General features: G+C 42.8%; 6 protein-coding genes across 16 annotated transcripts; 4 read left to right on the forward strand and 2 right to left on the reverse strand.

The window, feature by feature from the left end:
* Positions 1-29,909: 29,909 nt before the first annotated feature.
* On the reverse strand, positions 29,910-58,697 carry LOC6529490 (transmembrane protein KIAA1109 homolog). 9 transcript variants are annotated; one of them, XM_039372745.2, is made up of 24 exons: positions 58,339-58,697; positions 55,060-55,339; positions 51,854-55,004; positions 51,593-51,796; positions 50,987-51,530; positions 50,655-50,932; positions 50,475-50,595; positions 49,915-50,010; positions 48,716-49,296; positions 44,032-44,368; positions 42,767-43,966; positions 42,499-42,663; positions 42,189-42,441; positions 41,534-41,624; positions 41,316-41,431; positions 40,593-41,248; positions 40,394-40,526; positions 39,468-40,329; positions 38,789-39,404; positions 35,295-36,263; positions 31,586-35,231; positions 31,322-31,522; positions 31,124-31,254; positions 29,910-31,063 (listed from the first exon to the last, which is right to left on the reverse strand). In XM_039372745.2, exons 1-24 carry the CDS (start codon positions 58,459-58,461, stop codon positions 30,383-30,385), a joined length of 15,435 nt encoding a protein of 5,144 aa, XP_039228679.1. In that variant the 5' UTR covers positions 58,462-58,697; the 3' UTR covers positions 29,910-30,382. The 9 variants fall into 9 exon arrangements, with proteins under 9 accessions (XP_039228679.1, XP_039228682.1, XP_039228680.1 ...); XM_039372748.2 differs by having other exon boundaries at positions 41,316-41,371; positions 42,240-42,441; positions 42,755-43,966; XM_039372746.1 differs by having other exon boundaries at positions 42,240-42,441; positions 42,755-43,966.
* LOC6529489 (xaa-Pro aminopeptidase ApepP) lies at positions 36,473-38,765 on the forward strand. The gene is made up of 2 exons (XM_002090455.3): positions 36,473-36,618; positions 36,741-38,765. The coding sequence occupies exon 2, from the start codon at positions 36,768-36,770 to the stop codon at positions 38,607-38,609; it is 1,842 nt and encodes a 613-aa protein (XP_002090491.1). The 5' UTR covers positions 36,473-36,618; positions 36,741-36,767; the 3' UTR covers positions 38,610-38,765.
* On the forward strand, positions 44,687-46,186 carry LOC6529491 (nucleolar protein 12). Its single transcript, XM_002090457.3, has 3 exons — positions 44,687-45,140; positions 45,204-45,587; positions 45,653-46,186. Exons 1-3 carry the CDS (start codon positions 44,723-44,725, stop codon positions 46,150-46,152), a joined length of 1,302 nt encoding a protein of 433 aa, XP_002090493.1. The 5' UTR covers positions 44,687-44,722; the 3' UTR covers positions 46,153-46,186.
* Positions 46,356-48,544, forward strand: LOC6529492. Of its 2 annotated transcripts, none has more exons than XM_002090458.4 (5): positions 46,356-46,470; positions 46,523-46,721; positions 46,780-47,986; positions 48,044-48,281; positions 48,335-48,544. In XM_002090458.4, the coding sequence occupies exons 1-5, from the start codon at positions 46,405-46,407 to the stop codon at positions 48,458-48,460; spliced, it is 1,836 nt and encodes a 611-aa protein (XP_002090494.2). In that variant the 5' UTR covers positions 46,356-46,404; the 3' UTR covers positions 48,461-48,544. The 2 variants fall into 2 exon arrangements, with proteins under 2 accessions (XP_002090494.2, XP_015052372.1); XM_015196886.3 differs by having other exon boundaries at positions 46,358-46,470; positions 48,345-48,438.
* LOC26534788 lies at positions 55,510-56,913 on the reverse strand. 2 transcript variants are annotated; one of them, XM_015197358.3, is made up of 2 exons: positions 56,735-56,913; positions 55,510-56,650 (listed from the first exon to the last, which is right to left on the reverse strand). In XM_015197358.3, exon 2 carries the CDS (start codon positions 56,542-56,544, stop codon positions 55,786-55,788), a length of 759 nt encoding a protein of 252 aa, XP_015052844.1. In that variant the 5' UTR covers positions 56,545-56,650; positions 56,735-56,913; the 3' UTR covers positions 55,510-55,785. The 2 variants fall into 2 exon arrangements, with proteins under 2 accessions (XP_015052844.1, XP_015052843.1); XM_015197357.3 differs by having other exon boundaries at positions 55,510-56,654.
* Positions 58,698-59,469: 772 nt separating the features above from the next.
* On the forward strand, positions 59,470-60,292 carry LOC6529494 (electron transfer flavoprotein regulatory factor 1). The gene is made up of 2 exons (XM_002090460.3): positions 59,470-59,646; positions 59,756-60,292. The coding sequence occupies exons 1-2, from the start codon at positions 59,605-59,607 to the stop codon at positions 59,969-59,971; spliced, it is 258 nt and encodes an 85-aa protein (XP_002090496.1). The 5' UTR covers positions 59,470-59,604; the 3' UTR covers positions 59,972-60,292.
* Positions 60,293-61,024: the final 732 nt, after the last annotated feature.

A 61,024-nucleotide genomic window follows, 5' to 3' on the forward strand; every position in this document is an offset into this window, starting at 1 on the left:
CAAGCAGAGGAAAAAATAGGTTCCATAGCATACTTTTATGCGCAATAGAAAACTTGCAAATCGCTTTTTGTTTTCATTGCAGGCTAAAACAGGGGGCTTGAATGTGGGTGGACGGCTCTGAGCCAGCCGCCTTTGAGCTTTTAGCCGAGCTTAGTTGTGAGCAGTTTTCGTTTTTATTTCTATTAGCAGACTGGCTTGGTCCACTGACTAAATGAAAAGTGGGCGGGGCCGCACTACCACGTCGTTGCAAAAATATACGTCTTTTTTCAATGAACGAATGCATGCGGAGCGAAGTCGCAGAGTGTTCGCTGGGTAAGCGTCTTAAACTTTACCAAAGCGGGAACGCACAGTCAGACAAAAATGAGCTTTAGCTGAGCAGCGTATGAGATATTTATACTCGTTACTCGTAGTGTTAAACAGATATTTGATTATGATCAGGATCACAAGCCGAGTCGATTTGGCCTAAAAGAGCTAGAGATTTGGAACTATAAGAGCTAGCAAATGTGTATATTTTGTAATTTTATTAGTTTTCTTCAAGCGAGATGAGTAACAGGTATGTTGTAACTTGACTACAGCGTTCGCTTGTTCTATGTATTATAAGGCCAACCAAGATCAGTAGCGTAGTAGAACTATTTGACTATAAACCAACTAGATAAGACATAAAGTCACATATTCAAGGATCTGTGTACCCTAAAAGAGGCGACAAGACTAGACAATTGCAGTATAACATATTCAAAATTTAAGTTACAGTAGTGCAGCATGTGGAAAGGGAAGTCAGTAGGTTAATATTTCACAACCTTTTTACTTTCAACATAATTACAGTTGCGGTGTCTGGCGGCACGCATTTCAAGCACTCTGAAAACTATTTGCGCGCAGGTCGCGGCGGAGGTCCTGGTGCTATTCAGCTTTTCTAGGAGACCAGGAAGGGGAGACAGACACACATGCTGGGCACATACATAATTTAGCACGGCACTTGGACAACATTAACGTGTGTAGCCCAGCGCTGAGTGCTGCTTCTTCGCCTGCTCCTGCTCCTGTTGGAAAACCTAAACGGATACGCCGCACAGACACACTGACACGCGGACAAGAATACACCCACACAGACACAAAAGTGCACCTGGTGTGCCTACGTAGCTGACGTGCACGGGAAATATTCTAACAGCCTTCTATGTACGTCAAATTCGGTAAACGAATTATTTGTTTCGAAAATTTAACTTTAGGGCCTAAAAATTATGATTCTTTAGTTTTTTTGGTTTGCTGCGGAATTTTGAATGGCAACTTAAGTCAATTTTAAATGGCAAACAAAAATTTTTGCGGTGCATAATATATTTATTCCTTTAATACATATATAATTTTCTGCAGCTTTTTGCAGTCTCTCCTGTATTTTATTGGTACCACATCCTCTGCCAACGCTGGCTGCACTTTAATGCCCTCTTTTTTTCAACCGCCTTTCTTTTCGTGGGCCCTGTTTTTTTAATATTGTGTTTACCTTTGCTACTTTATGTTTAAGTGCAGCTGCACAAAATATACAAAAAAGGACATCACAGGGCGGCGAAAGAAGAAGAGCCCAACCCTAACAAGCAAACAAGCGATGACAAGCTTTTCCTTGCCATCTGCGGTGGTACTGTGTTTTTGTTAATTCTTTCTATTTTTTGCGGTTGCTGCACAAATATTATTCATTCAGAAAAGCTTAACAAGTGTGCATGGCTTGTTCTACAGCTGATGATCATTTTGTTTATAAGGATTCCTTGCCGCTTACATTCCAGTGGCTCACATTTTATGGGGCACAATTTACAAATTTTTACTAACGTGCATTTATTTATACAAATCATTGCAAAATACAGTAGTTTTATTAAAATCAAAATTAGTTTTGTTGTGAAATTACAATTACATTAGGCAAATGTTTGTTTTAGTACTCTGTTAGTAACTGGGAACTATTTTCCTAACATCTTGGAATCAAAATTTCCCCTAGTAGAAACAAGAAAAACTTCTTCACCAAAAGTTGCACATTAAAAATTTAGCATAAACAAACAATGCAAGACGACTGCGTGACTGTGTGCGTGTGTTTTTAAGGAGATCCTCGGTGTTCCTCCTACAAATGTTTCCTTCTGAAGCCAACAAAAAAATAACTTTGGTGATGGTAAATCTTTACAGCTAACAATTAAGTCGCATAACGAACGTTTCTGGGTAGTTATGGATGGCTGGGAGAAGAGACAAAAACGAAAACTTTTTATTACCACACACTTGCGGGCTTTTGGGTAACTTTTCTGCTGCTTCCGATAAGCAGTTCCAACAAACTTTGTGCCATATAAAACCCCTCACAGCTTACAGCGGGAAAACAGTGACTGCAAGTACAACTCTTCCAGCAGTAAGCAAAACTAACTAGCCGGAGTGAAAGACAAGTCGAGGCCGAAACCGAAAACCCACTACCCACAACCGAAGCCAAACTACAGCGGCAATTAATTTTGCACCCCGTCAGCCCGTCACCCTGTCCCCCAAAAATGGGGAAACAGGAAGCCAATGAAACGTGCCGGTTCTGGAGTGTTATCATTATGGAGTATCTTGTACCATTTAAATAATTACGAACTAACTAACCGAAAACCCAAAAAAAAAAGAAAATGGTAAACGCATTGCGTGCCAAACGAGCGACATTTCCAGGGAGTTAGGTTTGGATTTATTTACCAATGTAAAAGGTGGCAATAAAAATTACACAAAATAAAATTGTTGTTATTACCCCTTAGTATTTGTTTATAAATAGTTTGCTCAATTAATTTTGTGGTTGTACAGGATCTCCACTGATAAGGAAGTCAACTAATTGGCTCTGCGCCAAATGTGGTTAAATGTGCCTTAGGCTGGCTAATTAGCTAGGCCACGTAACAGAAATTGTTATTACACTTATAAATAAAAAGTATATGTATGACATATAAAGATATGGAAGTGGTATTCATTTAAGAATGAAATCTTGAGATTATTATTTAATACTAAATACTATATATAAAGTATTATAAGCCTGTAAACTTATTTTACATATTTATACCCGTTACTCGTAGAGTAAAAGGGTATACTAGATTCGTTGAAAAGTATGTAACAGGGAGAAGGAAGCGTTTCCGACCATATAAAGTATATATATTCTTGATCAGGATCAATAGCCGAGTCGATTTGGCCATGTCCGTCTGTCCGTCCGTCTGTCCGTCTGTCCGTCTGTCCGTCTGTCCGTATGAACGTCGAGATCTCAGAAACTACAAAAGCTAGAAAGTTGAGATTAGGCATACAGACTCCAGGGACATAGACGCAGCGCAAGTTTGTCGAATCATGCTGCCACGCCCACTCTAACGCCCACAAACCGCCCAAAACTGCAACGACCACACTTTTGAAAAATGTTTTAATATTTTTTCATTTTTGTATTGGTCTTGTAATTTTCTACCGATTTGCAAAAAAAATTTTTGCCACGCCCACTCTAACGCCCACAAACCGCCCAAAACTGCCACGCCCACACTTTTGAAAAATGTTTTAATATTTTTTCATTTTTGTATTGGTCTTGAAAATTTCTATCGATTTGCAGAAAAAACTTTTTGCCACGCCCACTCTAACGCCCACAAACCGCCAAAAGCTGCCACGCCCACACTTTTGAAAAATGTTTTGATATTTTTTCATTTTTGTATTAGTCTTGTAAATTTCTATCTATTCGCCAAAAAACTTTTGGCCACGCCCACTCTAACGCCCACAAACCGCCAAAAACTGTCCTTCGCACTTACCCTAGCTGAGTAACGGGTATCAGATAGTCGGGGAACTCGACTATAGCGTTCTCTCTTGTTTTAAAATGTTTTGTACCGAAGTTATAAACAATAACAATAACAATAATAAACAATATAATAAAAACATAAAATCTGTTTACAAATTATTGGGAATAAAATATAACAGACTACCGGCATTTTTAAATTATTTTAAAAAACACAGAGAATCTCTCTGAAAAGCAAAGCACCTGAACATTCCGGACTTTCTTGCTGCCTTTTGAGCCCTTGGATCAACTGTCTGGTTTAATAAAGCTCTGTGCGATATTTTAATGCCAAATTGACAGTGTCAGACTAAAGTGTTGTCACTACTGGCCTCGAAACCTCGATTCATCGCCGTTGGAGCTGCTGTTGCATTTTGCACTATATTTTGTAATTTTTTTACTATTTGTGTATTATGTGCTTTTACGCCACTCGTTTTACGTTGTCAAACGAAACGAGCGATGTTGAGCGAGTTGGCTGAGACCAATTTATCACACAGCGTGCGCCAATAGATTTAAATTGTCACATCGTTTGTCATGAGAACGGCAACAACAAAAACAATGGTGCTGAATAAAAGGGCGGAAAGAAGGCGTGGCAGTGCAGCCGATACTGACAATAGGTAACCAAGTTTTATGACAATAATTTTTACAATGCATAAATTATATTTGTTATCAGAAAAAATTACAGAAATGGAGGTCACAAAAAGTGAGCAATAAAAATTATAATTAGGCAGATGCATTGGTGTCAAACTAATTAAGAGCATCATATTGTTAATTGCTACGAAAACAATTTGCTAATAATCCTTTCGATAGTGCGAAAAATATTGATTCTAAGCACCGAAGTGGGCAATTCTCTTTACCTATCTCAATATGGTACTCTCGATTTCCATTTCAATGCCAAATAAGAGCCATTTCACATATAATAATCAATTAGTATATGTAGCCTTTAAAAATGCAAGGCAATGACTTGGTTATGCTCTCTGAAAAAGTACAAACCATTGAGGAGTGGGAGAGCACAATCAACAGTCAAAGTGCCACTCATTATTCACTTCTTTTCTCTTTCCCGTCACCGAAGCCGTCTCTAATCAGACAAATTCAATTGGCATTAATGCGACAGCTAAATATAAAATAATTTATGCGGCTCACCGAAGTGCAAACTCAGTCGATGGAAAGTGATTATGGGAAGTGGGGAGGATGGGGGAGTGGAAAATCTGTTGATGGAATGGGAGGAAAAGTGGAGCAGAGTGAGGGCATTTGGAAAATCCCCCGACAAACAATTGAAAACTAAAACGTAGCAAGTGTCTCTAAGCCATCCAGCTGGGATTTCTATGTATAATATCTATCTATTCCGTTCTGTGTATTTGTGTGTGTGTGTGTTGAAAATGTGCTAGAAATTAAAAGATAAAATACCAATTAGTGGCTCTCCAAGGCAGCTTTCGGCTGGAGTGGATTGTGGAATGTGGAATGGAAGTGTTTGCTAATTGAAAAACAAACTACATTTGCAACAAATTAAGCCACAGACACGTACACCAACAGCAAAAGCAAAAGCAACAGCAACAGATCATGAGTAGGTAGCATCCAGAGCTCTGGAGCGGGAAGAATTCGAATCTATATTCAAGGCAAGGCGAGCTCAGAAATATTTGCAAATTATGAAATATTCAAATACAGTTCCGGGCTGGGCAAACAACTAAATATGAGTGTGTTTGCAAACAAGGCAAAGCAATTGCAATCAGTCGAGCTGAGTGTTGAGCAAGCATTGTGTTTGACACCATTCGGGATGCACCATGCCCACACTACCTATCCCACATCCCATATCCACCAACCCCCCAACCATCTTCCATTTCTCGTCTTGTGAGCAAACGGAAACGGAAGTTCCATTTCTGCCTTTGATGATGCGTATGTGACACATCCCGCTGAATGCACTTCGCTTCTTCTTGTTTGCCGTTTGTTGATTTCCAGTCGCCTCGAAACACATTTAACCCGCATCCCAATGCTAAGCAATCTCCATTCGTTTCTCTCGATTCGATTCTCCGAATTTCTTTTCTCATTTTATATGGAAACGCTGTGCCGACATATGTATTTTCAATATTTGCTCGATTGGGGAGAATCTTCCAAACGGAATAATAATTACATTTTACACGCAGATTATAATTTCTTGCGGCGTGTAATAGTGCCGATTTAGTACTTTAATTCGTTAAAAGGTACATTCCATTGAAATGGATCACCACTTAAATATTACAAACACGAAAATATTGATTTAAACCCATTTTAAAAATATGTTACAAGATTTCAACTTGACTATGAGGGCTCTAATCGACTAACACATAACTACGAGTACTTTAAAAAGTCTAATCCAAGTTAAGGCCTAACAGGATGAGCTCAGAAGCACAATAAAGATGGAAATTATTGCAGTACGAGGATGCTATGCCGATGCGTGTGCACAGTAATTACTATGGTAAACTCACTGCAACTGCACTTAAGCAAGCTGCTGGCTCAAGTCAAATGAGTGTGTCATACATGACGTATGCGCAATTAATTAACGGCCATAAATTCATAGCGACCATACAACAAAATGTCACGCAGCACAGCGCAGATAAATGCGTCAATATGCATACGAAAGGTCCATCATTTTAAGAGCCCATATTGCAGCATGATTACGACTTAAGCGTAAGGAGGAGGCGAGAGTTATTGAAATGAAATGCTCGCAATATGGCCAATAAAAAAATATGCGGGAAATAAACGAAACGCTTAACTCGAGCCAAGCAGCGAGCACTTGGCGAAATGTTTGCCAACCAATATCAATGTGTATATGGCCTGGCCATGTATGCATATGTACCAGTTAAATGCAGGCCGCACACACTGGCGAAGTTCATCTGCGCTGCAGGCTCTCAAAGTATGATAAATGAGCGTAAGAGTTAAATGCCGGCAAAAGGAGCGGACCGGGCTTGGCCCAAACGACCGCCATTAAAGCTGTTTTATGGTCAGCTTGTGAGCCGAGCTGAGCGGAAACGAACGGCGAATATCCTGCACCCACACAAGCGTTTAATCGGATAACTTGGAACATTTTAAAGAAGGCGGCGCTTGATCGTAAAATAATGTTTTGGTAGTTTTTGGGCCATATATTCTATGGAATATGAATGCAACCACTACAAGTAACTGATTTTTCGATGCTACATCTAACAACATTGGCACACAACTTTTATATTTCTTTGTATCAATTTGAAGTTAAAACTTGGCAACGGAATTTAGGCGAGATTTCTGAAGACCGCACACTTCATGGTTTTCAGGTTAAGGCTATTATTGATAAAATAATTTTTAATTAGGCAAATACGAAAAGAGCATAAAGAGCATTTGATGCCGGCTCTCAAAAATGTTGTTACCCCTCAAAATGATATAATTGGTAGGTAAAGATAAGGAACTTATGTTACGTTTACTTATGCTCCATATGGGTGCCTCACTGCCCGCGTTCCGTTGTAATTGCCATTTTAAATACTGAAGCTCTTCATTCGTGCCCCACCATTTTTCTTTGTCCAGTGATTGATCGAAATGGGGAAAGAAGGGGCCGGACAGTCACCGCCATATGCCATACAGCACATGCCATGTTCCTTATGCCTTATGCCATATGCTAAGCAGCTTACTGGATGCCCAGACACGCATAAGGAGCTCAAATTAAATTTTTCTGCTTCGCTCCGCTTTTATTTTGCTCCGAAAGGAAAACTTTTCTGGCTTATGAGAAATTGCTTGAGCTGCAGCCGAACATGAAAATGAATTTTTCAACATGTTCCCCTTAAGCTGTCTTAAACAGCCAGGCTAACACAGATACTCGGATACAGCAGCGCCCATGTGTGTATGGCTGAAGCTATGTTGGTAGCTAATAAATAATTGTCTGGTTAGTGGGAGACAAAGGGCGGCGCCTTCAAGTGGATGGGTTGGAAAAGTCGCAACTCCATCACAGCACAAATAAGTACAAATAAATCACGAGGCAGCTCCTCCCCTTTCCCTCAGCAAATAACAACAGTCTGCGGCAGGAATTAACGTAAAATGAAGTCGCGAAAAAAAGTCCTGCAACGGAATTGAAGTCCTCGTTATTTTCAGCCTTTTCAAAGCAAAAATAGCGAAAATATCAGAGGCATTTCAAAAATATTTTAAGACTACTTTAATTAACTTCTAGTCAAATACAACCGCAATTAATAGTTTTGAAGAAAATTTGAGTCAGGTGTGCAAGCTTGGATTTGACAAACACGTATTAGTAAACATCCTACGTTTCATATACAAACAATCGCGTTAATTTATAATCCTCTTAGCTGGCCAAATTTAATTGGGCATTGAGAGCAGGTCACTTCGTCGGAGTAAATTTGATTATGGGCACCAAATTAAATTATCTACGTAATCATCATTATTCTTGCAATGAACCTAATCCGATTTTGCATTTCGTTTTACATTTAGAATAATTGTTTTGGCTTCTGTCTAGATATTTAGGCATTTGTACACAGATATACAAAACGATAGTCCGATAGTTAGTAATCCTATCTACTATCTTGTGGTTAATTTTCTTATTAATATGCCAAGTTCAGTGAATTCTATCAACTTTCATTGGATAAATCAGGGGCTACTGCGCAAATGTGCAACTACACACATTACAGAAGCTGTGCTTAGTCCACAAGCGATTTATATCCGACCTGCTGGTGGCAACAATACCTTATGAGATGTTTTATCTAGGCATTAGCCATAACATCTATGAGAGCACCTTCAGAGCTACTACTCCGATGGGGAAGCCAACAAGTTATCGCACCGGGACACTTAAAGAAAACAAAGTGTAATGTAAAAACCATTTAAATAACTCAACATTAGTTATTAACTATATAAAAGTGTATAGGGTAAGGCCAAAACCTATATTTAATCGCGTGTAAATCTAAAGAAATCCCTAATATTACAAAATAGGCATATGTTGCTTTAAGTGCACCAGGAGACTTTGGACTTCTGGCAACATCCACTCGAGCAACAAACAGTGCCTACGTATGTGCGGGTGTTTTTAGCAAATTAGGTTAACAAACTAATAGATACATGGGCATGCAGATGTGTGTGTATTGTGGGCTTATTTGAGCGGGGCAGCTGGCAGTCGGCAACAACAACTTTATTAGCTAATTCAATGAGGGCGGGTGGGGCGAGGTGCTAGGGGGTACGGACGTTCCGTCGAAGGTGGCAGAGAAGGGGGCAATGCGTTCCCAGTCGTATGCCAATAAACACAATTTTACGCTAATTGGGTAACAAATATAATTGCCAAGAGCAGCGTAATAAACCACAGGCAAACACAAGCACACAAACTCGCTCTTGAAGCCGCACACATATATGCCCAAATATCGCAATTGGAGGGGCATTCGGTACAACAACTGTTGATACACAGGATACGCAGGATATTTATAGGGGGCTGTGAGTGCCAGTCATCCGTTCCATTGGCATCCATTGTTTTTGGGCTGCCGAGCGCCTGCGATCTCGACCTCAACAGGTTCATTAACTAAGTGGCTGTGTTGTCCCGGCAACTCGACAACGCTCTCCTCGTCCCCAGAATCCTGCCTATGGTCCTGCATGCCAGTTCCAACTGGCAGCGGCAACTGAAGAGCCGTGGAGTCAAGTGGGACCGGGAATTCAACCCATTGTAATTAGCGTGAAGCGGGACAAAATGCTTACTCAGCTATGTGAGACATCAGCGGAGGTAGAGCGATTGATTATGCCTAATCAGATATCAAATGTAGCAAATATTGAGCGACTTGTCTGAGAAAACGCCATATATTCAGCATCTAACCTCTTAACATTCTTGCTTAAAGCTTCTACTACTAATGCACCACTAACCACACCAATTAAGATCCATTTATAGCACTTTTATTTTTCCGTTTGTAAAAATTATAATAAATTAAATACCTGCAACCGTAATATTCCATAGTATTATTTATATATAATCAACTTGTTGTAGACCAAACTCTGGTAAGTTGCTTTTACATAAGAGAATACAATTAATGAGGCGACTCTCGTGCCTACCTTGTTCCGTTTGTTTGCCGCCACGTAATGAGTTTCTCAATTCATTATTAATTAAAGCCTAAATAAACTCCGGCTAAATTATTATCAATCCAACCCAGAGCCATTTGCAAAGTGAAAAATTCGCCTCACTTTCCACGGCAATTTCCCAACCTCTCCAATGAATAAACCACACCCTGAACGAAAAACCGAAGGCAAAAAGCAAAAGCAGCCAGCGTAGATGTTTGTTTGCTTAACGCGGTTCGATTTATTTGCATTTGGTTAATTGAAATAATTGTCCTTAATTTGTTTGTGCCTTAGAGCAATGACAATCTCCTTCCACTCCTGCCACGATTCATTCTGCGGGGCAATCCGCAATTGATTGTCTGCGATTCGCGCCGCTAATGGAGGGGAAATCAATTACTTCTAAGCACTACGCAGGGGAAGGAGTAGGGGAAACTGGCACAAAAATTGATTAAAATTGATTTACGACGAACAACAACAGGCAAAAGTCAAATAACAATCCAGACACCGAAGACACCATCCTTCTGTCACCTCGTAATTCTGCAATTTGGCCAAGAATTCGGATTGAAAACTCAACGCAAAAGAGCTCGAATATCAGATATCCTCAGCTGCTGGCACTGTGAGGTAAATGGAGATGTGGCAGAAAGAAACAAGAAAAGACTATTATTCAAAATTGCTCACTTGCACACTGGAGGTGGTTACACTTATTGTAATTGCTAATTGATTAACTCTAGGAGTAAAATGTGTAGAAACCTTAGAAGCATTATTGCTCTTTAAAAGGGGTGTTTACATTAAGTGCCTACCATTTAATTGAAATATAACAAATGCAATTTCTCAGCAAATAAGTATCTATTACATTTAATTAAGTAAATATCATCGCACTATAATTGGATTAATAACTACCCGAATGGCCTGCCTTATTAAAACACAAAATTGGGCTTGCCAATTTAGGTATGATAGGATGGATGTGTAGTAGACCTATTAATACCTCTTATGCACTGCTAGTTTTAGTACAGTATTAGAAGCGATATTAGGTTGAACTCAGAAGACGAGTTGCTGATGGCTAAGTGCAATTTAAAGTCAGGTCACCTAAATGGGCACGAATTCGGCTTTAATTTAGAGTCAACAACCCCCAACTTGCGCAAATTAAAGGATGCTTGTGAAGCACTCATCCCATCCAATTACCCCGAAAACATTTCATTTAATTTTTCGCTGACTTTGCGTCGCCCAGCGATGTGTGCAAAATACTTTTCGTTGGCTGGTAATTTTGCGAAATTTTCATAAGCGCGCATTATGAAAATATTTGTGGTTATTAACGAACGCACGGGCCATCGAATTGAATTAAATTGAATGCATTGCATGTGGTCCGCGGAATAGGGACAATATCGAAAATTGTGCTATCTAATGCATTCGCCACAGCGACTCGAAATCAATATCAATATCGATAATAATATTCTCCCAGCAGTAACAGCGTGCGTTTGTGGTTTTTTCGTGCATTTGTATATGTGTCGTTTTGGCCAGGCAATTAAAATGCGACACAAAGTGTCGAGTTTCCCCCTCATGCCACCCAATGCAATGCATTGCGAGGAGTATAATTGATGCATTAGCCATGGGGTCCTGCGGGAGGTCCTGGCTGCAAGCCATACTCCTGTGCTTAACTGTCAACTGTCGCGCTTTCTACTCATAAATCAAATGAACGAAAATGCGTTTTCAATGTTTTTTGCTGAATGTTGATTATGACTATTTGATATTTGCTTCAATTGAGTGCAACAGGGGGGCAAATTCAAAACGGGCGGAGAGTTGAGATCTGCACTTACAACCGCTCGCCATGGCTAACAAAATATTCATAATGCGGCTTCCATGTCGTATGCGTGATGTGTTATTCTTTTTGCGGCATTCAGCCAAAATCCCGCAGCCGGATTTCGATGAGGAACTGCGTGCTTAGCGGTTTTTCGGTTAGCTGAATGTTTTCATTGGCTCTCATATCCGTCGCCCTATTAGCACCATCTGACTCTTCTCCACATCCCCGTGGGCTTCATCCGTGTCTCGTTTTCCCGGTCGAGGATTTTGTAAATTGATATAAATTGAAATGCGTTTCCAGTGTTTGGGTCATATTCGCGTGGGTAACTCAAAGGTGGATGACAAGAGAATTATTGGCGGATTTGTTCATTTGTAAAATACTTCTACAGAAGTAGTAGTTCATAACTATCTTTACCTTTTCGGAACACATTTTACTCCTAAGCGATGCGTTCTTATAGGTTTGAACTACTGACTGTGGGCACTTTTTACTTAAATTTTACTCCGAATCCAGCAACTGCTGGGTTTTATCGACTTTAATGCAAATTTGTGCATGCCGTGCCAAGTGAGCTCCATAATGGTCTTGCCACAGCCATATCAATGCTCGGCCATCGTGCCAGCGGTGGAGTGGAAAGTGAATGAGGGGGTGGCCACAGAAGCAGTTGTCCAGCTGTCCAGCTGCCCAACTGCCCAACTTCCTGTAAGGGGTAAAACCAAAACAATAATCATAGCAGACGCGTGGCGTAGTCCAAAGCTTTTACACATATTGAACAGAAAAATGTGAAAAAAAATTAGGCTGCACAGTAATAAATATGTTTGCTTTAGGAGGAACTTGTTCTTTGAAAGTGATTGCTGATGGTTGTCGCACAGCTATTAATGGCTTTTTAACTACTGAAACTTTCTCTTTTGTAGTTTAATACACACATTTTTCATGTTAAGGTTCCTTTGATTATTTTGAGCAGTGCACCTCGTCCATATTTATTTGTTGTCTTTTACTTTATATTCTGTTTCGCATTTTGTTCTGCCCATATGTAGCTTACTAGTTCAATGCTTGTTGGTATTTCAAATGTTTTTTTTAACTATTTTTTCATCCGCCAACATAGCACTCACAATGGGGGAGGGGAGCAGTAACTGAGGGAATCATGAACATCCAGGTGCACCGCAGTGGTAGCAACAAAAACAATAAAAAGTAATAATAACAAGTTCACCAGCGAAACGAAGGAAACAATGCTTAAAAACAAAGCAAAAATCGGATGTGAACCGAATATTTATATATGGAGAAAAGTGCAAATGGAAAACCGGAGCCGGAATTGTTTATTGTCTCGCTTGTTTTGGTTTTTTTTTTAACATTCAAGTGCATAAAAAAGGTGCATAAATCGATTCATTTTGCAGATCGGGGCAGTCAGAAGGAAAATTGTAACTGAAGCTGAAGGGTATCAGAAAAAATTTCGAAAATAATTACTTTATCTGAATTCAATACAACTTTACTTATGGCCCTTAAAACGCTTAAAGTGTTTCCTTTTTAAATGAAAATGTCTTACAATATTTATTCAATGCCGTTACTAAAATGTTCTTCTAAATTGAAGGGTTTTAATCCAAAATATAGCTAAAATATTTTCCACATCAAACCGCCAAATTTCAATTGCATCAGATTGTGGGGAAAAAAACCAATTGTTCCACAGCAGAAGTGCACACATGGCGTATACTTAATGCTGAGGGCCAGCTCGCTAAGAGTGAACAGAACTACTGCTTGAAAATTAATTAACAGCTCAGAAACACGGGCACCCTAGACGATGAAAAAATAGTTTTTAAGCCAGAAGCAAAGAGGCTCACAAAAAAACACACACAAGTACACATTGAAAGCCAAATCAAGTTGTACCTTCTAGTAAGAGCCCAAGCAAAGACCCAAAAATTGCATTCAAATGCAGCAGATTGGATTGGATAAACGAAAGCTAAGGTAGGAGAACAGCACTCGTACTCAAACACATGCACATCTGTAGCTGGGGTAGTAAATCAGTTTTAATTGATATTTACCAAAGTGCTCGTGTAAGCAAACACTTTCCGATTTGCGTCTCTCGAGCAAAATTTCCACGCTTTTCCCGTCCAACCCCCGTTTTTTTACCAAAGGCTGCTGCAGAAATGGTGCTCGAAAAATGCTAAAATAAAAAAAAAATAATTCTACCTTTTGTGTTTGGTTGAGCTTTGGAATTGGGCTAGGTAACGATTTGTTATATTAGTTCTGTTTTTACGTGCTGTAATTTCAGATGTTACTGGGTATACTCGTTTCCGAGATAGTTTGGCATCAACTAAATTGAAATGGTGGGCGTACAATATCTTTTATTTCAATATTATATAAATGCGGATTATAATTGTATTTTTAATACTATTCGTTGGATAGCATCAATTTTTGAGGAATCAGGGAGCCATTTCGAGATCCTTGAACACGTCAGCCATCCCGCAGAGGTATCCTTTGCTCCCATTCCTTCGAAAACTGCGATTTTCCAATCGTTGTCATTGTTGGCAATTGGTAAACCAAAGCTCGACGCACTTGGCCAGCTTCTGTTGACAAACTGTTGAAAAGTGGTCGGTGGGAAATTAACGTTTCACCGCAAAAATGTTCGCCAGCCGGAGAAGGGGGAGGACTGTGGGATCCTGGATTCTACAGGACTCGGGAACCCCTTATAAACGGGCAGCTCGGACCCGAATCCGGATACGGGCAGCAGAATTCAGTTTTTGGATTCCAGTTGCAATTTCAGTTGCAATTGCACTGCACTTCATGCAGACACACAAAATTGTTAACCGAAAAAGTGCAGGCAGTTTGAGTGGTTGTCAGTGGTTGTCGTCACCACGTGAGCATGTGTGTGTGTGCGGGCATGTGTGAGTGTGGCTTTTGCGGTATTGCCTCTGCACACACATTCAACGTTAATTGATCCAGCAGCAAGCGGCAATAAAGGATTTGATTTTGAGCCTCACAAAAGACAGTTACTCGAAACTCGGACTCTGCCCGTTCCTAGCTCACTCTGCCAAATGCCGCACCCACTGCCCACTGAACACTTAGAAAAAATTGGAGTTTTTGGCTAAAGGTTCTGTTTATTTTCAAGCAGTCTTATATAAAAGTATGTAAAGTATTCCTATTTATTTTAAGTTTAGCCCATATCTTAGGATATTTATTTAATTTGATTTATTTTTTCAGTGATTTATTTATTAGTTTTCAGTGTTCGTTACCTTGAAAATGTATTTAAACCTTCATTCACTGTGTATTTCTCATTCCCAATTTAAGTTCACAGTTACGCCTACGCCGAGTTCTTCGTCACAATCTAAAAAAAATTCGTGGTGCAAATGTATTTACAATTCAATTACCCAGCATGCAAAAATACTGCCAACCTACAACACTCTGCTTTTAGCCAAAGTCCCTGAGCATTCCTGGAAGGTTAGGAAATACAAAACTCGGCAATTCAGCGACTTCGCGCGGTTCAACCTGTCAATCAGAAGAGCGCACAAGCCAGACAGCAGACGAAGGCTCAACGGCGAGTACTGAAGAGGTGGGTTATATGGGGTTTACTAGAATGGGAAAACGGTGAAAACGGGGCAACTGCCAGCGAAAACAGTTGGCAGCTGGCTGGCGTGAGTGAGTTATGGCCAAGTGCCCCTAGGATAAACGGATGGGCCGAAATCGGAGAGTTTTTGGTTGGAAGTTGCTTAGTCCTAAAACACCAAAAGTATAGCACCAAATGCACAATGGATTATTGACTTACAATTTAGAAAAAAACGTAGAGTCTATATGGTGCTTTATTTGCATATTTTTTACATTAGTTCAATCGTAGTATTTTATTTAACTAGCAAACTGCACCTATTTTGTTGATTGCAAGACTAAAGCCAAAGAAGGCCCACATTGCTCTTAACTTGAAATAAAAACACGATTGCTTGGATCATTGAAAAACTGTCAATAACTCTATTCTTTTTGCGAGCTAGCAGCTGTATACAAATTTAAGCCACAGTAAGCTCTTTTTGACATTCTGCCAAAAAATGAGAAGTGCAGCCAGGGGGCCGGGATAAAGTCGCCCATAAATGCTTTGCCTCTTTTGACATCTATGAAACACAATAATTTTGTGCTGACTTCTTGTTGAAATTTGTAAATTTACGCTGAGCCAGGCAAAGGCTCGAACATGTGTCAGCCAATCAGACGGAATCGAAATCGGAATCACAATCGAAATCAGACAGCTTGTAGATAATCACGCCAAGCCATTGACAGCTTTTTGGCTCAAACTCGGATGCGAACAATGCAGCCGGCAATAATAACAATAATGAAAATCATAATGAGGGGAAATCGAAACAGAAACTCGCACACATAGTCAAAAATAGCATAATGCAGGGAATATTTAACGTTCCTCTGCCCGATTACAGGTCCAAAATAACGTCAAGGAGTGCGGGATGGTCTGGTTTCGGTGGCTGAAAATGTTTAGCCAAGCGAAGTCAGCAGAAAAAAATGCATTATTAATAAGTTGTTAAATTTGCCGAGTAAACAGAACATGGCAAATAAATAATTCACAAGGGTAGGGAAATGGGGGAATGGAAATGCGAGTAGCAGGAGCACAACACCGAAGGAAAAAGTTAGCTAGTCACTCCTTAAATTATGCAAATGAATAGTACTCCACATACTTGCATATCTTAATTTATTAAGTAGCAAGCATGGAAATCCAAAATGAATTTGTAAGAAAAAGTTTGCAGTATGCTAATTATAAATGAATTTGTAATTCAACTTATGTAGTAAAACAAAATTTGGTTTAGTTGAGCAATGTTTTTATTTATTTACAAGTGATGCCTTTGGCTATTATGATGAACATCGGACTTTTCTCTCAGTACACAAGTGCAATGCAGCGAACTGCATCCAACTGAACCAAACTGAACTGGAAATTATGCACATCGACTGTCGGAACGATGAACAGCAAGTTTCCTTTTCGCTTTTCCCAGCTTTTCCCCGCCTTTGGTTCGCATTCTGCGATTACAATATTTTGAATATTTTATGCCCGCGGAGAGGGCGAAAGGAAACCCGAATGTTCGATGACTGTGGCGCTGGTTCCTTCCATTTTTCCTGTTTTTCCTGTCATATCGCCGTGGATGAATATGTGGATGCACATCCAGACGGCTGACTCTAATGCAATATTCCTCGGCGCACGATGTGTTCCTTGATGTCAACGTGTTGTCCGCCTTCGATGACTGCCTTTTCTCCACGGCAAAAAGGAGCAGGATCCAGAGGAGGTCGTGCCGCATCAGGATTCGATGCGCACAGCTGGCGATGGTATAATATCAAACTGTGTTTATGCATTTGCAATGCAGCAGAAGCTGGAAAATAGGGTTAGGGCCGTGGCAAGTCCTTGATGTATGCAACTGCATTCCCGAAACTTCTTGCAGACCATGATCCATTCATGCCAATAGCCAAACCTCGCGTTTGCCTTTAATGTCCTTTTGAACGACATGATTGTTTTCAGGACGAGTTGACACAATGTATAAATATTCCTAGCTCAGGATGGGTTTTCATACGGAAAAATATGCTTTACTCAGTATAATATCTTACACATAATAATTTTATATACTACAGTTATAGGTAGAAGTAAACGGAGGCTTACTTGAGAATTATAAAGCCATAGAAATTTGATTCGCTAAAGCACCCAGCTATCAACTGTTAATTTAGTGAGAAACTTGCAACCGCAGCAGGACGAAGCACACAAGTTGCGGAGCAAGTGTCAATTACGCCATAATGGCCAAAGGATAACCAAAAAGGCCGCAGCAAAGTGGGCAAGTGGTCAGACTGCTGCTGCTGCTGCTGTTTCGCTTTTGCTGCTCCATTCCGCAGCTGCCACTGCAGTCATCCGCAGCAGGACGAGAACGAAAGCGCCAGTGAAAGTGGCAAAAGGCGGGCGACAATCAACGCTTTTGGCCAGACAAGGATATTACCGTGCTTTGAAGTGGCCACCACACCATCGCATCGGGGATGATGACAATGGTTTGACTGGTGTCGGCTTGGTTTCGTTTCGTATCCTTTCGTTTGCTCTTCAAGTGGCAACAACAGCAGTAGCAGTAGCAGCCACAATCAGAGAAGCAGCAGCAGCAGCACCAACTCCCATCGACAGCAAGTGCGAAGCGGAAGCCAACAAAAAGCCGGAAACACGAAATGTAGCAAACACAAAATCAGTGAAGTGCATTAGGAAATACCCAAACACAATAATGGTCAGCATAATAGGCATATTATAAGCACTACGTGCCTCTTCAGTATTAAAACACAAACGTTTTAGAGCACGCACTCGAATCTTATTTTTGATAGATCACATTTTATGCACAAATCTAAGAATATTTTGTGTGCAAAATGTATTGTGGACCATGACAATGGACGCAGGTGTACAAGTGCTACCAAATAATTTGTCATTGTGTGTGTACTTCATATTGGACAGGAAGTGCCTGTGGCTTGGCTTTATGGTGTGTCCGCAGCCACTGCTGTTGGCAAATATTGACGCCATTATAACAAGTGAATGGAAAAGATCTTGGGCGCTTCTCTGGCATTTGACATTTTATGGCGACAAGCAATGGTCATCAATCACTAGGAAGGTGCAGTACCCCCAACTCTGGGCGTTTTCAATTGGCTGCAGCACTCCCTTTGAAGTCAAAATTAGCTGTCGAGATGAATAAGCCATTTTGCGGCTCGAGGGAATTTGCAAAACACGTGACTACGTGCGACCCACCAACCCATTCGTTCATCATTCGAAAATTCAAGGATGAGTCATACATTGTCTCCTGTTGCAGTTGACATTGCCACATCCTCGCGGGATGCTCATCCTCATCATTAGCGATGTCGCCCAATGTCGAATTACCCGCAGACAAGGCGGTTTTCTTTTGTTGACAATTTCCTGCCACTGTGCCCCAAAACATGAAGGAGGTTGCTCATTGCTATGCCACGTTGGCAACATAAAGCAGCAAGCACCCGATAAAGAAATACGAACAATTACAAAGTCTACTAATTTATTTATTTTTTAAACTGTTGAGTGCTAAATGCTATAGAACACCACCACTTAGGCCAATCCATCAAAGTGTAATTAATTAGGGGCGAAGATCCGAAATGGCTTAGTTCCTTATCCTTACAGTTTGTTAGCCGGAAATAGAAAGTGTCAACCGAATAGCTGGAAATTGAGAGATAGGAAAGAAGACAAGACCAACTAAGCTTACAAAGAAAGTGTTTCCAGTCAACATCAAGAACAGGACTGTAAATAATTAAATTATTTGATTGCTTTTTTTGTGCAAATAAATAAGTTCTTAAAAGTTGTTTAATATGCCTAATCGAAAAGCAAACAATTTTAGTTAATTTTTTGAAGCTTCAAAGTAACACAATTATGAAACAATACCGAACATTCTATTTTTCCTGCAATTATAAACTAAAATTTTAAAACCCCACTTTGAGTGAAGAAAATCATTAAAACGGATTCTGGAATAAAGACGTGAAACCCAACTCTCCTTTGCTGTGTTGGCTCCACTTTGAGTTCAACTGCAGCATGGCGTCCCTGGGCTCCGATGTCTTTTGACTCGTTTAATGGACTACGCTTGCTGTCGCGTTTTTGGCTCCTGTTCTACTTGAAACACCTGCTCCCTATCCCGAATGCCTCTGCTGAAGACCCCCTTCCTGGCTGCTCCATTTAACCCCTTGTTGCGGCCGCATTGCGGCTCCGAGCTGACAGCTCTCGACTCAGTGGCAGCTCCTCGTGCATCTCCATCCGCCGTGAATTGGGAGGTAGCCAAACCCCATCACACTTTGATTTGGCATTCTCTTTTTGGCCAGCGCTTTCTGTCCACCAGGATTTTTAATGGCATTCTCTGCATTCGCCCCAAAACCAGCTAACAAAAAATGCTCCTCTCTCTGCGTTTTCGGGATTATGCTTTCCCGCGAATTTGCTGCTCCATGCGAAAGCAGGTGATTACTTAGCGGTTTCTCACGAGGTCATCGTGCGGCGGAGAATGACAAACTAGCTGGGAAATCGGCAGACAAAGGATTCGGGTGTATTTCCACAACATAAATTAATCTTTAGAATTTTTATGTTTTGGTTATATATTAAGTAATACAATTTTAACAAATTTAACCCGAAAATGTTTGAATACAGTTATCTCTTTAAAGAATATAATTAGATTACTCGTTCCGCCTTCGCTGGACCCATTTAAAGAACTACCTTTCTACCTTGGAACCAATTCAAGAAAGAATAACCCAAGTTAGCCTGGCTAATAATGGCAACTAGCCTGAAAATGGCGAATGGCCGGCCCATAAAAGCCAAGTGTGTGGTTTCTTTGTATTTCGAGTACACGGCAAATGGGTTACACATAAAATCAAATAGATGAGGCAATTCGGTGAAGGACTCCCATATTATTTTGAACTCTTAGCACCTCTCTTCCATAATTGTGTGTAGTTGTTGTAAGCTGATTTTTATTGTTATTTTTACATCGACTGCGTTCGGGGGGGCGCACGGAGGCGTGGGGACAACAATTTTATTGAATTACAAAGCAGGAACGATAGAAATGGAAATGACAGCAAAAAAGTCGAGCTCATGTGTGTCGTAGTGAAGACAAAAGGAATAACAAGTGCTTGTAATGATGCGGCAAAACAGACACTATGATAACTTTTTTGGATGGTGGGTGAAGCTGTATCAAAGCTTTGTTATCCTCTGATGAGAGAGTGGTTAAAATAGGGAAATTTTTGTAAGAAAATATAAATTCAAAGCTTATATTTATCAAACAATCTTAATATTGTGTAAAAAATTCAGCCAAGAAAATACATATTAAAGAAAAGGGGACTACCGATTACTATACTAGTTCAATTTATTGTTTTAAATAAAAGCAATAAAGTAAAATATACCCACTTTCTGGGCCCATTTTTATGAATGTGCATCCTCTTTCGCAAGGGAAAACATCCTTCCGTTTACTCATTGCAAACAAGCATTTCAACGAAATAGATGAACACTATGTAGAACAAGTGAATAACTAAGATTTCCTATTTCAGTTAACAATTTGATAACGGCAACTGGTTTTTTGTGTCAGCAGAGCGACAAACGAGAGTTTCACTAGACTTTTGCATTGTCCTTTGTGTTCAAGCATTCATGTGACTGAATGAGTTTTATTTACCCAGCACACTGAACATTAAGCATACGCCATGATGGTTGGCACAATGCTCTTGCACTTTCCTTACATGTAAAGAATTCGAAATAAAATTCAAATAAAATAATTTACTTTCGGATTTATATTAGGGTATAAAATTGATTTTCCTCAACAAATTTATGGAATGTCTATAAATAATTGAAAAAACATTTACTTCCCATTCGGAATATTCACTTCACTATACGTTATTAAATGTACACTTATTTTTCAATGTGCAATTTTTGCCCTCCACCAACCAACATAATGCATTCAGACCCGACAAACAATGGCCCGGCAGCAATATGCCATTAAAAGGTAGAGTATGATGTGGACTGAACTCCACTATTGCTCGATTGCTACCAAGTTGTAATTTTCTTTCTGTTGTGCCTTGTTTTATTTCCTTTTACTTGCATTTCCAGGCTTTAGTTTTGCCCTGCTCAGTCGGCTGGCAAACTATGACAAAAATCAAAGCACTAAAACGTATTCACTTGAGAAATGGATATTAGCAAGCAATTAGTAGAAATTTTCTTTTGTTTTTTGAACATTCTGGTCACAACAAGAAAAGCAAATTAACACAGCAGAACTTTACTTTACTGCCATTAATAATTTGCATTCACCCTTATATCATTGGAAACTTAAATATAATTTTAAGATCTAGTCAAAGAACACAGTACCAATAAGCTTTAACTGTTTAATATTTATTAAAATAATTGTCTTTCGTCACGATTTCAGTAGAGTGACAGAAAAAGGGTGCCGAAACGATACTGAACTCGTTAGGTTTTTAAATTCACTGCCTTACAAGCAGTTTGCTTTTCCGTGTTTTTCTTGCCCCCACTTTTTCCTTTGTTTAATTCTTCCTTCATTTTTTTTGCTTACACGCAATTGTCATTTATCACTTTTTATTGATTGCCGTGAATTTATCAATATCCGCTTTTCCGAGAACAACGACAGGAGCCGCCCGCGGTGAGCGGTTGTAAGGACACGCCATTTCCCTCTCATTGCCATATACCCACGTAACAATTTTTAATGCCTTTCAATGGGGTCTTTCTTGCTTTTTTCGTACTCGAATTCAAGGCATGAAATTGATGCGCTCTACATGGCAGTTTCGGTGGCGGGGGGATAATATTTAATGTGATTATTTTGAACAGTTTTATTGGTTAAGCGTAAGCCGGATATCGGTCATGATATGAAGAAACGCGGTGTGACGCGTACAGGTGCATTTATTATCCTTGAGTGGGGCAAGAAAACTCAGCGCGGTTATTTATAGCATCATTCGTTAAAAAGAACAGGAAATTCCAATGTCAGAGGTAAGTGCTAAAAAGTGTTTGCTCACAGTGAATCGCCCATGAATGATAGCCAGAATTGAATGCGCATTAAAAGCTCCTTAAATAACTTATGTTGCTTCCTTGGGCAGTTACCAGCTTTAAATAATTCGATTAATATTTTTTATTTCAGGAATTCCTTCTTTAACCTGTTTAAATTAACCATTTAACAATCTACGCTTTCTGATTTGAGTCGTGTGAACGTGTTATCCTAGAGCGGATTAGCATTATGTGTCCGTCCATAAGTTTTTCCCTTTGACGGGGGTGTCGTAAAAAACGTGGAGATCGTATCAAGGATGCTCGTTACCCCTTAACTGACTTGGATTTTCCAAAAGCGAACCCTTTGTCCACAACAGCAGCTTAAATCAGCCGAAATCCCGGGGACTTTGCGCTAAGACCCAAGCTCGCATGCAATTTGGCCAAATGTATTACATTCAATTTGAATACTAAGCCGCTTACCAACACTAAAAGTTTGATGTGCGCACAATAAACAGGATTTTTGGTTACAATTAGCATGTAAGCTTGGCTGAAACGGGTGGCGAATCGACGGTGACCGGGGAAAAGGTCAACTCGAGGTTGACTTGGGCACTGACTTCGCCAGCCAAGAGCCAACCGGCGCAATTATCACAAAGGAAACTTGGAGTGTACATTTGAATGTATATACATATATATATATTTACATTTGCGGGTAGGTCCTTTGAGTGCAAGGAGGCGGAAAGAGCGGCGAAAAGAAACGGATACTTATTTAAAATTTATGTAGCGTAATTACAAGCGATTTAACCCGTTGCCAAAGGGCCAAACGGAACCTTTCTCCTTCTTTCTGTGGCTCCCTTTTTATATCGAGTTCTTGTTGTCTCGCATCAAATTAAAAAAACGTGTATAAAAAAGAAAATAGAAAAACCGCATTGGGGTGGTAATGAGGTGGGTGGATTGGTGGTGTGGTGGCTGAGTGGTAAAACTTGTGCATAATCTTTATCGAAAACAATCTCATACGCTCGGGTGGCACAACCTTTTGGTGGACCTCTTTAATTACTAGAATGGACTCCCGTGGGTCAAAACAATGCTGCGGATAAAACAGGAGGATTTTTATTTCGTTGTGAGTAGAAAGTTGACTTTGCGGATTCATTATAAAATTAAAACAAAATAAATGAATTCGGCTTCTTTGATTGAGGGCCAGTAGAGACTTCAGAGGCACCCTCAGATAATTTGACGTATTTCCAATATGCTCTGTGATGTTCTATCACATAGCCGGTAGGCATAGCCTACCCTAATAGTACCCTATGATGGAGTAGATTTATTGCAGCACGAGCTCTTTAATTACACCTGCGGTGGGCGTTAAGCCAAATCTGGCCAGTTCACCCAACATCATCCAGTGATTCCACTGCTGCCGTGGATGTGCCTCTTATGTATATAATTTAATTAGTGACAACCACGCAGACCGAGTGGCTCCGCCGTTGGAGCGGTTTGTCTTTGGCCTAATGATTTTCATGTCTCGGCATACTAATTTCCTTTAGGTAGCTCGGCTCCACCTCTTTCTCGACTGCTCAACTGCTCGATTGCCCAACTGCTCTATTCTTATCGTTCTGGTCGACCTGGACCTGGACGTCCTGGGTTATGGCGGCACATTTCACCGACGGCATAAAGAAATTACTCACCATTTGATGCTCGAATTTATTGCGTGGGGCTGGTCGTCAGGGGAATGGCCCCCGCAAAAAAGGCCAGCGGGGAAAACGAGATTCAAATCGAATGCTGATTAATGCGTCATGCAAATTGAAACTGAAGTGGTGTCGTCTTTCACGGCCAGAGAGGCTTGTTAATGGCGCCTGTCAAATGGTTGACAATTTGCCACATTTCGATCCAGTTCCACTGTGTGGCAAATTATCGAGATGAATATGTTGGAACTGAATGGGTGAATGTGAATGGATTATCTTTCAAATGGTGTGATTGCGCAACTTCCAGTTTCTATAATTTAACTATTTGTCTAGGAAACCGCATTTTTAGAATGCTGGTCCATATATCTGAATTTTTATCCAGAATCCCTCTGCAATTCCAATAACCAAACATTTATTTCGATTTTTCCTCAAAATTAATTTAATTCAGACCCACTTAGGGGGTCATGAAACTCTTAAATGTTGATTACCGCCTTTCTTGGTTCACTCACTATTCACTTCGTGATAAGATGGCCGGACCGGGCATTAATACTTTTGATTTAATAATTACGCAGCGCATAAATTAATCTGCGAGAGGTCGCATCCGGACATAAACAACCCGGTAAGCCGGAGGATCCCACAGGATCCCAATCCCATCCTTGGACTTCAGCCATGAATAAATTCCTGTGGCCGCGCACAGTTCGCCTTCGGTTATCAGTCAAGTCGAGTCGTAAAAGCAGGGGCAACACAGCCACAGCCTCAGACTTTGAAAACCAGAGAGCTTGTAATCTTAATTATATATTACAAAGTGCTGGGGTTTTCGGCGGGCTGGAAAACTCACTGCCAAGGCGGCTCGGTCTCGCCAGTTTTGTCGTGAAAAATAAGCAGGAAATGAATGAATTTTTCAGTGGCATAATCCCAAAATGCGCCAATGTGTTGCCATACCCACAGGCCCGCCACCGCCCCTCTAAAACCGCAATTCACCAAACCATCTTAGAAGCTAAAGACTCACCACCGCCCCCTTCTTAACCCACTTTTTGGCAGTCCCAGCACTTGTCATAAAATATTGTCTGGTTGGGAAAAGAAAAACTTTTGAATGCCCTGCCCCACAACGACAATACGTAACCACACGGCAAAAAAATGAAACAACATATTTATTTTTATCTTCTAAATTATTTATTTTATATATATTTTTTTATTTATATTTTAATTTTCCAGCAATTACAAGTAAAATAATTCATTTGTTATATACAAATTTCTTAGAGTTTCAGCTGTTTTTTACCTATATTATTAGTGTTTCATTTCTACATATGAATATGATAAATTCGATTTATGTATCTACAATTACCAAGCAAGCATATTTTTTCTCTCTGTACTCCCCCTTTCTTAGACACCCACTGCGTGCAACCCCCACTTCCAGTGTCAGACATTGAAGTGTATAAGAATAAGTGTTGGGATTAGGCGCTTGACTTGAAAATTGTATAAAACAAAATTTTTGCATAAGCTCTGCCGGGGCTGCCTCCAAAAAAAATACGGAGAGGGGGTTCTGTTGGTTAGCAAAGTTAAGCGCGTTAGCTGTTCAAGGATTTAATGGAAAATCGCGTTGCCGTTCGCCTGCTGAGGAAAACACAAAGCAGCCACTTGGGATGGAGTGGCAAGGTGGGAGCGGAGTGGAAAAGCGAGCTGGAAAAGCGGATAGCAAAGTGAAACGGCAACGGGGTAAATCACGCATTTAATTCCAAGACATTTAACAGTTAATTTTTTGCTGGCCCTTATCTAATATTTTACAAACCATTTATACGATGATTAGCCTAAAGTGGTTTTGGTAGCAGTAATAAGGGGGGGAAATATGGAGAAAACTAGAGAAATGTAAAGCACATGCAGTCTTAACTATAAATAATATAATATAATAGATAATATGATACAATAAATAATATAATATAATAAATAATAAAATACAATATGATAAATAATATAATATATTAAATTAAAGTATTTTGGAAAATGTTAAACATCGCTATCTTTATATAATAAAACATAATCGTTTAAGGGAATACTTCTATAGTAAGCCACAGCATAGGCATAACTTTCTTTTTACTTGCCACTTGAGGAGCGTTAAAAATAATTGCACACTTTTTTCGCCGGCAGAAAACGGATGTCACGCCCCGGACCATGGAAATTAAGTGAAAAATTACAAGGCAACAAATAATTATACACTTTTCCCATGCACTTGAGGCTGCCACAAATTGCGGATGGTTGGGCGTTAAGCAAAGGGGGATGAGATGGTGCGTGGCGGACCGATGCACACAAGTGGGTGGGGAGGTCACACAATGGCATTTGTGCTTGCATAATTATGAAATTACTCTGCCACAGTCGAGTGGCGAAATACTTGTATGTGCACTTCCTCAGCCAGCTCCTCTTCTCCAGAGTTTTCTCGGTGGCCTTGGTTGCTTTCTTTTGTGCAGTCTTTCGAACGGAAAGAATATCTTGTGGGACCAAATAATTGCACTAATAATATTCGGTTTGTTACTCCACATTTAAAACTATAAATTGAAGGTATGTGTTAAAGTAACCCTTTTGCAAAAATGTTGGGAATGAAATGCATCTACTTATGTGAATAAACGTATACAAAACATTTAATCTTCTTCTATGGTTCTTGTCCAATGTCTCCAGTTTATGCTTACTTTCAACGCATTTCTCCGCCTGGTACCACTCATTAGTCCTGCAAACCGTGCACATGCGAACCTTTGCCTTGTCCTGGGACCCTGAACCTTCATCGTCTTGAAAACAAGCAGGCGGCTCCAACTCCCATCGTCGTGAATGGCCGGCACATCCTGTTGCCAGGACTTAGACGGGAACGACTACAGCAGCATTCAAGGACTGCTGCGCCGTTGAAAAACTCCCTTTTTATGAATGAGCGCGGTGCCATTTGCATATTAACGGCTTGTAGCCCTAATATGTGCACACTCCTGACCCTTGGTCCACGACCTTCCACGCCCCTCGCCTCCGTATTTGCATAATAATTTTATGGTTGGCTGCAGTGGAATAGGAGAGGCCAACACCACAGTAAAAGCCTTTGTAGTCAGCCAGTAGGAGGCCATTAATGGAAGTAAATGGTTCCGAACAGGAAGAGTGCATTATATCTACCATTTTCGTTTTAAATCTTGTATTAGGTATAGCATACAATTTATTAAATCAGTTTAAAAATTTATGGGATATCTACATTTTGATAAATTATATTTAAAATAGTATTATGGAATGGTAAAGTGCATTATACCAGGACTATAAGAAAATTAACCATTATTGCAGTTTACAGACGTAGTAAATATTATTTGTCCAATTGTCATAGTCATTATAATTCAAATATATGCAATCCAAAAAAGGTGTTAGTCAATATAGAAATAATTTCTGTTAATCGCGTATAAATAAACATACAAAACAAGTCGCAGGCTTTTGGCTTCAAAGTGGAATGTTATTTAAAATATATTGCAATTTAATCTACTCGGGACCCATTCCCGGTTACCAATCCCAATTGGACGGGCCGGAAAACATCATTAAATTTGACACTGCCCTTTCCCGCCCACGAGCTTTATTTTCATTTTATTTTCCCATGGCCTGAGCATAATTGTGCCAAGAGGAATTGCTGCGAGGTCAATGGATGGGGAGTGGTCGCGAAGGAAACTGGGGACACTGGCCACAAAAGTGGCGCATCAAGTGACGGGCATTTACATAATTATTAGAAACAGTTAAATGTCCACAAATTGTGCACTGGCCAGCACACGGGGGAGCCATTACTTACATTACTTTCTGGCTGGGATCGAGGTTGAGGTTGAGGGTGAGGATGTGGATGGCGATGGCAATGCGGATGCGGAAGCTCCCGCTATCTGGCAGCCGAATATCTTGGCTGTAATTTAGAGACTCGAGTTGAGTCCCAGGACGAGCAGTTGGGGTTGCTTCTGTTGACGTGCGTGGCTCTGACTATTTAAAATTGTTTACCTCCCACCGGAAATCGGAGGGGGAGGGCGGGAAATGAAATAAAATGTAATTTTTATTAGGCTTGGTGGTTTTTATTGTCTGCTTTATCGTTCTTACAAGTCCTTGTTTGATATTTGTCTATGGCATGTCCTGGTCGGTCATGCCACCAGACGACCCCCACACACACAGATAAATAGACTCGGCCACAGGACATGGCCTAACCGACTTTGCTCCTTGGCCCTTTGAGATATTTGTCGGTTGTGTTTCTTGTGTTCTATTTTTTTATGACTTTTTTATTGACTTGATTATTATGTTGTTTGTTGTTCTCGACCAGCCAAAGTTTCTTCGGGCCCCTCCAGAGGAAATTAAAAAATAATTTAGAGCCTGGGTTCAAGGGTTGTGCGGCATAAATTGTGTTGAACAGCGTGTGCTTGATTGCCTTCGACTGGTCTAATAAATAACACTGGGGAATTCAAATCCCGGTAAGGAGCAATGGTGCTTAATACCCTGTATTTTGTTGGAGTTCGGATTTCATTTTGCTAATATTTATTCCTGTAAGCTGCATCCTCCATCCATCTTCCTAAAACATTTCCTAAATACTTTATGAATATTACCTCCTAAATTCTAAAATTTAAAGTTCCGAAAAGGATTATAAAGTTATTATTTTGTGGAGTGCGTCGGCGAAGGTGAAGGCTCACTGTAGTCACAAGTATCCAGCCATTATGGGATTTTTATGAGAGCTCATCTCATATTTCACAGGATTCAGACACGAATGCCACCAAAATCGGGTGTAGCAGAAAATGTGTAGTGGAAATGACTGTAATTCAAAACTGGCCGCACTCAATAAATTGCCAAAAAAAAAAAAAATGAACAAGAAATAAAGAAAAAAGTGAAATTTGAAGTTTCGCCAATTAATTGAAAAAGTGTCCGAAGCACCTTGACAACATGCGTTGACAATTTATGGGGCAAATGTCACATTATATGCTTCAGGAAAATCCCATTTCAGCAGAAAACTAATAACGAAATGGGTATCAAATGTCCAAAGTGGGTCTTAGATTAGAACATCTTCCCGAAGCACCAAGGGTCTTCAAGCTACTTTTGTTTAAAATCCCATTTAAAAAGGCCATTAAGCTGGTGGCGGTTTAAATTAAGTGCCACGAAAATGTCAAGGACCCACAAAAATCGCAATGAAAATCAAAACAAGATGAGCCTAAACACAAAGACCAAAATGGCCCCCCATTTAGCCAAGAAAAGAAACCACAAAGGAAGAGCAAGTCTCATAATTAAAAATTAAGCCATTCGCCTATTAGTTTTAACCCTCATTAACTTTAGATAAACTAATCTCCAAAGTAAACCACTCGCATTCGGGGCCCAAGTTAAACTGGCACGAGACCCTTGCCAAAGGCGGAAACCCCCGAATCCCATGAATGCCCCCTGTTCCACGCTACCACTCTTCCATAGGCCCCAATAAAACCTCGGCAGCTTTTTTTTTATTCCGCGCGCGCCTACAATGCGTGAAAAGCTCATCAACTCGGGGCAACTGCAGCACAGAGCCAGCAAAATGATGTAGAAACTCAGGCAAAAAACCCGAACCTAATATGCTAAAAAAGAAGAAGGAACCCATCGCATCGAGAGCAGCCAGAGAAAGGAAAGATAATTAAAAACGCAACCTTGATGGAAAATGAAATGTTTACAAAGACACAGCCAAGAGTCTTCTCAGTCTCCGAAAAAAGCTAAGACCCAGTGACAGGCGAAGGAAAACGTTGAAAGGCGCCAAGAAAGCCGAGGAAAACATTTGCACTGTTCAGCCAGCGGGACAAAACGAAAACATAAACGGATGCGCGCTGCGGATGCAAAGTTTGCTCGGGCAAAAAACAAAAAGCAAAAAAGGATAGGAAATATAAAAAGGCCACCCATGAGGCCTAGATTCAAAGGGACTCCAGCCAAGGCTGAAAGGGGGCGGATGAACAATCAAAGTTCGCCCGAAATTAGCCGGAACATTTTTGTTTTCAGTCACAGGATAAGAGAGGAACCCAAATAATTTTGATTCCCAACTAAAAACCAAACCAAGCGTTTATTAAATTAGTTTGCTGTAAAGTAGTTCAACAAATTTTTAAAAAATGTTAAAAGTTAATTTTATCCAAGTTTGAGTAAATAAGTAGCATAAGTCGTTGTACTGCAGTTTTTAAATTTTTTTTTGGTAGGCATTTCCGAAATTTTATTCAATATACTTATGGATACACTTACACATTTTTTTTGTAATATAATATAAGTATGTATATTGATTTAGATCTACTTATAGCTTAAACACAATTGCTTTGCTCATTGTTGCTAGTAATTTCTAAAATAACAAAACCATGTAATGATAGTTACAAAGCGCAAAAATTGAGCAAATTACACGAAGCACTTGACATTACACCTATAGAAAGGGTATACAGATACGCTTAAAAAGAAGGGGAACGAGAGCAAACCATTTACATTATATATGAAGCTGCCTTACTGGCCACATAATACCACCAGTTTCAATCTTAAAGCATGCTAGGTCGACCAGGGTAATAAATAATAAAAAGTTTACACATGTGAAAAATCTATACATCGCTACTTAGACTAAATCGAAGGACTTTGGGTAATTGTCAACTGTCATAGATGTTACTCTGCCATGGCTAATTCGTTGGGGGTCGATGGTTCTGCTGTTGCTGCTTGCCACTTCCACTTGCCCCACCATCACGCTCCACTTTGTTCTCGCGCACCATCAACAGCAGTTGCAGCATCAGCAGGGCCTGCACCTTGTCCAGCGGATCCATAAATCCGCGTTGCAGCCACTTTGGTATGGTGGTGCGTGCATGGCTGAAGCCCAGTTTGTTTAGGATGTAATCAACGCCATATGGCTCAATGGACTTTCCCGCCCAGGAGAGTAGGCGAACTGTCGGTTCCAAGTGCCACGTCTGGCACTCAAAGTGCCGCCAGTCACGCACAAACGATTCGAGATCAAAGGTCGGCGTGGAACCCTCCTGTTGCTGCTGCTTGCCATCAGTGCAGTCGTTTGCGCTTGTCGATGGTCCACCAGCTGCCGCTCCAGGTGATAAGGTTGTGGCTGTTGTGGTTGTCGACGTGTTCGTTGACGCTGCCCCTGACATGTTGGCAGCAGCGTTCGCTAGGCTCGTGTGGCTTCCTTGCAGCGGGTCCAAACTGCTCTTGCTACCGCTAGTTTGCTTGCCCTGAGCAGTCAGGTTCGTGTTTGAGGCACCCTTTTTCTCTTTGAGTATCTCGTCAGTCAGATATGGCTTCAGGTTAGCCTTCTGCGAGAGATTGGGCGACGCTGCCCTCGCCGACTGAGCCCCGATCTAGGGTGGAAAGAAATGGTTTTATTTCTCAATTTACAAGAAAACATCTCTAGCACTTACCACCTTCTCCTTTTCAGTCACATAGGATGTGATAAGATCGTGCAGGAAGAAGAAGGCGTCCGCGTCGACGGTCACAAAAATGTGGTCATCGAATTCAGTGATGAAGCTGCACAAAACTTCTGGCTTATTTTCTGCAAGCGAACAAAAAACTATGAGTAACTTCCTGTTATAATGGATTGATGAAGCTTCGGTACTTACCACTTGGCTCTGGTGTGGTTGGTCCCTGTTTGTGCTCAGTCTTGAAATGCAGTTGCAGGCTGGGCAGGGCGAAGATGACCTCGCGGTTGTGGTTGTGCTCCTGTGCCTTGGCAGCGCTGCTGCTACCAGAAGCCCGTGTTCGCTCTATAGAATTGGAGGCGATCTCCCGCTCGCATTCCAGCATGGGGAAGCGATCCACAGCTGTGAGGAAAGGAAATGGCGGGTCAATTACCTTTGTCTGAGAATTATCTTTTCTCAACTTACCATCAATCTCGCTGTTTGCAAAAGCGTAATGGAACCACTCATTAAGCGTCTTGAACTGAGGCGGGAAAATGATGTTTCTGGAGATACGACTCACGATCGCCATAGAGTGGTTTTGCTGCTGCTGCACCTCCGTTGTCTGTCCCAAAGAAGAGGTCAGTGTCTGGGTGACCAGCACTTCGTCCTCGCTTTGCCGCGCCTCAGTTGCAAAGTTAATGGATGGGGATCTCAAACTGAACAGGGCCCACGACTTAGACTTGAAGTTAATTCCGTGGAAGCAAGCCAGGGAGATATTCTGTCCCCGAAGTTCGACGGTGCCACCCAAAACATTACCGTGACGTGGCAAACGGGTCACTAGTGAGGGCACAACCAGACCTACCGCCTGTGCCAATGGCTTCTGCCAATGGCGGTGATGACGTGCGTCTGTATTTTCGCCAATCAAACCCTGAATCTGAGGCGGAGCAACAAGCTCTCCATTTGCAGGCTTTTTCTTAAGCTGCTGACGTCTCTTGATGCTGGCAGTGCGATCCTGCAAGCGAGGTTCCAGATTGGAGAACACCCTCTTGGAGGATTTGAACTGCTGTGTGAAGAACTCCTCCAATTTAAAGTACATCTTCAATAGATCTGCCGTAGTTGACTTGCTGATCATGATCTGCAATTGGTCCCAGGTAAGATCGCCGTGAATAAAGATCAAGGCTCTGGGTTGGTCCTTGCCATGTGCTGGAGTTGCAGCCGCTTGGGAAGCAGTTCGCCACTCATCTTTCATGGCAGCTGAGAAGCTGCTAATTCGGGTCATCAACACTGATGTTCCCATGTAATCTAGTCTCAGTTCCAGGGCCATAAAACTCAGTCCCATGGTATGGTAAGGCTCCATGCCCGCCTCCTCCTTGATGTGAAATCGTTTGTTGATCTTGTTCACCTCGAAACTACCACCCACTATACCACCTTTGGCATCTAGGGCAGATCCCCCCAGATATATCCCAGCATACATGTTTTTGTAGCCAGTGCTTCCGATGGAAAGACGTCCATCCGATTGAAAGTCTTTTGTGAGCCAGACCACATTGCCACACACATTACCAATGTTCATTTGCACATTCAGTTTAGTAAAATTAACTGCAAAGATTACCAAAGTTTCCCAGGCAGTGATTTGGTTCTTTTCAGAGGGAGGCGTTCCTGAGGACTCAGCGCTGGAGGACTTGCCCAGATTTTTTAAATGTCTTACAGCTCCGAAGTGGCCCAAGTGCTGTTGTTGCGACGTTTGTCCATCAAAGTCAAGGCGCATTTTATCCTTAGCCCTAGAGGCGTCTTCACTGGGCGTTGGAGTAGCAGGTGAGCAGCCAGTTGGTGTTTCTGCGCCATTTCCCTGTTGCTGCTGTTGCTGTTGCACACTAAGATCACCCAGGAAAAGCCTTCTCACAATCCTCCTGCGATACCAAGCCTTGGGGAAGGCTAGGATCTCAGTCAGTCTCCTCATGTCGTATTTAAAACTGGCACTACCAATATCCACAATGGTAGAGAACCGTATCACGGCTCGAGATTGATCAAGAGATCTCTTAGAACTGGGCAAAGGTTCGATGTACACCTTTCTGCAACGCGTGATGTGGAACTTAACGAACTCCACGTTGATACTCAACGAATCCTTCCTTTCACTGTCGCTCAGAGGCGAAAACTGTGTTTCCTTAGAAGTCTTTTTGCCACCATACGGATGGAATATGAACACATTGAAGTCGGCAAGGCAGCCTGTGACACTTAGTCCACCAGTGGGAAGCTGCTGATCTGGTTGGGTATGAACCCCTGGCTGTGCTGAGTTTTCCTCGTCGCTGCTCCTTTTTGAACTGAATACAATATCCAAACTAGGTAGCTGAAGCATACATTCCACTCTAGAAACTGGCAGACAACTAAATCTAAAGGTAGATGGTTGCATATGAAAGTAAACTATAACATCCACCGGAAATGAAGCATAAGTCACATAGTTGGCAGGCAGTATGTCCAGATTAACACCTGTATTGTGGGAGGGAGTCGGCGGAACACTGCTGGATTGACGAGCAGGAATGGGCTCTAGAGTCTGCTCTAGGAATTCCAAAATATGGGGAGATATGATAGTTTCCTCTGGAATACTTTGTAAAGTCATCCACGCACACAAAGTTGCTCGTTTGCTGCCCATTCGTCGTCCAGTTGGCAACTGATCTCCAGTTAGTTGCTCGGCCAGTGTTTTTGACTGATAGTGAAGTTTCACATCCAAACCTGGGATATGGAAAATGGTAAGATCGGCTAGCAATGCGTTGGCATTGTATCGCAGCTTGCTCTTGTCCCTCTGCCTTCTCGAGGGAGTTGGACTGCCCCAGTCGTTGCCTATGCTTCTCTCGCGCTTGTGGGATTTTACACTTGAGGCTGGCACACCACTTGAAGCTGCTCCCGATCCACCAGCGTAGCCTCGCTCCTCTCCAGTATCCTTCGTGTGGAGCACGCATTTTCCAGAGTTCACCAGTACCTTAATGTCCAGTTCGAAGTCGATGTTGGGTTCCGGCTGCTTCTGACCATGTCCATGCTTGCGTCGCATTTCCACGGAGGTGCCATCAACATCAATCTCACTAGGCGTGATATCACCTCGCCAATCAAGCTCATTGTCAGCTGTCTCTGTATCCGTGTCGGCATTGGGTAGTGAAGTCTGCCGCATAGCTTCCGTGAATGTGACTCGTCCAAGAGCATTAACTCCCCCTCCAATTACTCCTCCGCCTGCCGTATGTTTTAAGGAAGCACTACGGGAATGACAAGAGGCCGGTGTGCTTTGCAAACTAGATATCTCATCATTGGAGGCAATTGTATCCAGTCTTCTGCCAGTATAGCTACCATTGTCCATTGTTTGGGGAACACCAACTCCAGTCACTGAAGATCCAGATCCAATGTACGAATATGAGCGACCATAGGTCTTCAGTGACCTTCTTAACGAAGGCCTTTTCCACTTTTGGATCATATCTCTACGGAAATACTTGTAACAGATGGCTTGTAGCTCTTGGAGTCGCCTCTCCTCGTGGGCGACTGTATTATGTGATGCTCCCAAAGTGCGCAAATCATTGATGATCTTTAGCTGTTCGGCCATCTCCTTCTCCATCATAAACGAACGCTTCTTGGAATCGATTGTGGGATCAAAAACAAACGCTGGCAAGTTGTCGAAGTCTCCTCTCCGCCGCACAAACGTATCTCTGCAGCTCTGATCTCCTTCATCGCTGTCGGGTGATTCCATTTGGGTCTCATCCTCTTCAAAGCCCGTGAGCATGGTAAGAGTGTGGCCAAGAGAACTTAGCTGCTTTCCAATATTCACATCCAGGTGAATATCCACGCCCTCCATTTGCCACTTCACGTTCAGCAGCCACTTGGCGTTCTCGCCCTTCTTAGCTGCTGTAGTGCGGGAACACACCTCGAAGGTTCCCTCAGACACAACGCAAACGTTCATAATGGGCTCTGCACTGTTGGGTTTCCAGTCATCCAGATTGGTTTCAAAATCATCGGCAAAACGCAGGCACAGTCCTTGGAACTTTCCTTTAGAAACCAAAGCCCCCGAGTTGCAGGCCGAGATTATTGTGTTTTCTAGCGTGATCACCACTGCACCTTTGGCATCAAAGTCCTGATATGACCGGGATCCAAATGTCTATAAAAGAAAATTTATTTGGTTCAGGAAACCAATACATCACTGATTTAATTAATTACATACCGTAGTATTGACTTGTTTCAGGGGCAAGCAAATGCCCATGTCCTCCACGGTAAGTTGCAGAAAGAGCGTAGACAAATTTGAGCCTGCAATCTGGCCAAAAGCCACGCGATCGAACACTTGTGGATTTTGCAGATTCTGGTTCTGATGCTGTCCAGAGTACTGACCAAGGAGGCTGTGCTGAGCGTGCTCGTGGCAGAGGTTCGCGCGCTTCTCCGCCCAGTACTCGTACGCATTCTTGTAGTTCAGCCACACGAGGATCGCCTTGTCCACGGCAATTGGCTGAACGTAGACCAGCGGTCTCTTGAGGGTGAGCAGAATCAACTCCTTGTCCTCGTTGAGCAGTTCATCTTGGAAGGCATTCCTTAAGTTGATTGTTGTGTGGAAGAAGGCGTACTGCTGGAACTCCGGCTCGGCCTCGTCGAAAATCACGTTACGGATAATCTGACCCAGGGACAAATTAAAATCTATGTGGGCCTTAAAGAAGAGCTTGCGATTGCTCATATCCCCCAGGTTCTTCACGCGGTTGGACAGCTGCAACTCCAGAATTCCGGTTTCAAATCGAACCGCAGAAGAGCAGGGCGTAGTGGCCGTCAATTGGATGCGTTTCATGGAAATATTGATTGAGAAGAGGATGCGCTTAAGCGAGGACTCCTGCACTGCTCCCGAATTATCGCCGCTCTCCTCCGTCCACAGTGGCACAGGTTTCTCACCTCCGTACACCTTCTGGAGCACTTCGTTGATTTCACGCATAAACACCTTCTGCACAAAGACCAGATGGTTTAGCAGATCTGTGGTCAGGCAGCGCTCGAACTCGCCGATCTCAGCACTGGCGTTCACATAGCCACCTTGGCGCAGCACAATGCCCTCGACATTTTCCGTGTGATCCTGGCGGTGGTCTGGAATGTATTCCGCCAAAACATGAACAGGTGGCAGGCCAATACAAGCTTCCGATGGCAGGTTCATCTCGTTCTAAAAAAAAGTATGAAGGAAGGGGGTTTTATTAATTCAAAAACATGTTTTAGTAATTTAGTTCACTACTCTTAAAAAGATTTTGCTGACTTGATATATAATTTATTTTAATTGTATATTAAATACATTAATAAGTGCCAAGTTAAAAAATATTTAAACTTTTCCCGCCAAACTTTCAGTGTTACCTTGTTATGCGGAAACCAAAAAATACTAAAAGCTTACAGGCGATATGAAATAATAGAGTTGATTGTTCAGCATTTTTGACGTGCGATTTATTGCAAAATTAATTGTGTCAGTGCAAAAAGATTATAAAATATTTGCACCCTGTAATTTAAACAATAGTTTGACAGCCTTTGTGAGTGTGACACTTATATTCGCCCGATTATTTATGTATTTATGGGATACAAAAAGAGACCTGATTAAGGTTGATTATCTTATCGCCCAAACTTGACTAGGTTTTCTGTGTTTTTCGTATAGTTATTTTGCTGCCATTGAGGAACCACAATGAAGAGGAACACCACCCAGATTCTGGCCAGGTTAAGGGAGCTGATGCTCCGCGCCCAGGTGGGCGACTCCTGCGGCATATCGGCGTACATTGTACCCTCGGACGACGCCCACCAGTCGGAGTACCAGTGCCAGCATGACGAGCGCCGTTCCTTTGTCAGCGGATTCGATGGATCCGCTGGCACGGCGGTGATAACGACGAAGACTGCCCTGCTCTGGACCGACGGGCGGTACTATCAGCAGGCGGAGAAGCAGCTGGACTCCAATTGGGTTCTGATGCGGGATGGTCTGACCGCCACCCCGTCGATTGGCGCCTGGCTGGCAAAGAATCTGCCCAAGGGCAGCTTCGTGGGCGTGGATCCTCGCCTGTTGTCGTTCCGCGTGTGGAAGCCCATCGAAACGGAACTGAGCTCCGCGGAATGCCAGCTGGTGCCCATTGAAGGCAACCTCATTGACGAGGTCTGGGGTCAGGACCAGCCACCGCAAACCTCAAACAAGATTATAACCCTAAAACTAGAACATTCTGGCGTAACTATCGCCAAAAAGTGGGACGTGGTGCGCGAGCAATTGAAGGAGAAGAATGCCGATGCCCTGGTGGTCAGTGCTCTCGATGAAATCGCTTGGTTCTTGAACCTTCGCGGCTCGGACATTGACTTTAACCCCGTCTTCTTCTCCTACTTGATTGTGACCAACGATGAGCTACTGCTCTTTGTGGACTCTAGCAAACTACCCACTGATTTTGCGGATCATCAAACGGAGAACAATGTAAAGATAGGCATTTTGCCCTACGCCTCGATTGGCGTTGAGATCAGTAAGATTGTGGCGACCAAGGAGTCAAAGATCTGGATAGCACCCACCAGCAGCTACTATCTAACTGCTTTGATACCCAAGTCACGTAGAATACAAGAGGTGACTCCCATTTGTGTGCTCAAGGCCATTAAGAACAATATCGAGATCGCGGGCTTCATCAACAGCCACATTCGCGATGGCGTCGCTCTGTGTCAGTACTTCGCCTGGCTTGAAGATCAAGTGAAAAAGGGTGCGGAAGTCGATGAAATGTCTGGTGCCGATAAACTGGAGTCCTTCCGTTCAACAAAGGATAAGTACATGGGTCTCAGCTTCACCACAATTAGTGCTTCGGGACCCAATGGCTCTGTTATTCACTATCACCCAAAGGAGGAAACCAACCGGAAGATAAACGACAAGGAGATTTATCTCTGTGATTCCGGGGCTCAATATTTGGATGGTACCACGGATGTGACGAGGACCCTTCACTTTGGTGAGCCCACCGAGTTTCAGAAGGAAGCCTACACTCGCGTTTTGAAAGGCCAACTGAGCTTTGGCTCCACCGTATTCCCAGCTAAGGTAAAAGGACAGGTTCTTGACACTCTGGCGAGGAAGGCCCTGTGGGACGTGGGCTTGGACTACGGACACGGAACTGGCCATGGTGTGGGTCACTTCTTAAATGTCCACGAAGGTCCAATGGGCGTAGGAATTCGACTAATGCCCGACGATCCTGGTCTCCAGGCGAACATGTTTATTTCCAATGAGCCTGGTTTCTACCAGGATGGCGAGTTCGGCATCCGTGTCGAGGATATTGTACAAATTGTGCCAGGTCAAGTGGCACACAACTTTTCCCACCGTGGCGCCCTAACTTTCAAAACCATCACCATGTGCCCAAAGCAAACTAAAATGATTAAAAAGGAACTTCTATCCGATGTGGAAATTAAGCTGCTCAACGGCTATCATCAACAAGTCTGGGAGACTCTTTCACCAATCTTGTCGCGTGAAGGAGACGAATTTACTTTGTCCTGGCTTAAAAAGGAAGTTCAGCCTATTTAATGCTTTTTACCTGTTATTTCCGTCATCTTTAACTACTATTCCGTCGCATACATACAATACTCTTTTCTCAAGACTAAAATATCTAAAATGCTTTTATATACCTCTTAAAAAGGCCTATCTTAAATTTGTATGCCGAATAAATATTATGTAAAAATAGTTTTTAAATGTTTGTAGCTCACCTGAATTTTGGTGTTAAAGCTGAGCGTGTGCGTGGGAAGATCGATAACGAACTTTGCTCTCTGCCCAGTTACTCCCATGGAACTAACATGATTCATGCGATACTGAGCCTGCAGCGAAGGAAGTAGCGCGGCATTGATGGACAGACTCTGCAACAGCACGTTGAACTGCATGACCAGGGGCTGAAGCAATCCGTTCTGGTGCTGTGCTGTGCCCGTTTTGGATTGCGCCATGTGTGCTGCCCGACGAGCCGCCTGCTGTGGCTGCTGTTGGGCACCAGCTCCGCCGGAAACAGTGCGCTCCCGCATTTCGCTGGCCACTCCAGTTCCACTGCTGGCTCCCCCAGAATTGCGGGCATGGAACGGAGACTCCGGCTCCTCGGCAGTATGCGAACGCACCGTGGACCGACCTGAGTTACGCTTAACACGTAGCTCCTGTAGAGTGGACGACAACTGCTTAGAACTTCGAGTCATCATTCCATGCAGGGCCACCGGATGTTGCGGTATGTCTATGTTAACAGCTCCAATCGACAGCAGGCCACTGTTTTTATCCTTTCCCCGTTTTGAAAGGCTCGAGTAAAGTGTCTGGCTTTTGCCCACGGTTACCTTTACAACGGTTCTGAAATAAAGCACAAGCGGGTTTACATACCCATACATAAAAAACAGGCAAAAAAGTGCTTACTGTTGACTGGGAGCCACCCCTTCGAGCAGCACAATCATGGCTCGTCCCACTTGGCCAGTAAGAGAGCATTCCAAGGACACAGGACGAGCCTTTTTCCTCCAAGTGGCTGTGCTGTTAAGGGTGGTGATCTCCGATTCCAGCTTGAGGCCAGAAAGCGTGGCCAGCAGGCGAGTTTTGTGAATCTTGGCCACACCGAAAACTATTAGGCGTGTTCGTTCCTGGGATGGAGCATCTACCAGCAACATCTCCCTATGTTGGGGTAAGGGTGTTGGTGCACTGACCAAGTCATCCTCGTCGTGAGCAAAGCCCGCCGACTTGCTTTTGTGTTCGTTCAACGAGCTCCTTTGGACCACAGTCTTGGTCTCCGGCATGGTACCATACAACTCCAATAGGTGGTAGATTGTCTTCCAGCAGTTGGGCGTCCCTAACATCGGTGCCATCGTCGGCATTCCAGCTTTGGTCAGCGTGTTCTGGTAATCCCCACTAACACTGGTGGCACAAGCACCATTTAGCGATGCTTTCGACTCGGTGGACATTTTGAGGATATTTTGTTCGTGGAGCGACATTGTTGGACTATCCCTTAGTGGCGATGAACTAGACTCATTCAAATTCGTGTATCCTAGCTTGCCCTTCACGGATTTCCCGGTGGATCGAAGTTTTTGGGCGAAACTTTGGGGCCTGTTTTTGGCATTTGGAGAAGGTGTTAGTTGAATAATGGGAGCCAAACCTCCTGGACGCGGTCTTGCCAACATTGTGGGCATCGTTTCGTTGAATTTGTCGTAGCGTTCATCTGAGTAGTTTTCGCCATGGCTAAAGCGTTCGGACATCGAGTTAAATGGCACGATGTCTGTGGGCTCTGATGCTGAAAAGTAGCAGAATAGTTAATAGGTTTATAAATTTATGATCGCAATGAGGCATTAACTTACCCAAACTGCACTCGTCTTTGGTTTGGCTCTTTTTGCTTAGCTCAGGCTGATCGTGAAACTCGTTCTGGGCATCCTTAACGTTTTGATACATATTGCAGATCTGATGCAGCAGCCTCAGCAGCGGCATATTTACCTGTAATACGTATATAACAGTTTCGCTTAGCTTATTTGCATTTTAATTTACAGATTTTCCTCCTACCTGCTGCGAGATAAACCTAACATTGAGACTGAAATTAATCACTGTGCTGGTGTGTTTCTTAAGCTGGCGACGCGACATATAGATGACATTCTGGCGCGCCTGATCCACCATGCCATCAGACATTTTTAAGACTTCCAATTCCACACCCACTCGCTCGCATAAGAACAAGGGAGTGTCCATCATTATGGATGCCCTGCCACCGTTTGATTTTTTGTTCAGTTTAGCTGGCTTTTGGGCCGAGTTCTTTTTGTCACCCGCCTCGCTGACCACAATGTCCACCCGAATAGAATCAAACGTGCCAATCAGGGACAGATTGGTGCCAAAGTTCTCCAACGAAGAAATGTCCGCGTTGGAAAACTTGTTGATCATTTGTTGTGGCATAACCCCCAAGCAGGTTAGAAGTGGTTCAAAGATTAGGTGGGCATCCAGAAGCTTAATGGAATCCTGCATTATGCCACTACGAGATTGTCCTGGATGTTCAGTCATTTTCAGAGGAGCCGGGCGAGCGTTTTCCTTTTCTGTGAAGTGCTTCTTTTTGTTATCCTGCTGTTTGGCCATCCAGAAGTACAAATCCTCCTTGTGGTTTTCGGCGCCCAGCCAGAATTTATTTACCGAGTTTGTGGAACTGAAGGATCCCTCTTGCAAGGCACCGTATTCTGATGAAAACAAAATATATAAAATCATAATTTGTTCTTCATGATTAGTATAATGAAATCTACTTACCGAATTCCGGAACCTGCTTCTCCACCAGCCCGGAAATAATGGGCAGCATCTGAATGCTGGAACGAGATGAATTGCCTTGTGAATAGTTCGAGGCTTTGCTGTGCACTTTGTTTAAGCTGGTGCACACGGATGTTGTTTGGAGAGAAGAACAGACCACAAGCATGATATTAACGAGATGTAGGTGATGGGGAATAAGCAAGCTAACATTTTCAACTTACCCACGCCGAGGATGGTGTATATTCGGCGAAGTGGAAGTAGATCGCTGGGAAGCGGTTCCATGGTTTGCACCATCATGGCCATAAGGAACACCTACGGGAAAGAATCGTTAATAAACAAATAAAAGTTTTGAATTTTGGACAAGCACTCTTCAAGAAAGCACTCTTCTAGAAAAGTTGTACACTGAACGAAATAAAAATAACAGCAAAAAGCATTAGAGAATAGGAGATAGGAAGTAGATAAGATAAGCTTTACATATTTATCGTTTAGTGTACAACATACTTAGGATTAAATTTAGTTTCATAGATAAAGATATAGTAATAGCCAGAAAGGATAGAAGAGTTGTATTGTTCTGTAGTATAATGCAAACGCAAAGCATCAAACAATATGAAATGGTGAACACTCAAAGCGGTGGATAACAATTGTGTGGGAAAAGTATTTACAAAAGAAAATGGAAGGTAGTAGATATCAGATCTAAGCAACACACGCTCGCACTTATACGGACACAATCATTCAATTTGGTTAAAAAACGAGCAAAGTGCATCATGCAGGAAGGGGGAAATATAGAAAGAGTCTATAACTATACATAAATCTATGAAAAAAGGAGATAACCACCCGCCACAGACGGCGGGAGGAGAGCGTTAATCAAGAAAATACCAATGTGAGTTCGATGATGCTGTGTTTGCCCAAGTAATAATGCATTCTCACTCTCTTCCGGATTCTCGCCGACGCCGGCAAAGGCGCCCATTTCAACATCACCTTCGCACTCATCATTCTCCGCATCCTCCTCGTTTTGCGGGAACGAAAAGGTCACGTTAATGGGTCGCGCCAGCTTGTTCTTGTACTGATGCTCAAACAGAATCGGATTGTAAAGAGTATTCTTCCACTGCCGGCTCAGCACAATAATGCCCTATAAAAAATGGAAATTTACCAAGTCTAAAAGGTAATATTCAGCGCAATTACTAACCTGTCTGAGAGTGTTCAGATGTGGAACATCGTGTTGCTTGAATATCGTCTCTATCCTCTGAACGCCCTCATCGAGAACCAACTTCTGCATGATGTAGCAGAGCTGGCAACTGGGATCCTCCTGCAGCGTCTTAGACAGCAACGTGTAGTTATTGGCGTACCGACTCTGCAGATCATTTAAATAAAATAAATTAATACGGAAGATTTAAAAAGTGAGTTGGTCTATAGGCTGTACTGCTGTATAAAAACCTTTATACCTCTTTTGTTACCTTCTTGATCTTGGGGTTTCTCTGGATCTTCTCGTTGTCCATGGCCTCCGCCATAAGACAAGCAGCCACTGCCGTTTGTCTCGTGTGAAGAGCCTTCATCAAGGATACTATTTTCATGGCCAGTCGATTACTGGGGTTCATCCATGCGGTGATGGCCGGAGAGGCCGTGCTCAAGAGATTCCAGTCCAGTCGAGTCAGATCAATCTTTCGGGTAATAGGCACGCAAGGTGGTGCGGCGAAGTTGAACCAAACCGCTTTTAGTTCAATCACACACGAGGAAGTCTTATCCGTTTCCTTGACATTTGACAGAACCTTGTCGTAGTTATCCTTGGGGTTGGTTCCTGACCCTGCAGTTGGATTTTGGGCTCCTGGCACAGCATTTGATGTGTTGGTTCCTTTTTCCACGTCTTCATCTGGAGGTTTGGGTGTGGATTTTCCCTTTTCAGTCCCAGAGGTTTCTGCCGCAATGCTGCTGTCTGTAGCAGGTTGAAACTTCTCCTTCGGAGTTTTGGGTGTAGGCGGTTTTTTTGTTATCAACCTCCATGCGGCTTCAGCTTTCGAAGTGGCTCCTCCATCTCCAGAACCTGTGGCTCCGTCTCCTTGGCCCACCAAATCATTAAGATTGAAACCCCCCGCGGAGGTTCCGGTTCCCGCACCAGCTCCCGCCATTTCAGCCAACTCCTCTTTGCTGTTTTCGGACTTTTCAAAGTGCGATCGCTTAACTATCTTCACACCCACGCCCTCCAAGCCACACTCGAACATAATGTAGCCAATGCTTTCGATGCCCGTGCTTTCCGGCATTTTCAGGCATTCAAACAGCACTTTGCTCTTGTGTTCTGGAATGGCAGTGACAATGATGGGCGAGTCCTGGGTGCAGGACTGCCCTTCTGTCTTCAGGCGTCGCAGTTGCGCATGAGCTCTTCCGATATCCAACGTTATCACCAGCTCCTCCAACTGCTTCTCCGATGTCTCAATAAGAATGGGCTCTCCTTGAACATTGTCGGGGCGCGTCTGCGAGGAAAGATGTGCCAAAAGAGCTCGTGTGCCCTTCATGATGCCACCCTTTTTGTTACTGCTTCCGGACTGGACCGTTTGCTGAATGTAGACGTTGTGCATGGACGCACGCGTCGTCTTTCCCAGGTGGAACTTCGTGGAGATGCCCTCCATGTAAAAGGTGAGCAGTGACACGCAGCTTAGATCCTATAAAAAAGATAGCAAATTGGTGGTAATTTTATCAATCAAGCATTGTGGGCTAATATACTCACTTGTACATTATCCAAAGCTGCCACTGAGATAATCTCCTCCACAATGGAGGACTGCAGCATGGTGATGCTGACCTTCGGCAAGACAATCAGACCCTGAGTTTTGGTGGAAATACTCTCCTCATATACGTCGCTGAGGAACGAGTCCCCGGGGCCCTGAAGATGTCTTTCAGTTGTGGATCGCTTGGAGTTCGAGTGAACCTGCGACCAGTAGCTCAAGCTCTGATCCCGCTTCAGGATATTGTCGTTGTTCACCTTGGCGATACAGGAGGTGTGGATGAAGTTCACCACCGAGAGCAGGTGCATTGATTGAATTGTTGGGACGGCGGCCTCCACCATTCTGGAGAAAACAATCACCATTAAAAAAGGGGAAGTAATTTGAAAATATATATATTATTTTATTATTAATTTTTTCACTAACTTCTGCCGATATTCCAGAACATTTTTTAAATATTTTGTTCGAACTTCAACTAGCCAAAAATATTAATTTAAAATTTTTGGAATATTATTAAGATTAACATAAAATTTGTGATTTAAAACATAAAAACGGTAAATTCGGTATATATTTTTGATTAAAATTTTAGTATTAATTTTTCGAATAGATGGTATTTTTAACGGACCATGGACGGTCACACTTTTGGGTCACACGTGTAGAAAAACATATTATTGGTAAGGAGGATCTATTTGTGCAAAAATGAAAACACCAAAAGCCAAAGAATCAGAAAAAGCTGAGTTAAAGCCGATTAAAAAAGAGCCCGGCGTTGTGGAGGATGGTAAAGTGACCAAGAAATCGAAAGCAAAGCCCAAAAAGAAGGCAGTTAAAGTGCCAAAAGATGAAGTAAAGGCCGCCGTACAAGACAGTCCCAAAAAATTGTCCGCGAAGGACTTGGCCAAGATCGAAAAAAAGAAGGCCAAAAAGCAGGCACAGAAGCTGAAGAAGCAACAGAATAAACTAGAACCCAAGGAGATCAAGAAGGAACCAGAAACCCAAGGCAAAGTTGAGGATAAGGCCATCATAAAGGAAAAGGCAGAGGACAAACCAACGACTGTTCCAAAGGCAAAAGCAAAAGGAAAAGTGGCTAAGAAAGCCAAAGCCAATAACAAGAATGAAGGCAAGGTTAATAGATAAACCATATCCCCCTATATAAATTAATTTCAACATTTCTATCCCACAGAAGGAGTTAAGTGGGAACGCAATCCTGCAGACGAGGCATCCACCGTTTTCGTGGGCAATCTGCCCATAAACACCAAACGCGTCCAGCTGGTGAAATTGTTCCAACCCTATGGGTTGGTTCAATCCATCCGTCTTCGCACCGCCGGTGGCAAGCAGCTTTTCAAGCACAAACAGCGCAAGGTAGCCGGCTCCCTAAACGCCTACGTGGTGCTCCAGAACCCCGAGATTGCCCAGCAAGCGCTGTCTCTGAATGGCACCGAGTTCAAGGAAAATCACCTGCGGGTTACTCCCGCGGCTAAGGCGGAGGGTTTTGGCCAGGGAGCGGATCAGCAGCCCAGTGACAAGGATGCCAAGCGAACCATATTCGTGGGCAGCCTAAAATACTGTAAGTATCGTTCCTTGACTTTTGAGTAGTTTTAACTACATGCTAACATTAAATCTAATATCCAGCGGCCACCGAGGAGCAGCTGCGCGAGATCTTCTCCAGCTGCGGCGAGATAGACTACATACGCTGCCTGCAGGATGGCGACAAGGGCTGCAAAGGAGTAGCATACGTCTGTTTCCAAAAGCCCGATGCTGTGGGATTAGCGCTTGAACTGAATCAGACGCTTCTGGACGATAGGCCTATCAACGTGGAGCGCTATCAAGTCAAAAAACTCGGTGCCAAACAAGTACGCGACGCTGCCGCCGCCTCCGCTGCATCCAAAACGTCCTCAAAGACCAAGGCTAAGAACCAGAATTCGGCTGGCGCAAAAAAACGGCTTGACAAGAAGAAGGGAAAGGAGAACGGTAGTTCAAAAAAAGAGGGAGCAACTCCTGGTCAAAAAAAGAAGTCCGAGTATCGGGGGGTCAAAGTCGACGGCATCAAGAAGGCCAAAAAGCCTAAAAAGAAGAGCAACGATCAACAAACAGCTCTAGCCAAAAAAATAGCACCCAAACAAAAGAGTTAATATACATTTAGAATAGGCATAGGTTTTAAATAAGTTGCAATCCAATCCAATGAGATTCATTTGACTTTCTTTTAGATTGATAATGTTGACTAAGTAATCGTTGAAAGATTACTCTGAGAACAACTTAAAAATAAAATGCGAAATTTTCAACAATGCGTATTTTTGAAATTTAATTTAAGTTAACCTTAATTAAGCGTTTAACCAACAAGGCTTTGAAATTATGCTCAGTTAAAAAAAAACATCGATAAGAAAATGTTTCTGCTTGGGATCTGCTTAATTTGCAGTGTTAATCCTTTAGTGCTGGATGCATTTCCTGTGGTAAGGTAATGGTTAGTTGCCTTTTTACGGTATTGTATAATTGGTACTCTAGGAATCCCAGGCGGATACCAAGGATCTAAGTGTCCTGACTGCTCACTTGGCCGATCCTGCCGACTACCCCGACCTAACTAATGGTCTTTCCGATGCTGAGGTTCAGGAGAGCCTTAAAGATCTAACCCTAGATGATCTTAACTCCTTGGACAAGCTACTTGATGAGCGGCTTAGTCGAGATGAAGATGTCGATTCTGACGGTAAGTAATCAATGCAGATGGTCTTTCATTGTCACCGACTGAAACTTTTCAAAGAAAGCAAGTCAAAGAACCCATGGTAGACAAGCGGTGGCCAATATACGCAAGCAGGATGTTGGTCTCGATGATGGCTGCCGGGATGAAGAGGATTCCGAAGAAATGAAGCCTGCTTTGTGCACCAAGAAACCCACTTGTCCGACCACCAGGCGTTGCTCAAAGAAAAGCAGTTATGCGCCTAAAACCACTCGAATGTGCCCACCTAAAAACGGATACGACAATTGCAAGCCAAAATCCGGTGGCTATATGGACGACGATCTGATAACTGAAACTACCAGATATCCGAAGCCAAAAAACAAGAAGTGCAAGAAACCTAAAGATGACTTTGAATGCGAGGCAGATGACTTTCTGTGCCACGCCAGCAGGCAATCAAGAGGCAAGGAAAGTAGAAGCAAACTTAAGGATCAGGATATTTTAGGGCGGGAGTTAGCTGGAAATGCGCAGCTGGGTCAGGAGCTCATACCAGCCTTGAATGATCAAGGTGAACTATTGAATGATGCAGACATGGGTCTATCAAGTTCGGAGTTTGACGGCAACATAGGCTTAGAAAATCAAGCCCATTTGGAGCAAGGTCAGCTGTTCGACTTAGGAAAGGATAGCAAGCTTAATTCAGAGCAGAAACATCAATCTAGTTTGAAAAAGGAATATGGTCGTCAAAATTTCTTGCAGGATTACCCCGTGAACTTGAAGCACGAACATTTAGGCAAATTACAAGAGGGAGATCAGGCCAACTTAGATCAAGAACAATCTACAAATTTAAAGCTGAGAAGCCAGCCCACTTTGCATCAAGAACATCAGTTTAAATTAAAACAGGAATATCAGCCCAACTTTGATTTTAACAATCTGGGGAATTTAGAGCAGGAGCGTCAGGCTAATTTCGATTCACAAAATCTGTATAACTTTGATAAAGAACATCTGGCAAACTTCGATGATGGACATCCAGCTAGCTTGCATCAAGATGAACAGCTTTTTTATCGGAATCAGAAAGTCGACGGACGTGAAAACGAACCGATAGCGGATGAAGCAGCCCTACTTGATCCTTACGATAGCCATCAGCTCTCCAGGAGATCACATCGTAAAAGAGAACAAACAGAGAAGCAATTTGGGGTGCACGTGAACAATGAAGATGATAAGCAGACGAATATCAAGGATGAGCTTATGCCACCAAACGCTAATCTGCCCAAGCAGGAACATCTCTTCGATAGCGAAAGGTAACATACCTACGATTTTTTGTTCCCATGCCATTTTCTGTATATTTCTTATTAAAGTTTTATTGCCAATAATGCTCGGGATCCACAACGCTATTTAATTCAAATGCAGAACGACTACATACAAAGTGAAAACGATCGTGGCGAACGTCGATTGCTTGAGGATCGAAAAGAAAGCGAAGCGTTAAACATGGACAAACTCACCGAAGAGGTGCCCAGAACAATGGAGGAATTCAATATGGATTCAGAATACAGGAGAGAAAAACGCGAGAATAAGAACACTGATGACTCCCCCGAGGTGAGTGGGAAACCACACACCTCCTTATAGAATATATATTTTTATGCAATTAGAACTCCAAAGAAACGTATATAAAGAAGCTAATGGACTCTTTTCCGCGGGATCAGGGTGGCCGGATTAATGCCCATACCGGGCTGAGGGAGTCCAATCTTGCCCATTTGCGCTTCAAGCGAAGTTGAGTTATTTATATTTTACGCTATACTTGATAAACGCCATTGTATATTTTTTATATGCACCCATAAAATGATAAACCGGAAATACGAGAACTGCGACTTTGTTATTCCATTATTTTTTGCTTTAATTCAAGGCAATATACGAATCGCAATTGCCGAGATTATAGCAAGGTTCAGTTGTGAGCTCGTTATCAAAAGTAGGCTCTTGTTCCGATTTTCAGCTAATAATGAAATATTTATCTTATTATCATCGCCACTTACCTTTGTAATCCCTCGAGCAGAAGCGGGGTAAGGAAGACATTCAGTTGACCTTTTAGCCTGGCCACCACCGAGGTACAGACCGCTCCTCCCTCCGCCTGCAGACTCATAAACTCTCCATCGTCAAAACCGTTTGTAGTCTTGTCCGATTCCTCCTCCTTTAGGAGCACACTGGGGTCCCAGGGATGAGACTTGGGTCCGCCCATAAAAGTGGCCGAGCTGTTGCTACCAGTGGCGTTTTCGTATCGAGGAACCACTTTAATCTCCCGCCAACAGGAGTAGAGATCAAAGTGGGGCAGCATCTTGCTGCCAATGTAGGTCAATCCACCGTCTTCGTTCTCCGAGAAGAGTGGAGTAGAGAATACATCTGGACCCAAGGGAAAGGAACATCCATTCCAGTTGAAGCACTTCACCTGCGACAAATGGTTTAGGTAGCTGGCCATCAGCAAGGGTGAGTCGATAATTGGCCTGTTGACCTGCTGGTGCAGATTCACCAATGCCACATCCTCTTGTGAAGACATGGCCGATATGAAAGAGTTGGAAGACAGTGATGGGGTGCCAGACGATGAGCCACGAGAATCGGCCTGTAGAATGAATATGACAACAGATTATTAGATATATTCTGAGTGGAATACGAAGTTAATTTATTTTCGGCTTCTACAACTAAAATAGCCAGTTCAAAGGACACAAGCAAAAAAACTGTGAGAAACTATTTGTTGAAGTGCAGCAAAGATTTTGGTCGATTTTTGCGTTATAAATGCAAAGATTTAAAGTCAGTTTGCAATCACTTTCAGTTGTTCGAATTGACATTATAACGAACAGATAAGTCAACAGTTAAGTTTTCAAAACAAGGAGAAAGCTGACAAATGATACTAATTTGAGAACCAAAACATATCGAAATTGAATTTTTTGTGGATTGATGCCGGTATTAACCCACACCTTTCAGATTCAAAGCTTATAACATTATGTAAGATAGGATCGGAGCTATAGACTTTTCATGCACTAATACTGACCATCCATGCAATCATCGAGATCATCGTGAATTTGTTATACAATTTTTTTTAACTTATAAAGTAAGAACAGTCTACAGATACATAGGGTTTTTCAGAACAGACTAGCATTCGAATTTCAGTTTAGTTAAGCTACTTGTTAGTTAGAAGAGGTTGGTTGGTTGCTTGTTGTTGGTACTAGGAACTACTCACATCATGAACAAAATGTCGGTACTCAGGACGAGATGAGATATTTGTTATTTTTCGTATTGGTGTAGCAAGACCGTGAATGCGTCTCGCGTCTTCGTTCTGGGTGATTTTTGATTTAGGTTTTGGTTTTTATATCGATTTGGTTAGTTCATAAATTGATTTTGGATTTTAAAGATGAATCGAGTTGAGGAAAGGAATAGATTTTAGGTGTGGCTTACAGTAGAACAAAATTAGCAACAGTTTCTCAATTTTTGCTTTAAAGTGCAAGCCAATATTAAAAAATTGTTGCTCAAAAGTTATTTAAAGTAAATTTATAGATAGACTTATGTTTAAAGAGCGAAGCATGCACTGTAATAGACTCGAATCGCATAATATTTCGAATTGGGTAAATTGCCGCCTTGATTAAAACATGGTGATATGGAATTCAGTGAAAAACAGAGTCAAAATTGACCCCAAAGCAGCAAAGCTAAACGCGCTTCGTGTAGATAATTCACTGAGTAAATCGGCCTAACATTATTAAATACGTAACCGAGGTGTTTGAGTATTTCATGTATAAGCTTTACCAGTTCTGTGGTGCTCTGCGGGCGCTTTGGAAGTGTTTTGTTGCCGTCGGGAGCGTGGATTTCTAGATCGCTGCGATATGTGGGTAATGTGTGACTTCCATTATCGTTTTGCGCTCCAATGCTAGTTTTAAATAAATACTGTTAGCCAAAATATTGTGGGTATAACTTGTAATTAGGCACCTGAGATCCGATGAGAATCGCTTCTTTCCAGACAGCACTACGGATCCACTATTTACACTGTTTCGCTGCTTCATAGATCCCCGCTGAGACATTACATTGGATATATCTTCTTCGGCGGAGAAGAACATCTCTGAGGGGTTCTCCGATGTCAAAGATATAGTGCGCTGCACCTCTCGTGGGAGGTGATCACCTAGTCCTTGGACATGAAGCGCAATATCGGCAATTTCAAATTCCAGCGGATGTGAATGAGGAGCCGAGTGCGACATTTCATCCGGTATCTGCAAAGAACAATATATTAAAATTAATATAACAACATTTTCATTGTGCCGTACCTCTGTTTCATCATCGAGGACATCCCCTGTCAGTCTGGAGTCGGAAATGCTAGTCTTAGGTGGTGAAACCCGCAGCCTGTTTGAATCCGAGCCACGTCGATGGCTACTTCCCGCGTCGCCGGCAGACGCTTCGTGCTGCAGCTGCAGCTTCTTGGAGGGACTATCCAGCAGGCGGGCGTAGGGTACCTCCACGGAAGTTTGTCTAGTACACGGATACCGCTTGGTCCTCCTTTCCAACGTATTCGGTGATCCAATGCTCTCTCGAGACTTGTTTCGGCAGTTGGGCTCAGGTTTCTCAACTCCAGTTGTTCCACTCGCCCCGATCTTAAACTTGGTGCCATCGGGTAAAGAGCAGAGATCCGTCTTCTTCAGACTTCCATTCCGCAGATCTCCAGCTGGTCTGTACAGGCGGCCCTTGCCATTAAAATCGGCTGTGTCGTACAGGGAAACACAATGAAGACTGTAGGGCGGGGTGTGGAAGACAAGTTGACCCTGGTGCAGAATGCTTTCGCCGAAACCAAAGTCCTTATTGTTGTTGATGATGCTAAGATTGTACGTGTATTTATTAGATTTAGACACTCCGTTTAAAAATTTCATTTTACTCACAAGTATCGCGCAATATTGTAGTTATCATGGGCATCCTGTGCCGTTGGCTTGAAGAATTTTTGTCCATTTCGATTGCTTCCAAAAAAGGCACATCCACCGATACAGCCACAACGTGAGATCTCACTGCCAGAGGACAATGCACTTCCATTATTGGACCACAGGAACCACAGTCGCTTAAATTTGGCATCGTGCTCACGCAGAAAGCTGTAAGGTAAACACCAAATTAGAATCAATAGGCTACGACATAAATGATAATCTTACTTGTGCTGCACGAGATGCAGTTCGTGATCCGGAATGGGTAGAGCCGAAGCTCCCTCCAACAAAATAGGACCCAGCGAAGTGCAGCCCACCTCCACCCAATTTTCGGATATCTCTGTTTCTGGTGTACGCTTGGTATGTGGTTCCGAAAAACTTCCCCTAAGCTTCCGAGTTGCCTCCTCGCGAGAATCTCGCCGTGAGAAGGAGTTCGAGCTTCGCTTACCGGCCTTTCCATGCGAAGCGTAATGGGATCCCCCTACATCCTGGGACTTTAGAGAATCCTGATCGGCTCGTCTTAACTTGCCTGAACGATTACTGCCCGTAGTGTTGGTGTTGAATGTCGAGTTCGTCGTGTGGAGCATGAACAAACGCAATAGAATGGAGGGCAGCAACCCAGAGATCCCCGACTTTACCCGCTGGCCGTGAAGATTACAATTGGCCAAACGAATAGGAGAGATCCAGGCATGCAACGCCGTGCCACTTTCTATCAGATATACATCCACTGCATCCACCGAAACGCGAGTCATTTTATATTTTATATCCTCGGAGGAGGGACACTTGTATTTCTTCTCTTCCTTCGTTTGAGGGCATAAATTGCTGGGCACTCCGTGATGGCAGTTTCTTACTGTCTTAGGTGACTTTAAACAGTTCTCCGGATCAATGGCCAAGAGTATAAGTGTCTCCAGACCTGTAACGACGTTTACTAGCTGTGGAAGGGTAAGCTTTCCGGTAAGTTTGCCCAACTGCACTTCCACGAGCCAGGAGTATTCCAAAGTGTCCTCGTCCAGAGCACAGCCCTCATTGCTGAACATGGCATGACCTCTGACCTGGACTGCGGAGAGCATTAGGTGACCCTGGTTAATATGCTGCTCCCTCTGTGACCGTTGCAGGCAATCCGAGGTCAGTAAATACGACGGACTAACTAGTACTTGCAGAGTGGTTTCATGATACTTCTTATTCATCTCGAAGCCGAATCTTTCAATTAGGACCACTGGACATGGCGGATCATCTTCATTGCAATTCTTCATTACGTGCGCTTGAATGTCATGCACAATAACAGAGACCATCACCTCCAGGGGACGATATAGACGAGGATCGAAGGGTTTGCGCTTTTCCTCGGGCGGTTGAGTCTCTGAAATGGATTTATTGGCCAGCTCTTTTTCTTTGGCTAGAAGTTGATCTTTGGGATTTACTTGGGCAGCTCCGGGCTCCTTCATATTTACATTGGATTGCTCCATGTCCGTGAAATTCTGATCCTCTCCGAAAATATTTTCCTTCAGGCTGATAAAGTTTCGCAGCACATTCCCATAAGCCATAAGCACGGAACTACCAATCTCCAGTTCCACAGTAACATGGTCCGCGGCCAGCGTTCCGGGATCAAACTTACTATACTGTTCTGGTGGCTGCTGCCAGCTACTAACTGGTGATTTTCTAACTTTCGGTATCCGCATAGGACTCAGTAAGATCTCCTCCTTTTCTGGCGTAGTTATATCCGCTTGAGGATCTGGTCCTAATGGTGGAACAGGATGATAGACGTACTGAATTGACAGTGCCAGAATAGGCACTGCCCAGCAGTCAATCCAACCGGCAGAGCGCTGACAAATCTTGCGCCACTTCTTGGAGTACAACTCTGGGCGCCGGATGAGTTTGCCCTCCCTGGTCAGCAGTCTTGCGTTCTCATCTATGGCTAAAACAATAGGACGCACCGAGGAGACTTCCGGTACGTATAAGCTCAAATCCAAACCCTCTCCGTGGATCCAAAACTTTAGAGTAACCGTCTTGGGCAGAAAATCGTCAAAGGGCAGGGCGAAACTCATCTCAAAGACGTCTCCACAGAAAGCCAAATGATTGTTCTCCTGGTTGGCACTACTGCAATCGATCCAATTGTACTCGTTGCAAAGCATAAGAATTTCGAACTCATGCAGCCGGATGCTAAAGTTACAGGTATACGGGACAAAACTGAGTATATCCGGCCTGGCCTTATTAGCCCAATCCTCGATGAGATCCTGAAAGAAGCACTTGTGTTTGTACACTATGAAAGCACTCGTCTTGCAGCCGGAAAGAGAAATGCTCCAATCCTGTGGTGCGTTCCACTTGGTCGGGTAGTGTATGCGCACCTTGTACTCTAAGGACTCAAACTCTGCCAAGCTGCGATACTGCAGTGATGTGGTGGCCTCCACGTGGAAAAGCTGTCCCTGGATCTTCGACGTGTAACCATCGGGTTGCGTGACCCAGGGAATTGTTACCTCTACATATGAAGCAGGTCCCACGGTAATGTGCATTGCGTTCGTCTCTTTTTCTTTGGAAAAGAGTATGTCAATAGTAGCCTCATTAAGCACGCATAATGTCACATCAAAGGATTGATAACTGCGAAGTTCTCCTGGCTGGGGTGTGGGAGTAACTTCCGCCTGCTTCCAATCTGAAGGGTAAAAATACTTGTACAGATGATCTCTTTGACGGTCTGCCCAAGGTCCATAGCTGAAATCAGTGCCTCTGAGACACCTTGCATTTATGCCCCAGACCGGAGGCGAAGGCTCTACAACATCACCATTGGGCAGGACAATCTGTACAGGATGTTCCGGCACAACTCCTGGCTCGTCCATGTAGAAATACAGATCCATTTGATTGGACATCATCACTACAAAGCCCTCGCCCATATATCGTGGTGGTTCATCAATCAAACCCGTATACTTGGGACTCGGACAGAAGAGCACTTTCGCATTTTCGACTTTGGCCTTCACAAAGTGCATAAAGTGATCCAATCTACAGACAGCTGGCTTGGTACTGTAGGTGCAATGGGCCTCCTCTACGGAAATCGATAGTGTAGTTGGCGTTAATCGGTTTCCAAACACAAAGCGACCGGAGCAGACGTCAATTTTAATTACTGGTATTAAGTCCCGCCAGGTGGTGGCCTGCATAGCCTCCGAGTTCTTTACATTCTGAATCCTTTGGCTCTGTCTTGCGTTTTCCAGGTTCATGTGGTGCTCCTTGAGCTTGTTTCGTTCCTCATTGCTGGCCGCATCTGTCGGTATAAGCAGCGATGGTTCTAGACCAAAGGTCTTCTCCAGCGTGTCGTACAAATCCGATCTGTTGTATATATGCAGCTCGTAGCCATTTAACTGGACCGAAAGTCGCGTGTCCGAATGAGAAAGATCTATAAAAATAATGGTTTTAAAAGGGCGTCCAGTTACTTTGTAATGCCAACTTACCTTCTGAGACATCCTTGGGCACATAGGAGCGCCACCAGCGAAATATGAAGTATCCGTCCTGCGCCCGCACTGTGTAGTCATACGTAATATAGACGAAGTCTCGGAACATTATCTTCCCTGCGAGCGGATTTAGGGCAACAGAACCGATTTTGAAGTATGCGCCCTTGATGAACCAACGGTTGGCGATCTTCGTTATCAGCATCCCAATCACTCGAGAATTGTAGAAGGTAATATAAGTCACCCAGGTGATTGTGGTTAGCAGCGAGGCGAGCAACCATATCTAAAATGATTTCAGATCGATATTAAGCCTCAAAAAAGAAACAAATACATATTCACGTGCATATCCATTAATGTAATTAATAAATTGTAGCGCATGTTGTTGGTTGCCATTAAGAAATCAATAAATACAACTTAATTGCCATTGTGGGTTTAAAAATGTATTTTTCAAAGTTATAAACAAATTTTATATAAATCCTGTACAATTTTGGGCTTTTCTTATCATTTCCATCTTTGTAGAAAAATAACATTATGTACTATATTCAAATTTACTTCATAGGTGCGACTAATTTCCATGAGCCTAATCAAAATAAGAAGGTCCAAGAATTACGTAAAATTTTTTAAAATACCCTCTTGAGTATGAAGGGGATACGGCTTCGCAACTGGACTTTAATGTGTACACAATCAGAGACATTGAAAAGAGCAGCTGTGCAGTGATTTCGTGATCTTCTAAGAACACCAAGCCTCGAGGACCTTGCAGGGTGTGTCTGTGAAAATGAATCCGGTTAATTTGTCACTCTGCTCCTCAATGATTGTGCAGCCATTGGCAAAGGATAAGTTTAAGCCACGCCCAAGGAGCTGGGCCTCCAAGCACTGCTTCCGGCTGGAGTGAGCGGCGCGGAAATGGGCGCGTCCAGTCAGGGGATTGATAAAGTCCGCCCAATAACCATTGTTCATGATCTCACGCGAATTGTGGCTGGCGAAGATTACAAAAGAGCGTAGGGCTACGTCAGCATCTGTGTCTTTGAATCTCAGTCCAATCATGCTGAAGTTCATCGAGCTGCCAAAACGGGCATACGGATGGTGGAACAGGCGACGCATGTAGGTCGCCAGCAACTTGGGGCAAGCCACCACACACATTTCGGAAGGTGCGACCAAAGACCCGAGAATGGTATCGTTCCCCTTGACCAAAGTCTGTTCATCGGCCGGATAGTCGGCGGTGGCATACGGCTGATCCACTGAAGAGATAAGACCCTGATACGCCGGACCCACACAGTGCGGCATGTAGAACAGATCAGTATGGCGGCTGTGAAGGATGGGATACTGAGGATCCATCGCTCCCTGCTCATCCTCCGGCTCGATGTCGTCGAGGTCGTCGAAGAAGGCCAACTCGGGAAAGCTGCTACTCCCACTGGATCGCCGTACGTGGCTCATAATCTGACCATGCCGCGTTGCGAGTAATTGAATCAGCGTTCGCAAAGCCTGCATATCTTGACCACGGATGGACTAGGACTTGGAAGATTGTCGCAGTTGCAAGGTTTGTCAAGGTTTCGGATTCTCTTAGGTGACTGCAGACCATGAAAATTATTGCACGCTGCCTTTGGGAATAATGAAAATTTTGATGATATATTTGATGACTGCGTTGAAAACGAGAAAAATGCGACTTTTTAAACTCTACCTGACAGCTTTTCTGTGTGCACGTTCGATTCCGGAAATTTGTATTTAATGCTTAAGTGGTATACTCCCAAAAAAGTCTTATATATTGAGTGACAAATGGCCTCAATGAAACGGCTACAATAGAAGAAAGTCTGAAGGGTAGGTGTTTTTAAAAGAATCTAAACACGACGGAGTAATTTTGATTTATAAACCTATGCTTACTCATGCTAATTCTTGCTCCTCGAACGAATATAATCATTCTATAAACGAGCATTTCTAGAGTTCTATACAATACTTTTTAAAAGATATAAAAGCTAACTATCTTCGGATTAAATTGTACAAAATAGCGTACTACACATAAACAAACATATTCAGAGTAATATTATTGATAATTTGTGTCACTTAGGCGAAGTAAAGTAATTATTACCAACAAAGAAATATGTTTACGTATGGACGATTTGGGCATCACTTTTTTTTCACTGGCTTAATCACTAAATAAAAACCTAATTTGCACCATTTATCAACAATTAACCTATAGGGCTTACTATTCTTTTAAATGTTTACTTAGTGGGATATAAACCATAATGCAAAGTGGATTTTAATTTTAGTGTTGACCTAATAAATGCGTTTGATCCTAATAAAATGGGTTAAAATACTTTGTTTAAATATAAAGTTGGAACCGAAATATAGACGATTATAAAAGGAAGCTTTTTATACCCGTTACTCGTAGAGTAAAAGGGTATACTAGATTCGTTGAAAAGTATGTAACAGGCAGAAGGAAGGGTTTCCGACCATATAAAGTATATATATTCTTGATCAGGACCAATAGCCGAGTCGATATGACCATGTCCGTCTGTCCGTCTGTCTGTCCGTCCGTATGAACGCTGTGATCTCAGGAACTACAAAAGCTACAAAGTTGAGATTAAGCATACAGACTCCAGAGGCATAGACGCAGCGCAAGTTTGTCGATTCATGTTGCCACGCCCACTCTAACGCCCACAAACCGCCCAAAACTGCCACGCCGTGTGTGAAAAATGTTTTGATATTTTTTCATTTTTGTATTGGTCTTTTAAATTTCTATCGATTTGCCAAAAAACTTTTTGCCACGCCCACTCTAACGCCCACAAACCGCCCAAAGCTGCTACGCCCACACTTTTGAAAAATGTTTTGAAATTTTTTCATTTTTGTATTGGTCTTGTAAATTTCTATCGATTTGCCAAAAAACTTTTTGGCACGCCCACTCTAACGCCCACAAACCGCCAAAAACTGTGTTTAAGACTCTCCTTCTCCCTTCCACTAACTGAGTAACGGGTATCAGATAGTCGGGGAACTCGACTATAGCGTTCTCTCTTGTTTATTCTATATTTTGCGCTCTAGATCAACCCAGAAACCAATAGTCTAATCTTCGGCGGGGCGGCGGAGTATGTGTGTGTCAATGACCAAATCCCGCTGATTGATAAGCTTTCCGCTGGTCCCTTTGACCATTCAACCAATAAACGTGGAGATAAAGCCAGTTGTCGGTTGATTCACTGGCATACCATACGAGTCGTATTAATCAAATTATATGCACATTATATACACCCTTATGCTGGGTATTAAGTATCGCATTCTGAAGCGTATTCTTACCATGCGCGCATCCAGATTCATGTCGTTCAAGGAGACATTGTGGGTGCTGTTCCAGGTGCCCACTTCTGGGAACCCCATGGGTAGGCTGTCATCGCTGGTGTCTTCCACTTCCAACGCCTCCATCGCTGTTGCACTGTGTGTGTTTGTGTGTGTGTGGGTGGAGCGGGGAGAAGCGGGCGGTGTGGGTTGGATTCGCCTGCTGCTTTTGTTGATGTTGCTGTTGTTACTGCTGCTACTCAGGTTTTGCACTCGCGATTAGCGATTGCTCATCGCCGCGCTCATTATCACCGATCGCAGGCTGTATATATCATTCGATTATGGATTGCACACATTGGGCTCTTTAATTTTAAATTAAATTTACTATTCTACACACACTTAACTGAACGCAGACACACACGCACACAGGTTCGATTTTTCCCACTTTGTTTCGGAGGTCGCGGGTGTCTGAATTTTCGATTCGTTTTTTCACGGTTTCTCATCGAGGCAGCGCACTGCCTTTTATCACAGCAAGAGTTGCAACTACTCGTTCGCGTTAAAAGCTTGATTAGCTCATTAATCGCTGGCTATAAAGCGCGAAAAAAATAAAAATAATTTCGCCTCGGACGAAAACACTCCCATCGTTTCTTCTTCTTCGCGAACAGCTGATCGATCAGGGATGCACAATACGCTGTTATTAACTGGCTGGCAACACCGGGTGTCGTGCGATTGTTCCGGATCACGACAGAGATGCGCACGTTTCTGATAATGATGGCGGGTAATGCTGTCTTTTAAACATATGTAATTAACATATTCCGAAACATAAGAAAAAGAAAATCTGAATGCACATTTACTTTGATTTGGTTTAAGTTTATGTGATCTTGAAAAGTACAGTAAAGGTTTGCAAGTTTTAATTAAATATTTTTTTGATAATATTGAAAAAAAAAATTAATGAAAATATGCAACACTGATTACACTGACAGAATAATTGTCATTATGATAAAATTTTTTTTAATCTTCCTATAAAAATAATTTGTCAACCGATAAATTACGGTGGAAAGATATAAATCTCACGAGTCACGACATAGACTGGACAGTTTAAGTTATTTCCGAAAGCCCTCGAACTGCCATCACTAACGGGGAACTGGCGGCTACGCGTTAGTCCCTTTCAAACAGCGAAGTGTGATTCACTTCGGTCCAAATAAAATAAATTCAAAGCAGAGAAAAGCTCTTGCGATTCAGTTGTTAACTTGCATTTAACAAACAAACCAATTCCGCTGACCACTGGTGATGTCACAGCTGCGCTCGAAAGTCATTACCCTCTACAAGCACGTAAGTTTCGCACAGTTTCCCGGCGGCACGTGCACCCCCACCCACCCAAAAAACCAAAAAAAAGTTCAATCAAGACCATCCCCGATTGACATTGCGTAAACACTTGCAGTTGCAGTATTTGGGCCGCGAATATCCCGGCCTGAACGGGCCGCAGAAGTTCAGGAAGCAGATCCACGATGCCTTCATGAACCACAAGGATGAGCAGGACCCCAAGAAGATCGTCGCCCTGCTGGCCCAAGGACGCTACCTGGCCAAGGAGGTGGAGGCCCTGTACTCCCTGAAGAAGTACCGAAGTGTTAAGCAGCGCTACAGCTACAATGACTAAGCGGGCGGCTCGGAAAACGGAAGGCTGGAGGCGTGGCAGCGATGCGGAAATCGTAGCGAAAATTCAAGGACTGATACTGTGGATCGGAGGGAGAAAAATCGTGAGAACATGATACGTTTCGCCTTGCTTGTCGCACACAAAGACCCAAAAAATATACATACAGATATGCATATTGTTCGGCCAAAAGAAACGCAAACCCAAACACACAACAATAATTTCGAATGTCTTGTCAATGTCCAACTCAAAGTTTGTTATTGAGGCACCAAAAAAAAGCGAAAAACGGACGTAGCGAATAAACGAAGCAGTCATTGAATAACCTAATTGACTTTTATGATTTCAAAACAAATGTGTCTTGCTATAAAAAAAAAACTCGGACACTTGGATGCTTGGAATGCTATCACTTCTGTTTTATGACCATCCTGGAAATAGTATAGCAATAATTAGCCATATTCCCATTTCAGGTGTACGTTCTTTGGTTCCATCTCCACTTTCCCCTCTAAGCGCTGACCTTGGAGTGATTCCGCCGGAAGGGGGCCTGGCTAGGGTATGTTTATCTGGGTCTATTTCGGATGTGTCGCTGTGATAAAAGTATCTATCAGATATTCGGTTCGCCTGCCAACATACCCGAATGCGTTGGGCGCCGTCTCGCCGTCGCGTATTAACAATACTGCGTATTTAAATTCATCTGACCGCTGATCGCAGGTCGCCCCAGTGGCTATATACGTATAAATGTACGTGGAGCACACGCTGACCATTTAACCGTCCATGTTTTCGTGATAAACAACTGCCGACGTTTTCGAGTTGATTGAGCTTTTCGTTTCGCGCTGACGAAAACATGAAAGCTCCTTTGCAATGCAACTAAAAATCTAATTTTATTCTATTCACTACTCAATGTTATCAGCGAGCTTTTTACTGATAGAGAGCAAGAATGCCAGTGCGTAAAGAGCACGCTCATTGTAAATAGAATTTTACATGATAATCTGTCAGTTATTTTCGCATTGACGTAGGTTTGTCTTTCACAGATTTTCAACAGTGAAAGACAGAACGGATTTG

The sequence above is a fragment of the Drosophila yakuba genome, chromosome 2R, assembly GCF_016746365.2.
Source record: "Drosophila yakuba strain Tai18E2 chromosome 2R, Prin_Dyak_Tai18E2_2.1, whole genome shotgun sequence".
Lineage (NCBI taxonomy): Eukaryota > Metazoa > Arthropoda > Insecta > Diptera > Drosophilidae > Drosophila > Drosophila yakuba.

Excerpts from the sequence above, each read along its gene's own strand:
- LOC6529489 (XM_002090455.3), top strand. The coding sequence starts at position 36,768 with ATGAAGAGGAACACCACCCAGATTCTGGCCAGGTTAAGGGAGCTGATG.
- LOC6529491 (XM_002090457.3), top strand. The coding sequence starts at position 44,723 with ATGAAAACACCAAAAGCCAAAGAATCAGAAAAAGCTGAGTTAAAGCCG. Across the intron at positions 45,141-45,203 it reads AGCCAATAACAAGAATGAAG|AAGGAGTTAAGTGGGAACGC; the intron begins GCAAGGTTAATA and ends TCTATCCCACAG. Across the intron at positions 45,588-45,652 it reads CGTGGGCAGCCTAAAATACT|CGGCCACCGAGGAGCAGCTG; the intron begins GTAAGTATCGTT and ends TCTAATATCCAG.
- LOC6529492 (XM_002090458.4), top strand. The coding sequence starts at position 46,405 with ATGTTTCTGCTTGGGATCTGCTTAATTTGCAGTGTTAATCCTTTAGTG. Across the intron at positions 47,987-48,043 it reads CATCTCTTCGATAGCGAAAG|TTTTATTGCCAATAATGCTC; the intron begins GTAACATACCTA and ends TTCTTATTAAAG. Across the intron at positions 48,282-48,334 it reads ACACTGATGACTCCCCCGAG|AACTCCAAAGAAACGTATAT; the intron begins GTGAGTGGGAAA and ends TTATGCAATTAG.
- LOC26534788 (XM_015197358.3), bottom strand. The coding sequence starts at position 56,544 with ATGCAGGCTTTGCGAACGCTGATTCAATTACTCGCAACGCGGCATGGT.
- LOC6529490 (XM_039372744.1), bottom strand. The coding sequence starts at position 58,461 with ATGGAGGCGTTGGAAGTGGAAGACACCAGCGATGACAGCCTACCCATG. Across the intron at positions 50,933-50,986 it reads TCCTCGATGATGAAACAGAG|ATACCGGATGAAATGTCGCA; the intron begins GTACGGCACAAT and ends TGTTCTTTGCAG. Across the intron at positions 41,625-42,188 it reads GCATCATCGAACTCACATTG|GTGTTCCTTATGGCCATGAT; the intron begins GTATTTTCTTGA and ends TCTTTCCCGTAG.
- LOC6529494 (XM_002090460.3), top strand. The coding sequence starts at position 59,605 with ATGTCACAGCTGCGCTCGAAAGTCATTACCCTCTACAAGCAC. Across the intron at positions 59,647-59,755 it reads TCATTACCCTCTACAAGCAC|TTGCAGTATTTGGGCCGCGA; the intron begins GTAAGTTTCGCA and ends AAACACTTGCAG.